This window comes from Corylus avellana, chromosome ca9 (assembly GCF_901000735.1).
Source record: "Corylus avellana chromosome ca9, CavTom2PMs-1.0".
In the NCBI taxonomy this organism is placed as follows: Eukaryota; Viridiplantae; Streptophyta; class Magnoliopsida; order Fagales; family Betulaceae; genus Corylus; species Corylus avellana.
Window position 1 is genome coordinate 20,038,950 of NC_081549.1, and position 70,187 is coordinate 20,109,136.

Sequence of the window (70,187 nt, forward strand, 5' to 3'; positions counted from 1 at the left end):
TATAGGTTTAGAGAAGACGCGTAAAAAAAATTCTATAATGTCTCTTTTAATAAAAATCTATATTAAAGGTTATATACCGTACATTATTGAATATAGTGATACAATCACACACAACATTACATGAATGCATAAAATCATAAAAAATTTTACCATCATAATTAAGAACCTTAATTTTAGTTTGATCCATATAAATTAAAACATATTAAAAATTTTGTTCCCATAGGTATAGTTTAAAATGAAAAAAAGTATAATGGGAAAAAAAAGAATAGCAAGAAAAAAGAAAATAGAATTTCTGATTATCAAAGCATTAATAGAAAATTAGAAAGAATTTATGAAATTGTTGGACCAAATTTAGCATAAACCGTTAGAAAATTTGATATTCATTTAGAAAATAACCCTACTGCTAATCAACAATGTGCGTTACACAAAAAATAAAAAATAAAAAATATTGAACTATTTTCATACTTACTGGAGTGTGTTATGGATAATACCCACCTTGTGAGACGGTGGAAAATCCCACAATGGTTGCTATATATCCTAAAGTTGGTGTGTAAAAGAGGAAAAAAAAAGTGATTAAACTGTCTAAAAGGTCCGATCCTCCTGTGGTTTTTTTTTTTTTTTTTAAAGAATATTTTCATATTTTCCTTTGTTTTTTTTTTAATTAAAAAAAAAAGAATATTTTCATATTTTTCTTTGTTTTATTTTCGTACGTTTGTTAGTTTTATGCATTAACTTTTTTGGAAGTCCCCTTTCTATCTCAGGAATTTGAGTAATCTTGACACTTCAATTCTCTTACGCTTCTCTACTTCATCACATACATTTTATCGTCTTCATTTTTGTGTGGAATTTACATGTAAACATGTTGCTTAATTTGGGCGCTGCACATATATAATAGTAGACGTGGAGTTTGTTGTCAAATGGCTTTGGCCTTCTATTCTTGCGTCTAATATTATTTTCATGTATTTTGAGAGATGTTTGAATAAAAGTGTGTAAAAGAGTGAAAGTAATAAGAAGTATTCTAACAACGAAGTGACTAACATAATGCAAGAATACAAAATACAGAATCGGATAGAAATACATTATCTACAAACCTAATAAACTCAGCACAAAACAGATTTCTAGAAGAAATGTCAAACACATAAAATTCCAAAATAGCGTTTAGTGACAATTTTTTGTTGTTGCCAATTTTTTTAGGCGGTTGAGAGAATTCTAAACGCAGCTTGTTGTTGCCAGTTTTTTAAAGCGGTTGAGAAAATTTTTAACGCACATTTACCCATGAACGTTTAGTATAAAAATGAAATAGGGGCTTAGTCTTAAAAAAATAAAAATAAAAATAAAAAAGCTTACCGGCCGATAGGATAATATCTCCTCTTCTCCTTAATTATCTTGCTACTCCGCAATCCAAATCTTGTTGTAGTTGCTTCTAAGCTCTTTTGGTCTACTAGGTTATATTCGTAAGTATTTGTTACCTGTGGGACATTTTGAGTTTGCAGTGTATGTGTGAGAAATAAGAAAGACCAATAAGTTAATATATTGATTCTATATATATATAAGTTCAAATATTTTCAGATAGATAATCCCAGCTATAAACATGTTTCAAAGACAAATAATAATAAAACAGCAAGCTAAGAATAGATCTCATATACAAATATATCAATCTCAGGAGGAAATAAATAATCAGACCCCAATTTCAAGAAAAAAGGCTTCCAAAAAAAAAAAAAAATTCAAAATTGAGATAAACCCACTACAATGCTTCTGAACTCTGTCTTATAGTTGAAAGTTAAGTTTGAGCCTCTGAGCCCTTTGGTTTCTATAAAAACTCTCTCTACAACTATAAACCATATAACTTTAACAACCTAAAGAAACATTTATTTATTGTTTAGAGTGTTAAGAGATTGTTGAGAAAATAAATAGAAGCACAACGTTTCACAATAACAACCAACTTAAACCCATTACCATGTTACTAAAGAGAGACAGTACTTGTCTCAATAATTCATCGCCACTTGTCGTAATGATATGCTTTCATCTTAGAAACTCTCCTTTTATATATACTAGCTTATACCCGGTGGTTTTTTCTTATTATATATAATTTATTTAAAAAGTTTTTAAAAGATTATCATATAATAAATTTTCTTTTCTTCACTCAATTAATTAACTCATTGGCTATTAAAAATGAGAAGTATTTATAAGATCATTTTGAACCATATTTTTTTAATAAACACCATAAACCCTTATATCAAATAAATTTAAAAATTCATAAATTTTAATCCTTATAAATTCAACATATTAAATATTTGCTCCCATAGATATAATTTAAAACTCTATAAAGGAAAAAAAAAAATTATCAAAATGAAAACCTGAATTAATCAATAATAGAAAATGAACAAAGTCACAAAAACCCAAGCAACCATGATCCAACCACAATCTGTCATATCACAACCATAATACCACTTTTTATCCATTGAAAAATACTTTTCTTTCTAATATTAAAACTAATATGCATGATTAACGTACCTTTTTTTCAGTAATTAAGCTTTCTTCTCATCAACTCAAAACGTGGCTAGAATATTAGAGCACCTAAACACAAAGACAAAAATAGAAAAATGCTCAGGGAAAACAAAAATAGAAGAAAAAAAAAATCAATAAAAGCACTCAGCAATCATATAGTAACTGTCGTCGGAAAAATGGGACTGATTGATATACTATGAGAAGTCCGGTGAGGTGACCTCAGAGAAAGAATGAACTGTCATGTCCACCATTATCCCCTATTCTGACCCCAAGTAAACAGCAAACCAAAGAAAAGGAAGAGAACTTTAAGGAAAAAAAAAAAAATTCTGGAATAGAAGAGGAAAGCGAGTTGCAAAGAAGAGTGTTTTAGAGATGAGTAAAGAGGATGCAAAAGAAAGTTAAGTACTTTAATCTCAAGCAGTCCAACCAGATTGCCTTTGAGCGCAAAGAGTCAAGCAAAACCTTCATTGAGAAAGAGAGAGAGAGAGAGAGAGAGAAAGAGAGAGAGTGAGTGACGTCTTACCGTTTCTTTGAATGCATCTTTGGCTCGGCAGACAGAAGAGCAGGCGGAAGGTGAGGAAATGGGCGAACCTCGTAGACTGAACCCTCCATGTTAAGCAAAATGTCTCTTTCTCTCTTTCTCTCTCTCTCTCTCTTTCTTTTTTTGTCTCAAACTCTCACTCTCACTCTCACTCTCTCTCTCTCTCTTCTCTGATGCCTCAATACCCACTTTTTTTTTTCTTTTTTTTTCTTTTTTTTGCTCTTTTTGGGTCAACACACCTCATACGGTAGTGACTGCAGTAAATTTGAAAATAATTTTATCTTTATTGGGGAAGTAAATTAATTACTATGAAAAAAAATAACTTCAAAATAATCATCTAGCATTGAAAAATAATTAAATATTATAAACAATTAATTGGATATGCACTACTTTACTTAGGGTCTTTGAAATAAAGAAAGTATTTATATTGGTTTTTGGATAATGCATATGCTTCTTATCATAAGAAGTGATTGTGACTTTTAAAATTATATTTAAATTTGTGGTAAATTATTATTAAATTTTGATTTAATAATGATTTTAAATATCATATTACATCTGAAAATAAAACGAAAATATAAGTATTACGTATAACATTATTCGGATAAAAACAGAGTTTAGGAAAGGGAAAAATATGTGGAAGAATTTAGCTTCTCAAAGAATGACCTATGAACTCAGAAATACCACCATTCCTTCGTAGAAGAAACCCAAAAGGCAAATATAAAACCCAAAAACCACCTTGTTATTCCAACCCAGCATTACAAATCAAATACAAGTTTTCCTTCCTTTGTTCTTTTGCTTCCAAAAAGTGCAAAGCAGACAGCAATCAAAATCGTGAGAAATTAAGCAGATACCTTCAGAGAGAGAGAGAGAGAGCATGCACTGAGAGATAGAAGAAGGCGGTTCTTTTTTGAAAAGCACAAAAGCCGATTGAAAGTATGTGTACTTTATGAAGAGAAAGAAAAACGATGGTCCTAAAATGGAATGTGAGATCTCAGAAGGCCCATAACCACCCTTCTCCACTATCCATTCATCTCGCTTGCTGGAAAGCAAAAGCCATGCATCTTGTTTTTCAATTTTTTATGCATAGGAAGTCACGAAGAGCTTTCCTAAAATAGAATGTCTGTACGTATTTACTTGGTGGCTAAGCCTGAAGGCAGAGATGCTGTATTTGAGACTTTTACTTTGGCTTCTTCCTTTTCCATTTCCCTTTGCAAAAGTAACCCAAGGTTAGGTTGTTTAGATTGAAGTTCTTTGTCACAAAATTGTACAGAATATTTCTATTATTCGATAAAAGCCAAGCAATCCAATTTTGGTGGGATTATAATTTTGTGAGGGAATGTTACTATAGGCGGCAAAATGTTTGTCTGAGAGTGAGTTTATTGATCACATAAAAAGAACCAAATAATTGAATCCATACTCCATCATCGGGATCTGGGTCCCTTTCAATTGAGGAAAAATTAGAGATTTTTCAATTGTTAATCGTGACCCTTTATTTTAAATCTACTGGTTAATAAAATCATTTAAACATCGATAAAACAAAAGCCAGCATTTAATGCCTCAGTTATACAAAAGTAGTTAACATTTTATAAACCATTAAATTTAAAATTAAGAACCATGATTAACAATTAAAGAATCTCCAAACTTCTTCTCAATTGGAGAAAATCTTAATTCCAATCATCGTGGGACTTCATAGCTCATAATTAATGGTCTTCATTTGGAGACACACACATCGGGATCATTTCACGCGTCACGATAAAGTGTATCACTTTGCGCAAATACTGCTGCCTGCTGGTAGGGTTTTTATGAGTTAATCTTCTTTACTTTGGATGGTTCAGTATACCAATTAAATCTTTGCTGAAAAATTTAAAAGTATCCTAAGTTTTTCTGATAGTTTCTCTGAGGATGAATTTGAGTCCAACCCTTTGAAGATCAAGATTTGCAATAATTATAATGTTGTCTTTTAATACTTAAGGCTCTCTATAAAATGATTTTCAGAAAATGTTTTTCGTAGTTTCGGGTTTTTGGTGCGATGGGAAATATTTTCGGTTTAACTAAAAAAATCTCTTTAATTTTTGAAAAATGGTTTACATTTTTTTAAAACCGTAAACTATTTTTCGAGTTTAAGCATCCCTTCCTCAATTTAACAGACCTGGCTAGGACGTCGTCGGGATCCGATCAGGACATTGTTGGGACCTAGTCGGAACTCCACCAAGACTTGACTAGGACCCAATCAATTGGGACCCCACCAAGACCGCTCTGGGACCAGTCTGGGATCCCACCAAGACTTGACCGAAACCTGATCGAGGTCATGCCGAGACCAGGGCCGGCTCAATGGCTAGGCCACTGAGGCGGTCGCCTAGGGTCCCCAGTTAGTAAGGTCCAAAAAATTTTTTAATAAGGCCCAAAAAAATTTTTAATTTTATTTTAACTTAAGGCCTAATTTTTTTTTTTAAAAAAAAAAAAAGGCCCAAAGTTTTTTCCCATAAAAATTTAAGGCCTCTAAAATAAGACCCAAATATAATAAGCCCATTGTAAAATAAGATCAATTAACCAAAAAAACAAATATGCCACATCAATTTTTTTGGGCAACTAGTTAAAAGTTAAACTTAGAAGTCATGAAACAACAATGAGAATGAAAATAATAATAATATTATAAAAATATAATAATATTATTAAAATAAGTATTATTTAATTAATATTTAAATATTAAAAAAAAGAAGGTCCAATTTCAAAATTTCGCCTAAGGCCTTCAAATACATTGAGCCAGCAATGGCCGAGACCCGATTGACTCGCTCGAGACTTGCTGGGAGCCGGTTAGGACACTATCAGAACTCAGTTAATTAGGACATCGTCGAGACTCAGTTAGCACACAGCCGAGACCTAATCGTGACATTTTCGTAATTTAAAGTTTAATATAATTGAATATATATATATAATTTATGATTTTTTATACACGCCAAATACCAAAAAATATTTTCCACGAATTTATTTTACGTCGAAATAAATAAAAAATATTGTTTACGTCGAAACGGAGTCTTAGTCAAAAATAGGCAATAGAGGAAAATCATTACCGACTTCAGTTGGTTTGGTGGTAGATGGTAGAAGAGCTTTGAAAAGTCGGTTAACGAACTCGAACACAAAAGAACAATCTACTTTAAAAAAATAATTAAAAACCTTTCTTCATTTTGTTTCAAACAAAACAACGCGGTTTTATCCCCTGTACGTATATTAATCGCTTGTGAAAAACAGTAACCAAACTCATTCTCTCTCTCTCTCTCTCTCTCTTGCCGTCAAACGCGGTGGGCTGTGACTTCCCTCAAATCATCCAAGTTTACTCCTCTGACATCATTTTCTTTTTCTTTTTTAAAAGAGTTCTACGAATAATTGGAGAATTGGAGATATCTTTACTTTTCCTGTGCCTTGTCATGTAGGGAAAGGTTACGTACTGGAAGTATATATGGAATAAAGTTATCCTTTTGGCGCATCACAGATCGAGTTTCAATGTTCTCCAGCTAGCATTTTTCAGATACCTTTGTGCATTGGCTAGCTTAACCATGAAGATTGGACTTAATTGGATAGACACAAACAAGTGATCAATATATAATGTTGTGTTGTGGACGGCCAATGATCTTCCCTCTCCCTCATATCATAAAAATAATGATTATTCTTTTTGTTCTTAATTAAATATATTTCTTTCATTTTGCTTACGTCATATCCAATTAATTAAGCCCGTATCAAAAAAAAAAATTCCGTACATATGGGACCACATTAGTTGTTAAGAGTTCATAGGGTTTTATACTTTGTACGTGGAAGGGCATGCATTTAACCAAATATTATTTCATTCCAAAGAAATAGGTCCAACAAATAACAGAAAAGAAAAGCGTCCAATAATCTTTTGTTTTAGAACCAGCTAGCCTGAGATCTTTATTCAAGAAAAGGGGGAGAGAGAGAGAGAGAGAGAGGTGTTGGGCACTCGTCATCATCATGCTTTCATCGGATACAAAAAGGTTAGTCATGGAAGAACCTTCCTAGAATGGAAAAAAGATAGCTTTTTAGGTTAAGTAAAGCGAGAAGACACATGCGAAAAGCAAAAGCACTCCCCATGTGAATTTCAGAGTCTTCATGGAGATAGTCGGCTATTACTTTGAGTAGGTGAGTGCATGGAACCTTTAAGAGAAATTTAAAAAAAAAAAATTAAACAGAGAAAAACAGAACCAATTATCGTTGGAATTTAGGATTAACCCATGTTAACAAAAGAACAACGACAAATATATCCACAGTTTGTCCTGATGCAGAGTTTTATCATTCTAGATGCTTGGGTGTGATTTTGGGTTTCATTTATTTTTATTATTTCTCTGCCTATTGTTTTACCTTTGCAGCGTCTTAATTTTCTGAAATTAACTTCAAATTTCATTTTACAGAAGAATCTTACCTAATGAGGCTAAAGAATTTTTTTAGTGAATCGGAAATCACCATATCAATTAGCAGAGCAATGGGAAGCCTTTTGATAGTTAATTCTTGCTTGTAAATGGTAGAAGACTAAGGAAAGAGAATTAGAAGTGTTACATGTTAAGCCTTTTTTTGAAGCCAAGGCGTGGATGTCAGCAAAACCAGGCGGAGATGGGTTACAAGTTCAGACTTCTTGGATTCCGATTCTGCCAAGACCACAAGACTTCAACCCATCTACAAAGATGAACAAGTAAACCAGATTCTAGTAAAGCAAACGGGGCTGACAAAAGGGTGTTTTTGATGATTAGTTACGAAAAATTTAGCATTTTTGAGTTTATTATGTTTAGTGATCACGCTGATGTGTCATTCTCTCATTGAAGGGTACAAATGACTTAGTTTGTATCAAATGCCTATAGAAGTTATTCTCTCTATGAAATATCTCTCTTTCCATCAACCCAATTCTATCTGGACTCCACTTGAAGATGAATGAATTCATCTTCAATGAAGGCGGAAACCAGGTTATGTTAAAAAAGGCTCTCTTCTGTTTACAGCCTTTCCATTTCAATCTCACCAAACGTATATTCCTGCCAAGTACAACCTCAAATACTACCCATACAGGCAATTCAACAACTTCTATTAAGCAATGTAGAAGTCTATGACAACTAGAATGGGCATTTAAAGCTTGCCCAGATACAATGAGAACATTTGTGCTTACTGGATATAAATGCTCCAAGGTTTCTTCTACATATGGATAAAACAAATGGAAACAGTTTTTGCTTTACAGAGATAAGAGCTCTTGATTTACAACTTGGTGATCTGCGTAGAATAGCAGCTTTCACCTCTGAAATTCCAGTCCAACCAAAAGAAATTATTTTCTACCAAACGTAGCATCAGTTAATCCCATATTAAGAATGACCACCTGTTGTATGAGCTTCAGTGAACAATCCCTGAAAAGAACAGCAAAGAATGTGTGAAAACCCAAATTTTATGACAAAAACGCCAAAAAACGTTACGGCCAAATGTTTACGGATGACCAATTTAATCAGTAGAAGATTGGAATGTAAGGAAGAAAAAAAAAAAAAAAAAAAAAGTATAACAGATGGGAAAAAAAATATGGAACCATAAGCATAAACTTATGTTGGAATTGTGTTCGTTCACTCCATCCCACAACCAATATTGTGTCACAATCACGATAAGGCAGATATTGCAAAGCAAAGACAATTGATGTCTTATCAAATCAGCCGTAAGACAATGTCTAAAAGGGAGATAATCCCACTCAATTTCACACCTCAGAGGGTCTTGCATATAGCTAGGAACTAAGACAGACCAGAAACTCTGTTTGTTTAATCAAATTTAGCAAAAGCAGACTTAACACTCCTAGTCTGAAATCATTTCCATATCCATCTAAGCACCAAATCCCAATATTTTCTCAAAGAGATGAATAGGTCCCAAATAACGAGAGAGATGTAAAAAAGGTCTGGTTACACTTACGCCTATTCCTAATCCTAAACGGAATGTAATGACGTAGGGATCCATATTTAACTATAAATTTCATCATGTGCTCTTAAAGGCACTAGTAGAATCATACAACTCCTGTTTCCTTTTTTCCTTTTCCCCTTTTGTTGGGTGATTGCTTGCTTACAGGTGCCAGTCTCTTTAGCTCTCAATTTTCTGTGGCTGGTGGGATCTGAAATCGATGCTGAGATTACTCAAGATTAATTTAGCTTTACATCAGGATTAAGTCATGTTTTTTAACCAAGGGTTAAATCATCTTTGACTGCTTAAAGTGACCATTCTTTAGGAAAGAAGAAAACACCAGCACTTGTGCACGTGCACACTCATAAAATCATGCATGCACAATCAAACCAAACCAAAAACACAATCACCCATCCCTTTCTTTCCCCCAAGAAAAGAAGAGCACACCCAAAATTGTGCATTAGTATATGTGCTACACTAGTAAAAGAGGGAAATTGCAATGCAACTTTTTAGGACTTAACCGCAACAACAGAGGAAAATTAATGCCTAAAAAAATTTTTAAACCAAGACTAATTTTTTCAATATTAAAGATAGAGAAAATCTTATCAGTAGTAATACAAAATTCAACCCCTGGTTTTACTTATGAGATTGCAATAGATTAGTGCCTCAGACACTAATGGGCCCTAACATCTTTTATGCTATATGCCGATTCCTAAATAACTTGTAAATGGAGAAATTATTTTAGATTACAAATAAATCCAAATATTGAATTTCATGACAGCCATATCTGAAAACCATAGAGGCATAACAAAAACTTACAAAGCGCTACCTCATTATATGAAAACACAGTAAATGGTAGAAATTGAAACATGTAAAGCTCATAAAAATATTTACTCGCGTCCTGCAAACTCCATGTAAGCTACAGCTCACTATAATTGCGCCAAACCGAACGAAATTCTTCACGGAATGTGTTCAAGCGTGCTTTCAAATTAGGCGTTCTAAGACTTGCATGCAGGATAGTGGCTGAGAGAGAGAGCAAGAGAGAATTAACTCAAAATATACAAAATGCTAAGGAAAAACACGAGAGATTTACAGCACATTACATACCAAGAAGTCCAATGGCAAGAGCCCATAGGACAGTTAAGAGACCAGAAGAAATAAACCAAAGGACGAAACTCCCTACAAAAAGACAAAAAGGACATTGGGTAAGCATTTAAATAACTAATAAAAGTCATTAAGTGATGGTTTCTCGACTCTCAGCATATGCAGAAAAGAAAACATTGCTTTCAGAATTCAAATACCAGCAGAGAATATAAAAACAAACACCCAACGAGGCTGGCCGCAAATATATATTGCTCTTTTAGCTGATGGACGTCCACGAATAACAGGCCTGGCAATAACAAAACAATTTTTTTTTTATAAGTAATCAAAATATCATTAAAAGTGCAAAGCGCAACGAATATACACAAGAAGTATACAAGAGAAACGTCTAACTAGGAAAAAAGTACATCGATAGACATCACAGGACAACTTGCAGGCACATAATAAGCAAAGACACTTACGTAAGAGGAGGCCTCATCTTTGCAGCTAAGTGAGGAGAGAATTGCCTCACTGTTCTTGTTACCTTCTCATTAAAAGTACCTGCAAAGCTGTAGCTATAATCCTTAGCGACAACAGATGAGAAACTAACATGATGGTTACTGATAAGGAATTATATTATTGCATACCAGTATCACTGTATAAAGAGAAAAGATGCCTGGTATGACTTTTTTTCGCTTCCTAGATGGCCCTTTTATGTTTACTATCACTGCAGCCAATATAAAGAAACAAACAATAATACAGTCTCACCCCATCCCTGCATTTTGAATCATTTTATGCATAGGAGTAGACCTCTCTTCTAGTCAAAAGATAGCAGCGAATCCCACAGAATCACTGGCAACAGATTTAAGCCGCTGCCCAATCCCCACCCACAGGAAAAGAGAGACAGAAAGAGCAAATGGCAGAAAACAAACAATAGAAAATATAGGTTAGGGACAGTCAAGAGTCCCGTTGACAACGGACGCAACCAACTCAAGCTAATTTCACATGGGATATTCTGAAGTACATACTGTGCAACTTAAACTAATGAATTTCCATAATTTATTACTAAGATTTTTTATATCTTCAATACTCTACCCCATATATGCATAAGCAGACACAACAAAAAATTTCCACTGGATTGGTAACATGGGCATATATGTCATGCCGATTTCTTCCCACTTGTCAAAAGTACTTATATAGGAACTCTACAAAAATGAATACTTAATAATTGCTTTCTGAAAGTCCCAGTCAGTTTTTCCCTATCCACATCTTTCTGCTTTTCGAGAAATCAGACGGAGAAAAAAAAAAAAGTTGTTACTCATGTGAACAGAGGTCAACAAGGTCATGCACCACCTGTCTAGCTTTCTCCATGACATCACCCGTAGCATTACCCCATTACTGAACCATAAACCATGACAAACACTTCCACCACCACCACCACCATGTTCCAATTATGAGTGGACAGTTACCCAATCTAAAACACAAGTACAACTCTAAGCCTACTTATCAAAAACTGTATGTGCATGCTTGTGTATGTTCATGTGTGTGGTTGTAATATTGAGTCATTGACCATTATAAAACCATAGGAAGAAACTTTTCGATTTATTATGTATACATAAGCATAAAGTATACTCCCATAACTAATTCAGATCAATGAGTGACGTATAACATACTCACTTTTCATGACTTAGCCTCCTAAAAGGACAAATTGACTGCCCTGGACTCTATTTGGGCAAGGAAAAAGCCATAAATCATCAAGCCTCACTAACTTGCTCTAACCTACACCAGTAAAATCCTAACTTAAGTTACCATGAACTAAATATTCAAAATATTAAATGAATTTCACCACCAATACCCTCGGATAATGAGAATATAAAACATAGGCCTTAAATAGTAAAATATATATTGATATCCCCTCCAAAAAAAAACTCTTAGAACTATTTTTAATGATCAAAATTCCAACTAAGTAAACCGTATTCCCTGTAAACACAAACACATAACAGAAGTACATAACAAATAGACAAGCACGTGCACACACGTACATACAATGGCTTACCTGTCATTGAGGAAAGCAATGCTAAGTGCCGTCAGAAACGCAGCTACAAGAGAGAGTGGCCTCCGGAGAAAACCCAATCCTACATTCATAATGAAAATATAAAAACAAACACATTTGACATATTTATAACAAAGGAAATGGAGCATTAGAGCCCTCTTGTTCACTTACCAAGAATGAAAGTGATCATAATGAAGTAGTTGGTCCGGTAGCTGCAAGCAAATATTTCAGATGACGATAACAGATTAGTAAAACAAATACGAGCAATCACATTATTGGTAACCCAACAAAACCAAAACCCCCCACCCAAATGAGCCTAACATACCAACAAAGAGCTAGACGAGTCGCTTTTCACTTTCCAGGATACTAAATCAGCGTTATGCAATTACTTTCCCTAATTCAGTTAGGTATTCATTTTCAGGAACCCAAATATAGGGAAACAAGTAGGATGGATATTGATAAATATTTCAATTCTTACTCATCGGTTCTCAGCAACAAAAGAACTTGCCGATTTAGATCCAAGCCGATTTAATTCACAAGAAAATGCAAAATTCAAGCAGAACTCGGTAATTCAAGCAAGAAAGAAAAAGAGACTAAACAACCACATAATCGAGCTAAAGAAGCATGAAAATAAGTCAGAAGGAAATCGTACTAGTAGAGATTGCATTTGAGGCGGCTATTCCACTTGGCGTACGATCTGGGGACGGTGAACCTGGAGAAGAATTCGGAGAGAGGGCGCGGCGGCGACGACCAGTCGACCTCGCGCAGGGCGTCAATCAGATCCTCCGCTGTCACGTTGCCCCAATCCATAGCTCTCTCGGATTCTGCTACGAAACCCTAGAAAGACAACCTTAAAAATACGGGGACGAAAAGAAAAAAAAATAACGAGTTGCGAAGCGAGAGCGAGAAGGAATCGAGGTTGGAGGTGGGTGATCGTCTGAGATAGGATGGAGCGATTTGGGGAGGGAGATAATGAGGAAGCGTTGATGGAAGGAAATGGTTTTGGGAGGTTTTGAGCCAACGAAGGTTCGTCTGGAAAAGTTAAGAGGAATTTGACCAAAAAGCTAGCATGTCTGAGCCCGGGTTCGAACCGGGGACCTCTAGTGTGTGAGACTAGCGTGATAACCGACTACACCACCCAGACGCTTCCGTGTTAATGCTTTTGATTTTTTATACTTCAATGATTTAAAACCTAGAGTGAGTACCACTTCCTCTCAAATCTCAATCATTTTATTTAAAATTGAACGGTTCAATAAATATTAATTCTAAAAGATCGATAAATCCGATACGCGGTGATAACCATTATTATGGCAAAATCCCTACTATTAAATTTTAAACTAATAGTTAAGATTTAAAGAAATATACTAATAGAATGTCCTAAAAATTCTAAGGAATCTTGATCCATTATTAACCATCTTGATCCATTGTCCCTCATTTGCTAAAACAAAAGAAAAAAAATGAAGAAGAAAATTCTAACTCTAATCAAGTAAACCACCCCGAGTTTCTCACACTTTTTTCTTCTGCTCTACAAACGCATAAAGGGTATTTTGTGTTTCGAAAAATGAGTAATGTTATTATTAGATTGTTATACAATTTAATAATGTGACAATGAAAAATTGAAAATCAACTATTTATCAATACTTATTAAAAAAAACAAATGGATGGTTTTCACTTATACATCATTCCAGTTGTATACCAATCATGTAATAATCTAGCTACTAAATAATATTACTCTCGTAGAAAATAAGTTCACAAGCTATTAAATTTCAAACCAACAAAAAGTTGTAATCTAATTAACATATATAACATATAAAGAGTCAAATTATAACCATTTATAATGGTAAGAGAAAAAATCACTAAATCTTCTATACACTAAAATGTTAATGCAAAGTTACCATTTTTTTTTTTTACATGTCCCCACAAGGGAAGTAATGCAAAGTTACTTATTAGATAAGTAATATTAACTATTTAATATGTTAGTGTATTAACTAACTAGATGGTAGTATAGTTAATATACATTAACACATTAATTATTAACATGTAGTTGTATAGTTACTTACGTTATAAATAGTTAATATACTATAACTTCTATTTTTTTTTTAAAAGAAAATTATGATTTTATTCATGTTGTTCTAACAAAACAATATTACATATACAATTAGGAATTTATTCCATTTAAACATGATCTATGACTTGTTTAACTGATACTTTGGCTAGCCCATGAGTAACATAATTTACATCTCTTTTAACGTGGCCAATTTGACAACTGTGTAACGAGGTAAGCATCGTTAGCGTGTTTTCCACAAGTTGTTCATATCCACTCAAATTCCATCTGTTGGACTTGATAACATTCACTACTTGGATTTCATTACCTTCCATAATGATGACCCAAATCTCTATTGAATTATGTTAAATACAATCTTACATTTTTTTACATTTATTTAAAAAAAAAATCCCACAAGCTCCCCTTACATTTATAGCTGGTCAACTCCACAAAATATGTCAAGTATTCTCTCCATCTATATCACAAATAGGACAAGAAGGTTCATTTCCACTAGTTTCAACAAGTTCTCATTGGTAGGTAGAAGGTTGTGACACTTCAAATCCCACTTCTTCTTGAACAATTTGAACTTTTCCTCTGAGTATATATATCTTGTCTTTCTTTCTTTTTTCCGAATAACAGGCAATGTGAATAGTAAATTCTCCTGATGTGGTACCTTTCCATATCAAAGGCATCTGACTCGTTGTAGCAACTCAATGGCAGCTTGCAAATGGCCCTCACCTTATATCCAATAAAAATCTTTTGAAGAAGCAAAGTGTTCCACCATTTAGTATATTGGTCAATGAGCTCACTCACCTTAGCATTTGCTACCAATAATTATAAACACCTAACTATAATTAGTATACAAATATCTAGCGAAAAATTCCTATGTTCATTTCATTATAGTATTTCAAAACAAGTTCCTAGATAACAAGCCTAAGGGTTTTTTTTTTTTTTTTTATTGAAGATAGTGACGATATTGACCGTGACCTTGATATAGAGCTGGAGCTTCTAACTATGACGAATGCGCTAACTATGGATATGATGCCGTTAATATTTATACAATACAATCTTATATTTATACAAATAATTACACACACACACTCATGCATATTAACATATATAACATACTTATTACTTAATAACTAATATATATGCATATACTTATAAAATTTACTTTAATTAATATATATAAATATATACGAATGAACTAACGAGTTGGACTGCTCTTATAAGTTTCATTATCATCCCAATAACTAAGAAACGATATATTGCCAATAAAAAACACAACGGACTTCTTTGAAATAAATTCCAAAATTAAAATAAAAAGGAAGACTTTACTTTGGTAAGTAAAAGACACATAATTTTGGTGATTAGACGACTTATCAATATTAACACTTGATCTTAGCCAAAAGGTTAAGAAATAGAAAATAAATGATAACCAGATAATGACCTTAAGCTTAGAAATTAGAAATAGAAAGTGTGTTTTCGTTGTTCCAAATCTATCTATCACAACATTATTGAACTTGGCCCCACCCCCCATCATCACCAAATCCAACGAAGAGAAAACGGACACAAAATCCACCAATCATCTCGAACCACCAAATCAAGGGGCTGCTACAACTACAAGACAAGCAACACACGGTGCACGCCACCCCTCGCCCACGTGACCCACTGTAGAATCAACCACAGGCTAACATTGCTTCCTCATTGCATGTTATCTTCTATTGCCACCTACGCTACGCCTTCTCGTTCAAAGCCTCTCTCTGCTCACGCTTTCTAATCAACAAGCACTAATCTCAATTATTCTCGTTAATTGAAATTCTTACAGGAAATATGTAAGCTAATATTTTAATATAAACAATTATTATTACACTAAACAAACCTCTTAATCTCTCTCTCTACCCCTCTCTCTCTCTCTCTCTCTCTCTAATCATTTCTTGGTTCGACCAGATAAAGCCTATAAATTCGGGTCGAATCGTGGAAGGTCCGTTTCCAGAGCTGGGTAACTCCGTCCGAGAGGTTGAACTGCGGTGTTCGGAGCTGGTTCCGGGTTCGGATTCTAGGGTTCTTGAGGGCTTCGAGAATGGCTCAGGCGACCGGGAGGGGTAGGGTGGTCGGGGAGTACCTGGTGGGGCGGCAAATCGGGTCCGGTTCGTTCTCGGTGGTGTGGCACGCCAGGCATCGAGTCCACGGGACCGAGGTGGCGATCAAGGAGATCGCTACGGGCCGGCTCAACAAGAAATTGCAAGAATCTCTAATGTCGGAGATCTTTATCCTCAAGCGGATTAACCACCCTAATATTATTCGCTTGCACGATATTATTCAGGTCTGAGATTAATTTTTGTAGCTTTTTTTTTTTAGTTACTTGAATAACTTTTTGTTTGGATGCGGAGAAAGTGAAGGGAAGTCGAAGGAAAATAGTTTTGAAGTTTCTTACTCGTTAAATTTTGTGACGCATTATGAAACGATAAATTGAAGCTTTTTGTTTACTTAAACCGTAGGCTTTGTTTGTTTCGTTATGGAAATTTATGTAGGAATTAGGATTTGTTTGTTTCGATAGTCGTTAGACCTTTATCAAATTTATGGTGAAAATCCATGAGTTCTTCCAGGAAAAGAGTTCCCGGAAATATTTTCCATGGGGATACGTCTATGTTGTTGGTCTGCATTCGTGTATTTTTCTCTTTGTTTCTCTACGTTGTGATAGCAATTGGTAGAAAAGTAGAATGAATGGAATAGACAGGACTATAGCCCAGGGCTTAGCTTAATTGCTGAGAGATTTAGAAAATGAGGGCTAAAAAGTAAAGATTTTGAAAATAGATTTTTGCATATTTGTGCTTGAGAAGACTGTATCTTTACTTGATCAAAGGGTAATGCAACCTTTTTACTTATTCAACTTGAGAATTTATTGCGCAAAAGCAAAACAAAGAATTCCAAGACTGCAGAGCTGGGAAAACAAAGGATTATCGGGAAAATTATAATCACCATGTGAAGCTCAAGTAACTTGGCCTGATTGGCTTGAGCTGAGAATAGTTTGCTAAGTTAACATTAATGCTTATTACCTGTAACCGAGTCCATCTATAGAGTATTCACTTGGCCTGATTTAGAATTAATCCACAATTTCAACAAGTCAAAGTTGCCCTAAAATTCTCTCCAAGGGTATTCAGCTAGTAATGTCATCTATATACAATATGTTCCAAAGCATTGAAGGTGTGTATTGTTCCCCCTCCAAAATTCATTTTGTAGGGAAATTGCAAGTTTGCATGTGAAAGGCTCTGGGCGGTTGTACAATAGTTGGGATGTTATGAGTAGGGAGAGGGTGCTACCCCTACCCCCACACCTGTTTTCCCTCTCTGGAGGACCGGAGTTTATTTATTTATTTTTGTTAATTAGAGTTTGAATGATGTTGCTCATCTAGGTTCCTGGGAAGATACACCTTGTACTGGAGTACTGCAAAGGGGGTGATCTTTCTGTGTACATTCAACGCCATGGAAGAGTCCCTGAAGGCATTGCAAAGCAATTCATGCAGCAGCTAGGTATATCTTGAGTTTTGCCATGTTGGGTCTTCATTACTATTTTTCAAATCTTCAATGATGAGTAATGTAGTGATGTTGGAAGGTTGTGGATTTTACAGTGGCTGGACTACAAATTCTTCGGGAAAATAATCTTATACATCGGGATTTAAAGCCGCAGGTTTGGTTGATTCTTTTCTGTTTAACTTCCATTTCTGATTTATAAATGGCAATGTATATTGATCATTTCTTTAAGGGAGGAAGCAAGCCCATGGCAAAATTTGTCTTTTCTATTTTTCATAGTACTTAAAGCCATGGACGAACAAAATTTGTACTTGGGATAGTGCTTTAGTCTAGTAGAGAATATGGTTCAACAACCCCTGCAGAAGGCTAAGAAATTGGCAAATAGATGAAGTAAATATTCGTTGGTTAACATTTATAATAAGATAGTTTGATGTGCCGAATTGTTTGATATGTAGTAATCTTGTTGTTGCAGAAAGGTTTTCTCAGCATTTCAATCCATTTCTAACTTGTTTCATTTTTGGAACAGAATCTCCTTCTCACCACTAATGACAACAATTCAGTTTTGAAGATTGCAGATTTTGGATTTGCAAGGTAAAATCAATGTCATTTTTATTATAAGCTTCCTAAAGTCCCCACCTTTAGATGCCTTACCTACGTAGAGCTTTCATGGGCACTCTAGTTTAGATGGTCAGGAATGCTCCTAAACTGTAATGTCTGATTAGATATTATTTTTACCAGTTTTTCTTTTATAGGCAAACTGTAACACCTCAGTCCCACTTTGGGAAAATGAGTAATCCACATAGAGTAGATAGTTTATAAAGACGCTCATGTGTGCTAAGTTTCATATTACTTACTTACTAGGTGAAATTGAGCTTTATAATTAATTCTAGAAAAGTTCTAAATTGACTAGTCCTTTTGAGATGATAGCGCATATGTGGTTAGTGTTTTTTCTTGGATTATTACATAAACACAACTCATGAACCCATGTGGCATTGAATTAGTAACCTTACCTCTCAATACCTTGTGTATGGGGGAGAGGAGATGCCATTTTGTCCAAAGGAAACTGTTTCTTTCATTTTTTAGTGCACAACTGTTAACTAGACACTTTGCTTCATCTTGGAGCATCTGTGCTGACAAGCCATGACATGGGGAAGTTGTGGTCGTCAGACACTTCAAAAAATGACATATGGACATGTACCCTGCACCTGACTCTTGTTGAGGTGGTTTCCCTAGTTCCTTCAACTTTTCGATGTTCAGGCATGTCAATTTTCCCTTTGCAGATCTCTGCAACCTAGAGGCCTCGCAGAAACCATGTGTGGTTCACCGCTTTACATGGCACCAGAGATAATGCAACTTCAGAAGTATGATGCAAAGGTGACTTTCGCTCTTTTTTCCTTGGTTAGGTACTTATAAAGTATTTAATGTTTCTTCCCATTAACATGGAACGGAATATGCAGGCAGATCTCTGGAGTGTTGGTGCCATTTTATTTCAGCTTGTTACTGGAAAAACGCCATTTACTGGAAGCAATCAAATACAGGTTTTGACTAGCTTTACTTTTTCACATGCCTAATGTGGTTTCACATGGTGCTCAGCATTCCTAACATAATTGCTTTTAGTTTTAGTAGTAATCCTCAAGCTGGGTTAAACTAGTCATCATGCATTGTCTTAACCCAAGTTACTTCAATATCGTGTGCTGTACAGTTGCTCCAGAACATTGTGAAATCAACTGAATTGCCTTTCCCTCAAGATATCCAGGGTTTGAGTTCTTACTGCAAAGATTTGTGCCAGAAATTGCTGCGCCGTAATCCAGGTATATCTCTTGATGAATGTGTATGAGATACCTGATCAGACCAAAGAGCGAATGGACTATAATCAGATTCTAAATTCTAACTGCATGTTTTTCAATATTTTTTATGTTGTCAATTGTCAAATGGCATAGAGACGCGAGCTATAATCAGATGCTAAAGTCTCACAATGTCAAGGAATGATATATGAGACCCATAGGAAATTTTGTCTTATCTACCAATGGATTATGAAATTTATATGAAATTCCTCCTCGTATTTCCAATTTTTTGATTCTATTCCTTGAAATTGTATTTGCAGTTGAACGATTAACATTTGAAGAGTTTTTCAACCACCCATTCCTTTCTCAGAAACAACCAGCTGCATCGCCGAGGTACACGATGCGAAGAGCGTTTGTCTTCATGGTTGTCTAAATGTATTTATCAGTTATCCAAATTCTAAAATCTTATGCAGGAGTAGGAGCTCTTCAAGACTAGCGGATGAATTTACTTCATCTGAATGTGATCCTGTGAGAAATATGGAGGAAAGTTCTCATGAGGATTGTCTGCCTTTCTTTTTAGATGATGACTCTAGTGGTCCTGAGGGTAGCCCATCTTTCTTAAGGAGGAGGTCCTCAATGAAGTCTTCTTTTGGATTTTCCCTTGATACAAAAGGTGATAGAAGGGAAGCAGCATCTACCACTTCTAATAACATGAATCTCTCTTTCGGATATGGTAGTGCCACAGATAATTTGGAAAGTACTCATCCTAAGGTGGACAGCCATCGACCCTCAGATAGAAGTTTAGCTGATCCTCTGAAATCCATGGACCAGAGATCTTCAAACACTCGATCAAGAGGTACCAAGAATCCCAATATGCTCTTTTTCCCTCTCATTTCAGTGTATGGTTTATCTAGATCTAGCATGTCTTAGTAAGACATGAACTTTCATGGTTTCTGCAGTCATGGATTCGCTAGATTTAATTGATCAAGATTATGTTGTTGTGTCTGGACCTCCAATGGATATGTCGTCTTCCTCAGCAAGTCCTTCCAAGCCAAGCCATTCTCCATACAAATCACAGAGTCCTCCTGAAGCAGTTTTTAACATGACCGCCAAATCAAGTTCCCCAATGCCAATCATTGGCGCACAGAGTAGTAAAATGTGTCCCATTGGAAGCTTAGAAAGTCAGAGCTCTGCTCCAGGCACTTCACAGGGATCAGTGGATATGGGAGACACTTTAGAGCAGCCATCTACTCACTGCATGACGAGGATTAAATCATTACAGCAGTGTGCCTCTGCCATTAAAGATTTAATAAATGAAAAGGTAAGCCAGTTTCTTTTGTATTGTCCCAACAACCCTGTAGGGAATTTAAAAAGTGCATTTTGTACAAATCAGAGTAATAAATCATAAATGGTTCCCTCTTCCTCCCTCTCCACTCAGTCATTTGAGTTTAAGTTTAAAGATAGATGGTCTCTCAGTGGCACATAATCATGTCTGGCCCATTTACTAAAACTAGTCTTGTTGTTTCTATATATTTCTTTGGCATCTGTTGATTTCCCTTAGTTTTTTCATTAGGCCAGCCAAGCACTTAATTCATTTGGTGTCTATGTGGCCTCCTTGGGAATATTCAATTGGCTTCCAGTATAGCAGAGATATATAATGGTATATCCATAGGACACATGTTAATGAGCTGACTCAGGAGGTGGGATCTAAAATGTATGATGGTGGGCTTAAATTCTTGGGTGCCTATTCATTTGCTTTGATGATTGTAACGGACTATACATTTTATACTTGTTATACTCTGATCGTCAATGCATGGTAAACCTTTTCTGGGTCCCACAATATAGGGTTTATAACCTGATAAAGTTCTTATGTCCTATAATTATTGTTTGAAGAGCATAATTTGGTGGTCGGACTAACTTAATCTTCGTCTCCTGTTTTGTTTGTGCCTCATTCTGCTAGCCTAAGTCTCCTTCTGATATGCCTTGAATTACCTTGATTTTTTTTTTTTTTTTTTTTTTTTTTTTTGTAATTCCTGCTATTACAAGTTTAATTAGTTTTTTCTGCTATTACAAGTTTAATTAACTTGTCATTATCAAAAAGATCGAGGCAGATAGGCAACTAGAAGCATTCTCGATTCAGCTTGTAATTCTTGCAATTTGGAAGCAAGCCTTGCATATATGCCATACACAAGCTGCCTCAGCCATGGAAGGAAGTCCAGGCCAAGAGATTCCAAGATTTAGGAGGAGCACCAGCAAGAAATATGGTAGTTCTGACACAGAAGAACATCTTGATGTTTGCAGTACTCAATTGCCCGAGGATATTTCCTCTCAGATTGAGAGAGAATTTCTCCTGGAAGTTGAACATGCTGAAGAACTTGCTAAGGTTATTGAACCTGGTATGACATGATATTTGGACATTCTTCATTACATATAAAATTTTAATGTTTCCTCCATAGATCATCGGCACTAATGCAGAAGTGATTGTAGCTTGTAAGATCATATGTTTCACTTTTGTTCTCACCCTTTTGTAAAATTCATTTTATTGATGCCTGAATTCCTATGCTTGTTTTTTTAAACCCATAGTATTTGACAACTTTCCGATTTCAATTTTCAAATTTCAAATGGTTCGATCTTGGTGTTGTGAAATTTTTTGAAGTCATATCTGCATATGCATAAGGTGTGTGTGTATATGTCATGTTAACAATCTTTATTATTTAATGGTGCCAACAACTTTTTTCTAAGTAAAATGGGATTGGGTCCTACGAGCTAGTGGTTGTAGGAGCAGCATGTTTATGGTATGGGAGCTTTTGCCGTCATATATCTATTTTTATGAGGGACTTTGGTGCTTCTGTACCTCCAATTTGCCTGTGTTATAAATATGTAGATAAGGAAGCTCCCATGGTTTTTCATTCTACAGTGTGTAAGGCTCTAAATACTGAACTTCCTCATCGTGATTGTAGGCAATACGGAGATGCCAGATGCAATGGAGACAATATTTGACTCTGCCCTTGCTTTTGGGAGGCGCGGAGGCGTGAGTATTTTCTTTTCTTTTTTTCTTGGAATTTGGATCATGACACATTCCCGCATTTGGTTGTAGCTAATACTTAACTGAATTAGTAGGCAAGGCAATGCAAGACAAGGTTTTATGTTTATGCATTGTATTTGTGCTTGTAGAACTCGGAGGTTAAATTCCAGATTAGGGATCACGGTTGAGACATGCTAAAGTCCCTACTCTAGCTAGTTATGAACCTGAAGTGAGTAGTTGAAAAATAAATTAATGGAAATTCTGTGTTCATAATTGTAAACCAATACTCTGTCGGCATCTCTTAGTCTTGTGTCCATATAGGCTTGTCTATTATGATTCAAATCATGCTCACTTGCTTCACTAAATGTAACGTGTAATGTACTTAAAAACACAACCTTTCGTGTTGTGCTGTAAGAAAAAGCAGAGGTAGAAATGCATGAAGTTACATGGCATTGCTTCAAATCCATTAGAAATACTCTTTATATAGATAATCGAGTTAACAAAACAATGGTCTCGACTATAAGGATGTTGAATATATTGTTTGAGAAAAGATCATAACATGTTACCTTAGATATTATGAAATTCGGTGAGTGATACAAAATGTTGAAGTAATTCTGGCACCACCCACTGAGGATTGTTGTTTCATATGTTTTGTAGGTTGAGGAGCTCATGGGTAATATGGAAAGTGCAGCAGCATTGTATTCAAAAGCTGTGCTTTTGTTAGTCTTCCTTCTAGTGGAAGCACCATCCCTCATTGTCAATCCTCCATTCTCCCTCACAAACTCGGACCGGTATAGGCTCCGAGGTTACATTGACATCATTAAAAACAGGCAATGTTATTCAAGGTCTCAGCGGATGGCTGTTCTAAAGTGCGAGGATCAACACTGCCCCCCTTAAATAAATACAAAGCAAGATTTTAGTACCATTTCTTGATGACTTTGCATCCTCTTACTCTGTAAAATTATTTGTTTGTACAGTTATTCTTTGCGTGACTGGGGGAATTGGGAGGTTGACTGGAGTTGACCTATATTAGGGTAGGCTGTTGTAATATTACAATTTTGTGATTTAAAGAATGATGAAATGCGCATTCCTTCTACATTTGATGTGCTTCCTGTCCGGGTTCTTGGTGCAGTAGTCAAAATTGTATCCCAGCAACTTATGGTTATTTCAGTTATAACTATATATTGTTGCAGTTCTATTTAACCCTTGTTTTTTTTTCCTAACAAAAACTTATCCAAGGGTTCCAAACACTGATTGGGGCTATCACTTTGGCATTTGATAAAAATGTAGAAAATAGAAAAATGGAAAGCTTCCCATTTATTTTCCTATGCTATCATATTAGCAAAACATCGGACCCTAGATACTGTGGTGTAGGCACAGAGACGGGCGTGTTTAGAGTTCAAAACAATGAAGGCTCTATGGGGATTGGGAGACATACGGGTCGTATGCAACAAAGAATAACATGCTCAACCTATTAAATATCATAATAGGGTCGTATGCAACAAAGACATGCAACGAAGAATAACATGAATAACATACGGGTCGTATGCAACAAAGAATAACATGCTCTAAGAAGATCGATTAAATATCTTTCCCACTATCGTCATTATATTTGTTTGCATTTGTGGGATATCTTCTCCGTTCAAGATTTTCGGCCAAACAGGGTCCAGTCGTCAAGCTACCAACCAAACTTGGGTATGGAAGAGTTGCCTTGTTAAATCACCGATTATGTTGATAAAAAATAAAATTTTTAATTATTTTATTCATACTCACTCTTAATAAGTAAGGAGTAATAATATATATTACATTTTTATCTTATAATTATCCTATAAAGCCAACGTGACAATTATAATCAATTTTAAAATTTTGTTTTTATTAATGATTGATTAAAATTGTCACGTCATTTTTATGAGATAGTTATGAGATAAAAATGCGGTTTTTAGCGAAACCTAACATGTAGATATTTAGTTGAAAATAATAAATAAATAATAGAAATAAGATTCGAACTTGATATTATATATCAGGTGAGGAGATTCTGCATATTTATCATGAATTTCACTTAGTAGGTTGTTTATAGTTTTTTTATGTTAAGAAATTAGAATGTAGAAGGCTAAATAAATAAATGGGGAGGCTAGTTATTAATTGAGATATAAATTCATTACTTGAATTCAAAAGTTAATTAAGACTATTAAATGAGCATTGTGTCATGTGTGAAAGTGATTTCTGGTTTTACACGTGTATATAACAGTGGGTCAAACGGTAAGGTGTAAGGTCTTATGCCGATGTAACTTCCCCGGTTGTTTATTTCTCCAACAGATTCTTTCAATAAATATAAAGCACCTCTAGCAGCTTAGTTAAAAGATTAATATTAATTATATTTAGTTATTATAATTCTTTTTTTAGCTCCAATAGAATAGCTTGTCATTAGTTAGAATAGTTACATTGCTACGGTGAATAGCAGTTTGGAGCTATTCATTGTAGCACACTAGATGAATAAAATATTGTTTATTTTTCTTTTGTTTATTGTTTCTTTATTTCACCTCTTTTCACCCAACATCTTTTATTTTTTCTTAACACCTCTTCACATCTGTTATGTTTCTCTCTCAAATACAAAATTTCTTCACACAAAACTTATCTCTCATTCACAAAATTTCTTTATACAATTGGATAAAAAAATTGAATACAGAAAAAATTTGTTTCATGGAAACACACGGATGGAAACAAATCAATTGCAGTTGGATAAAAAAATTTAATGCAACAAAAAATTATTGCATAGAAACACATGGATGAAAACAACTCAACTGCAGTTGGATGGCAAAAAATTTATTTATGTTATTAATTTTAAGAATTAGTACCTGCATGTGAGATAGATGTTCCTTATATGTGTTTATTTTTGTTTTTATGAATGATTTCTATATATGTGTTTGTTTTTCTCTTTAATCAAGTGTTGGCAATAATATAATAAAAAAATAATGAGAAGTAATATTTTAAAGTAAATAGAGAATGAAATAAAGAATCTATTAGAGTTTGTAGTGAAAAAACAATAGCTAAAATAAAGGGAGAAACCTACCAAACCCCCACTACTTGCTTGGCTTGTTAACTAGGGTTGAGTCTTCAATTAAGGGGCTAAATTAAGTTTTGGTCTCTCTATGAATGGATAATAGGAAAATATCTATGAATGGTACGACAATTTCTTGATGACATCAAACTGAGACAATAAGGGTCTTGATTAGCTGTAGCCTGTAAGTAATAGGCTAGTAGCAGCCTGCTTTAGCTGTAAGTGGCATTAGTAGCTTTGACTGCATGAAGTTGTAATAGCTCGCCTTCTTTCTTCCTGTAGTTACGGATAGGTCCATTCCTTTTCTTTATTAATATTTAAGAGGAAATCCCAACGAAAAATACACACTATTCCCTCCTTTCGATTATTTTTCACTAGGTAAAATACGGGGATTCTCTAAAGTTATCAGTCAGGCCATTTTATAGAATTATAGTAACCATTATTTTATTTATTTGTGCGATCATCAGACGTACCGATGACTTTCCTGCTCAACCATATATACTGCCATTAAACCAGCTTTGTACTTCGCTTGGCAAGAGGATCAATTCAGAGCCAAATGCTGCAGAAAATGAGATACCAACAAACCCTTCAATACCCTAGTTTTCTCAGTTTTCTCTGTTCTGTTTTCTTTCTCTCCTTTGCAACTTCAGCAACCAATAACTTTCTTCAAAGGGGTTCTTCTCTCTCAGTTGAAGTTGATTCAGACCTTCTGGTCTCCCCAGATAAGTCATTCACCGGCGGCTTCTATGCGGTGGGGAAAAATGCTTACTGCTTCTCAATTTGGTTCACCAATTCCAAGGACAGAACTGTTGTTTGGATGGCAAACAGAGACAAGCCAGTCAATGGCCGAGGCTCCAGAATCTCTCTGAGGCGAGACGGCGCCATGGTCCTAGCCGACGTGGACGGCTCGACCGTGTGGCAGACCAACACCACCGCCACTGATGTTCAAAGAGCCGAGCTTTTGGACTCTGGGAACCTTGCTCTAAAAGACCCACACGGTAAAATTCTGTGGCAAAGTTTTGATTTTCCTACAAATACTCTGCTTCCTAACCAACCCTTTACAAAGAGCAAGAAACTGGTTTCTGCTTCAGGAAGAGGTTCATATTTTTCTGGTTATTTTAGTCTTTACTTTGATAACGATAATGTGTTGAGGTTGATGTATGATGGACCTGATATATCAAGCTTGTATTGGCCTGATCCTGATTTTACCGTGTTCCAAAATGGAAGAACAAATTATAATAGTAGCAGAATTGCTATTTTAGATGAAATGGGTACTTTTTTATCGACTGACAAGTTGCAGTTCAACGCTGCTGACATGGGTTTTGGGGTCAAAAGGAGGCTGACAATGGATTATGATGGAAACCTTAGACTTTATAGCCTAAACAATTTGTCAGGATTGTGGGAGGTTTCATGGGAAGCTCTCACTGAACCGTGTAAAGTGCATGGGATATGTGGGAGAAATGGGATTTGTGTTTATGCACCGCAGGCCCAGTGCTCATGTCCTCCTGGCTATGGGGTCACTGATCCAAGTAATTGGAACAAAGGTTGCAAGCCCAAGTTCAATAAAACTTGCAGCCAAGCCAATGATGTGAAATTTGTGGAGCTTGCAAATGTAGATTTCTATGGATATGATCTCGATTACAGTACAGAAAGTTCAATTGACTCTTGCAGAAATCTTTGCTTAGGGGATTGCCGTTGTGAAGCATTTAGCTATAGGCTAACAGGAGAACAGCTTTGTTTCACAAAAAGTGCACTTTTTAATGGCTTCAGGACTCCAGATTTTCCAGGCAGTATATTTCTAAAATTGCCAGCAAGTTTGGAAACCACAGAACCCAACAGTACTCTCATTGCGACCAATCCAATATGTGGGATCCGTGAATCTGAAATTGTGATAGGGTCTCCTTCCATGTTTGACAACAATTCAAAAAAACAGACATGGGTTTATCTCTACTCGTTTGTTTCTGCAATTGGTGCAGTTGAAGTTCTCATCTTTGTATTGGGTTGGTGGTTCCTTTTTAGAGGACATGGCGTGCCCGCTTCACTAGAAGACGGGTACCGTGCGCTTTCAAGCCAGTTCAGGAAATTCAGTTATGCTGAACTGAGGAAGGTCACCAAGAAGTTCAAGGAAGAGCTAGGAAGAGGAGCCTCAGGGGCTGTATATAAGGGTATTTTGGCAGATGAAAGGGTAGTGGCTGTGAAGAGATTGGGAGATATGTATGAAGGGGAAGAAGTGTTTTGGGCAGAAATAAGTACTATTGGGAGAATCAATCACATGAACCTTGTTAGAATGTGGGGATTCTGTTCAGAACGTGGACACAGAATTCTGGTGTATGAGTATGTAGAAAATGGATCATTGGACAGACACTTATTCCCCCCTAATTTCCTTGGATGGAAAGAGAGGTTTAAAGTTGCATTAGGAACAGCAAAAGGGTTGGCTTATCTTCATCATGAGTGTCTAGAATGGGTTATCCACTGTGATGTGAAGCCTGAAAATATACTTCTGGACAGTGAATTTGAAGCAAAGATTGCAGATTTTGGGCTTGCAAAGTTGTCTCAAAGAGGAAGCCCCAGCTCAGGATTTTCTCGGATTCGAGGGACAAAAGGGTACATGGCTCCGGAATGGGCTTCGACTCTTCCTATCACAGCAAAAGTTGATGTTTATAGTTATGGAGTTGTGATTTTGGAGATGTTGAAGGGAATTAGGTTATCAAGCTGGGTGGTAAACAATAGCACTGAGGAGCAGGAACCGGAGTTGACGAGGTTTGTTAGGATAGTGAAAGGGAAAATTCAATGCAGAGAAGACGATTCATGGATAGAGAAAATAGTGGATCCAAGATTGGAAGGGCAGTTTAGCAGGAGGCAGGCAACAACAATGGTTGAAATTGGCATTTCCTGTGTGGAGGAAGACAGAAACAAAAGACCAGCAATGGCTTCGGTTCTCCAACTTCTACTAGAATGTGAAGAATAGGGGCGGGTATGTTAACCATTATCGCTTACTGATCGCCTTTCGGCTGTTAGTAGGTAGAATAAAAGTATTATTTTGACGTTTGTTCGGTTCAGTGGATGGTAGATTTTTTTTTTTTTTTTTTTTGGCCGGTAAACGACTTAACCGATTTTCAAGTGAAATTTGAATTTTATATGGTAGGTTTTTTTATTGTTTTGTCAAGCTGATTTGTGGTTGTCATTTTGGTCTGTGTTCTATGATTTTTTTTTTTTTAATTTTTTTTTTCTTTTCATTTATAAAGCATATGCTTTATTGAATATGCAGTTAGAAGGAAATTGATAAATCTTAATACAAAAACTTGTAACCGACAATTAACCGGCCACATATTAACCGATTAACTGAATAACAGAAAAACTCAAAGCTATTCCTTATCGGTATGAAGTCGGTTTCCCCGGTTCAGGAGGTGAAAATGCCTCTATCGACACCGACCAAACCGATACCCACTCTTAATGAAGATGAATCTAAACTTAATTTTTCTAAAAATCAGTAATTGCGAGAGCTATAATTATCTTCACTTTTCCGTTTTTTCTTATGTAATAAAAGAAAGCTTTTAATGGACAATAGATAAATGTGTTAACACTTCTCCTTATTAACACATCAAATTGGAACCAAATTTTTAGAAAAAGTCTTAAGAAAACTCAACATGTGAGGGAATAAGATTATCTTATTTGAATTAGAACTTGAATGACGTGAAGGCTCCCACACATTGGGCTCCAAAAATAAGAGAAAGAATCACATACCCACAACTACAAGCAAAAAATATTTGATACCATAATAATCAGTGTCTATTGCCTAATAAACCATTCATGCATATATTCTCTTTTTGGGTACGTAGAAAGCATATATTCACCGAAAGAGCAAAATCGACGCTGCAAATTAAAGAGTATATAAAATGTCAATTTCACCCGATCGAGAATAACAAAAAAAAATTCTTAATAATCAATACCTATGCTATCTACATAAACATTGTAATAACAGGACAATAATCCTCTTAAATTTAATCTAAAAGAAATCTTAGTTCGACCAATAATTCCTTGCACAGGACCAATAAAGGACGTCGCATTCAACTCATCCACAAAGAACAAAACAACAAAGTTCATGATGACCAATAATAGAACGTGACTTCTCAACTTGGGAAACAAAAAATCGTAAGGTATTTTCAACAGTTAACCACTAAGCGCGAAGCCACTAACCAGGAATCTAACACTAGCCCTAGTCCATAATGTCTTTCCCACGTGCGACGACCAAAGAAATATATATAGGATGCCGTCACTGCTTCCCCCGACTGGTGTTCAGGTGAGAAAAAGCGGAGACGGGAGAACCCAACGTCTGCTAATAATAAAATCAAATTAAATAAAAAAGAAAACAAAAAGTCTTTTTTGTTGTCTTTTTAAATTCTGAGCAAGACCCTTCACTTTCCTCTCGACTTTCTCTCTGTCCAAACGAAGGTACTTTACACACCCTCTTCAATTAGAGTGAGATTTAGATTTGTATTTTAGTTCAAAATTATTTGTCGAGTTATCAAATGGCGGGTTGTTCACCGAGCTTGGGGGTATCAAATGTCGTGAGCTCCCGAAACGGGGTTGTTTCGGGGAAGGTGTTGAGTCAGAGCGTGGTTGTGGAGAGTGTGAGATTTAGGAATGTGGTTAAGGAGGTGGCTTTTCCGGTGTTGATTAGGAGCAACAATAGGAGTAGACAGAGGAACCACCGGCTTGTGGTGGTGGCAAATGGGTCGCAGCCACGTGGAGAGTCGCAGTCCGGCGTAGCTGCGGTCACAGTTGCGAAAGAGGAAGGCGATAGTGATATTGGTGTAGGGAAGGGTATTGGGGTCTTGGAGGGTGGGTATGAAGCGAGAGAAGATGCTGGTGGGAGTGGTGGAAATGGGAGATTTACCAATGGTAGAGGAGGCGGCGGAGGAGGTGGCGGTGGTGATGACAATGGGGATGATAAAGAAGAAGAGGAGCTTGGACCAATTTTGAAATTTGAGGAGGTTATGAAGGAGACGGAGGCTCGGGGGGCTAGTCTTCCTAGAGATATGTTAGAGGCTGCCAAGAGCGTGGGGATTCGCAGAGTGCTTCTCCTTAGATATTTGGATTTGCAGGTACAACTTACTTACATATTATGTGTCTGTTTAAACTTGTTGTTTTGGTGTCCTTATGTGTGATTACTGATTAGTAAGTCTTTTGCTGCTGTTATAACCAGTGATTTTGATATATGAACTGTAGGGGTCTGTCTGGCCTCTGGGTTTCGCAATGAGGACATGCGCTATACTTCGCAATCGAATGTTGGCTGATCCGTCTTTTCTTTTTAAAGTTGGAACAGAGGTTTGTTGATCTTCTTGTAACATGTTTTTTTATGCAAGCCTATGTTACTGACTGGTTTTGATGAAACTGTGCCATATTTCCCAACTTTTGTGGGAGTAAATGGTGCCTTTAAACTGTTGTGGCCAGAGAATATAAATTGATCACTTATGCAATGCTTTGGTTGACATGGGGGAATAAAATTACCCACTTTTGCATGTGCCAGCATGTATGGAATTGAAGTGTTAGCATACAGAACCGGGATGATTGAGTACTGGGAGAGTAGTTAATGAGGCATTTAGGCAGTAGACAAGTTAGGCTGCCAAGTGGCTATCTTATTCTTTACAGTTTCAGGGCCCTTCCAAAGTTGTGGCCAACTTCCTGTATTGCTGGAATTGGTCAAACACGAGGGCCTCTATGTGCTCTAATGTCTTAGAGCACCGTTGGTGCGGTGTAGTTGTTGCCATAGACTCATGTGTGACTTTTATTATCATTGATTTAATACAACGCAGATTGTCATTGATTGTTGTTGTGCTACATTTGCGGAAGTTCAAAAGAGAGGCGAAGACTTTTGGGCAGAATTTGAGTTGTATGTTGCAGATCTCTTGGTTGGGTTGGTGGTTAACGTTGCTTTGGTTGGTATGTTGGCACCCTATGCTCGTATTGGGGGACCATCTCTATCTAAGGGGTTCCTTGGACGAATGCAACATGCTTATGGAGCTCTTCCTAGCAGGTTATTAGCTCATTGCAAAAACTATTTTATCTTGATAAGTAACTCATGCGTAGAACAGTAATCAATTGTTTCTTTTCCTCATAAAGAAATATTTTCTGCTTGATCTGGATGTATCCTTTATCTTGCATGCTGATATTGTATTTGTACTTGTGTTTATTTGCATATTCAGATTTAGAATGTAAGAAATATTTTAGTGAGTCTGTCAGGTGATCTTCTTATGCAGCGTGTTTGAAGCTGAAAGGCCAGGATGTAGATTTTCCATACAGCAGAGAATGGGTACATACTTTTATAAGGTAAGTTATATTTATCTGTTCTGAATCATAGTGGGGTTTCTGGCATATTTGTAATTGTTGGTTTACAAATTCTGTTTCCAGGGTATCATGTATGGATCAGTTGGGTTTGCATGTGGCATCATAGGCCAAGGCATTGCAAATTTGATCATGACTGCCAAGCGGTATACTTCCTATATAGATGCTTCATTTATACTTGTTACATGCGAAATTCTGCTTTTGTTTTTTTACCATATTTAAAATAGTGGGTGTTATATAGTCATTTTGAATGATATCTGTAATAAGTTTCCCATTTCTTTCTTCTTCTTTTTTTTTGGGGGGGGTGGCGGACGTTGACTTTTTAGCCTGTCAATCGTTTGAGAACCTTCGTCACTCCAAGGTTCTTTTGGGCATTTTTCCATTTTTCAGTAGAATGTATCACTGATGATACCATCCATGTGGGGCTTTGTGAAGTGAGAGGAACTATAGGGAAATGGAAGACATGATTTTGTTTGCAATGTGAAGGGGGTCTTAACTAAGCTACAATTTCAGTTTAGGTTTTTATCTTGTTTTACCGTGTTAGGTGACTATGTGATGGCAGTTTTTTGCTTGGATAGCAGCCTTAGGGGAGATCCTAACCATGGATAACCTAAGGAAACGACATATCATTGTGGTTGATTGGTGTTGTATGTGTAAAAAGAGTGAAGAGTCTATAGGTCATCTTCTACTCCATTGTAAGATTGCCAATGCCTTGTGGAGTGATATTTTCAGCCGTGTTAGGTTAGCTTGGGTTATATCTAGAAGAATAGTAGACCTTTTTGCTTGTTGCAGAAGGTCGGTCTTCAGACTGCAGCTGTGTGGAGGATGGTTGCGTCCTGCCTTTTTTGGTGTCTTTGGAGGACAAGAAACAATAAAAATTTTGAAAACCAAAAGAGGACGGTGGTGGAACTGAAGTATTTCTTTTTCAAATACAGGAATTAGCTGCTTACTTTTTTAGTTTTTTTCCCATAATTAAATGAAATTGAATTTTTTAGTTTGTGTTTGTCTTTTCTTCTAGTGGATCATTTCTCACAATATTTTTGTCTATATGTCAGGAATATAAAGAAATCAGAAGACGACATACCTGTGCCACCACTTCTAAAGACTGCTGCTCTTTGGGGTATGCCATCACTGTTTAGATTTGCTCTAAGTTGTCAAGTTTATTGCCTTAATATGATCTTGAAACAAGCTTTTGGTGTCCATGAGCTGGTACATATTTCTGTTCTTACTAGTTCCTTGCTAGTGAGAACATCTAAAAGGTTTTTGTTTGATATGCCTCCTCAATGTTTTACTAACTTTACTGTGGCTTTTACTGTTTCTTTCATTCTTTGAATTTGTTCTATCTTCCAATTGATAGTAGCTCAATCCATGTACCTATCTTTTAGAACAGGCATGTTGTCTGTTACCTACCTTTCAGTTCATATTACCTTCGTTATTCAACCTCTTCTGTGGATAATTCTCTCAGTTTTTTTTTTTTTTTTTTTTTTAAGTTTTCGTCTATCTTGTTCATTCTCTAGGGGATAGTTATTGATTTTTTAACTTTTAATTGTCATATCTCCGTTGTCTTCGGCTAATTGGTTACGGTTTTCTCCCCAAATTGCAGGTGTATTTCTTGCCGTTTCCTCCAACACCCGCTACCAGATCATCAATGGACTGGAACGCTTGGTCGAAGGATCAGCTTTTGCAAAGCAGGTTCCACCCATCGCCTTGGCTTTCACAGTTGGTGTGAGATTTGCCAACAATGTGTATGGTGGGATGCAATTTGTTGACTGGGCTAGATGGAGTGGGGTGCAATAAGTGCAGGTGTTTCCTCTTTTATGTTGGAGATGCCTTCTAACCACTTAAATGGGGGACTTAAAAATAAAATAAATATTTATGCTAAGAAATCATTCAATCGATTGGATCCCCTATTGTAATATTTTTGACCTCTAAAAATGCTAGCAGATTGATGTTTTGTCTTCATAGCTTATATTAGCCTGATTGCAATTTGGTCTCTTAACCAATTGAAAGAGCTGTGCAAGTTTTTGTCTTCCCCAGGGGACTGAGATCATCAAAGGGGACTTCACTGTCTTCTCACCTTAAAGCCTAGAACTCCCAAATCTAAAAGCTCCCCTCATTGGATCCCTCCTTCCAGAGACTCTTCTGATGGGTCAATTCTTTTTGCTGCAGCCACATTGGGAATGGGTCCTTCGTTTGACTCAAATGAAGGTGAGGCTTTGGCAGCCTACTTTGCAGTAAAAACAACCTCGAATTTTAACTGTCCTTTTTAAAGGAGATTCTCACACGGGTATACTTAGAAATCCTCAGTGCCATCAAACTAGGAACACCATTGTCATGTGATTACAGAGGCAGTTTCTCAAGCTATTAATGCTAAGGATAAAGTTTTCCAATTTGCTCCCATCCAATTTATTAAAACGTGTTTGAGTACATGTGATTTTTACATGCATTTCTTAAAATTCAATTCAGTTTTAATAGAGTATGTGATTGACACATACATTTTAAAATAGAGTATTGATACTCTTTACACCCATTTTACATGACTAATGTGAAGTATTTTAAGTGACTAATGTCTCGTTAGCTTGTGTGAAATGGGTGTCATAAATGATGCGAGAATAACATGCAAGTTTATTAGATTAAGTTGGAAAAAAAATTCTATGAACAAATTTAGAGGAAAACTTTGTCCAAACTCAAAGATAAAAGCAAATTGAAAGGAGTTGAATTTACCTCCAAATTGTATCTGAGGAGAATAATTTATAATGGAAACTTAAGCTCCTATCAGATTATAGCCGGTTCCACGAAAAATCTTTTAACAATTTAAGAGAATAATTCAAATTTGAATAAGACTTGAAAAACAAAAAAAAAAAAATGAGCTCATAAAGACAGAAGTTTGTTATTGAATAAAATATTTTGGGAACTTTTCATCTTCTTAGCATTTAAATTTTGATAGGAATTTTGGCTACTCAAGCTTATTCCAAGGCTCAAAAAATCTCTACTTACAAAAGTAATTAAATATTACAATTGTTTTTCACTCTCTCCATTCTTTCCAAGAATAGAATGTTTAAAGTTGAAGAATGAGTTTATTTAAGAATGTTTTATTGTTTGATTCTCATAATGCTATCAATTTTGTAAGTCTTATTTCAAATGGAATATTGGAGAAAATCAATTTTTTAGAAGAATTAAATGATATTAATACTTTTTTACTTACTTATTTATCATAATTAGAGACCTTAATTAAAGAATATTAATATTTTTTTTATTAAAAAAAAAATCTGTATTAATATTATTAATTGATTGCTTTAGGCAGCCGCTTAATCCGCATAATGGTGGAGTCGACCTAAAACATTCTCTCTCAACCAATAATATACAGAAGAACCTTGCCTACCAGTTGCGAAACAACTCTGGTCTGTTGCTGATTGCGTTTTGACCAAGAAGCTTCTGAGAATACCAGTTTTTGCATAGCAGAAACTCAGACTCAGAGAGAAGGGAGGAGGAATATTGGAGTAGAGAGACAGAGAGAGATGGACATTAATGTGATCCATTCCTCCAATGCAGAGCAGACCCGTTCACCATCTTCTTCTCCACCTCTTCAAACAGCACCAGGAGGATGGAAAGCCGTACGATATATCCTTGGTAATGCATGAGCTGATCAAGAAATCTCAATTAAGATAATGTTTTCTTCTATTTATTTATGTGTTTTTTCCACTTTTTCTGTGTTCTGATTGTGAACATATTTGGCATTTTAAAGGGAACGAGCTAGACCTTTGAAAAATTGGCTGCAATGAGTTTGATAGCCAGTTTAGTGGTGTATCTGCATGACAAGTACAACCTGGACACCGTACGTTCAGCTGATGTGTTCAATATTTGGGCTGGTTTCACCAACTTTCTACCACTAGCAGGCGCTTTTGTTGCAGATACTTATCTGGGAAGATTCCATACTCTTCTCTTCGGCAGCGCAGCTTTGTTTCTGGTAAAGATTTGCTCTTTTTTCTAAAGCCTTGATGAGTTGGTAAAATAATGCATGTTTAATTCATCTCTGAATGGATTTTATAAAAGATTTACTTAATTTCCATCTTAAAAGGGCTGATCAGTTCAACACCTCAACAGAAAAAGGAAGAGCACAACTAGAGAGCTTCTGCAATTGGTGGTACTGTTAAATCACTACTCACTCCAAATGTTTTAAAATAATAATAAATTTAATCAATGAAAAAAATAGTTAATTTAATAATTTAATTTATATTCTAACAGGTATTTCTTATTTATGATCGCCCTCGTGGTAGCTCTCATAATTACCGACCCAAGTGATGAATTGGACAACCTAGGCAATCCCAAGAATGGTTGGAGGTTATGTAGCTTGCAACAAGTGGAACAGCTGAAATGCATGCATGATTGGTGTTCTACCTGTTTGGTTAACAGGAATCGGTTGTTTTCTAGCCATGACACAAATGAGCTCATTTGGTGTCCTACAAGGGTTGCATTGCTTGTTCCACAATTTGCCTTGTCGGGCTTGATTGAAGCCTTTGCTGCCATTGCCATGATGGAGCTGCTTACTAAACATTGGCCGGAGAGGATGAAGACATTTGGTGGGGCAATCTTCTTTCTCAGCTTATCAATTGCTAGTTTCCTAAGCTCCATCATTATAAATATAATCCTCAATAAGAATAGGCTCGACTACTTTTACTTCACCATTGCCGCTCTCGCATCATTAAATTATATGTTTCTGTGTCTTCGCCCGGCATTATTTGAGGTTTGGCGAGCCCCAGAAGTCATCTCATAATTGCGAAGCAAATGATGAAGAAACAGAGTTGAGGGCAAAAGAAAGTGAATAGATAACAACTCAGAGGAATTTAGCAGCTTTTATATTCGTTTAGCATCATATATTCTAACAGTTTTTACGTTTGCCAGCTTAAAGACATGTAGATCCAAAGGTTGATTTGAAATAAATAAATAAATAGAAGATGGATGGGAGATGAAGAACTAGTATTTCTCTTTATAAAATAGTTACAAAACAGAGTAGTTGTTTTACAATCCCATCGACTTCTTACCATTTTTCATGCTTCCCTAGTACATTGTCTGAACATTGATCCCAACCGTTACATTCAAGACCAAGGGAAGAAAAAAAAAACGTTACTCCCATCGAACGAATCACAAGAGAAGCAATGGAAAATGCTGAAAATATTATATTAATCAAATTAAGCATGAGGCTCAAGAGACCCTGCAATTATACTTATAACCATCACAAAAAAAGAAAAATCTCAAGACCAAGATCCATCATCTCAAAATATTGTCTGAAATTGTTTTAGCTCTTGAATATCAATGAGGTCATCTCTAGTCAGAATCATGTCATCAAACATACAACAGAAGGAGAATGGTGCCTTGGTCTGTGCAGTGAAGAAACAGGGTGAGTCATAGGAGATGATGGAGTATTCATGACTAGAGACAGCAGTGTAACTACGAAGATGAACTAGAGGATGAGGCAACCAATATTGTATGACTATGGTGAGAGCGTAGCGTCTGCATTCGAGTCTCCTCTCGAACAAGTTCAAAGACAGCTTTGTCCAAGGAAAGAACAGGAGTGTGATGCTAAAGTTGCCCGCAGATGGACTCTAAATCATCACGTAGGGACATCAAAATTGATAAAATCGATACTGATCCATGTGTGCAGCATATAGCTGAGCATGTTTGTGATCCATCTAAGATGGGTCTAAAAGAGAAAGTTGATCCTATAAGAATTGCATGCGAGCAAATAAATCATTAATTGATAGCATGTCCTGATTCCTGCTTCAAATGATAGAGATCAAACATAAGTTGGTACTTTCGAGAACAATAAGCAAATCATTAGCGGGAGGCAAGCATATCCCAAGTAGACTTAGAATCATCAAAACTACGAAACAGTGTTGAAACAATGCTGAGATATATGGAATGGTAGTGTTACGAAACCACTAGATCTAATGATTCCTATTCCAATCAAAGTAAAAGTCAACAATCAACAAACAGTCAATCATGACATGTATTGATGACATGGCATGAGTGCTAATGGGACATATGATGTATCATGTGACATGGACTAATGATGTGTTAGATGCTGATGTGGCATTGGATCGATTATTGTTGTTGACACGAATATTGATGTGGCATACTATTTTTGATGACACATGGCACACATGTGCAAAAAGTGTATCGACACGTGAAGCAGGGTTGTGCAGCACATAAGCACTTGGTTGGAGTGGTAGAAACTTTGATTAGTGTGACGATTCCGATGGGACTAGTCTCGATAGCTCTAAAATGATTGGTTTTAGATTTTTTAATCAACGTGGTCATCAACTTAATGGAACAATCATGACAGCGTAAGGTTGTACGAGTAAAACCTTTAGGTGAAGCATGGATGATTAGACTAAGGGGTTGGTGACGACTCAAAATAAATCACATTTTGAGGTTTCAATTGGTGTAGTCAATATCTAATTGATGCACGGAATAAGGAAATTTGAAGAAGACAAAGCTACTATAATCATCGATCATCGGTGAGAATGCTGGAAAAGGGGGAAAGAAAGGTGAAGAAAGTGATTCAAAGCCTAGGCTTTTATTCAATGTGGAGAATAAGTAAAACTATATATTAAATCACACGTAAAAGTGTGCTGGAGGAACCTATATATAGAACCCACCTTATCTAACTACACATATAATGATATAATGTACCAATATAAAAACACAGGAACATAACCTAACAAAAATAAAAACTCATAACTCCAATAATAAAAAAACGACATAATGACTATTTACTAGGTAGCTTTCTAAATGTTCTATCAAGCTTATGGAGCAGTCACGTGACTTGTCGGACATCATTATAATTTCTTTCACCAATTGAAACCTAAAACATTCAAGAGGACAGTCATATATAGTTTTATTGTACAGCCATGCATGTGATGGTAAACTGTCTCTCCAGAATTCATAGGACTCTGTCTTTAATTGCATAGCCTCTGAAAATGGCAGGCCTCTTTTCGCCTCTTATAACGTGACCAATTAGCCGAAGATTGAGGCCCCCACATGGGCCACTCTCTAATTGCCACGGGCCCACAAGTTACAAATGAATTTCTCATATAGTTATGACAAACCCTAGCCCTCTCCTCCAACGGCTATATTTTTCACTTCCCGCGCCCTCTGTATAAGTACCTGCACTGCACGTACCGTACCACCATTTCATTCCCAACTCATTGACACCCTCCTTCTCTTTCCGATTCCCAAAGCTCCTGGCTAACTCGCTCGCTCACTCGCTCTTATTTATTGACTCGGCTCACTCTCTTGTTCTTTCGTTTTCTTGATACAGAAAATTGATTGCACACCTACTTGTTGGTGATCATCCACAATGACCAAGACCGACGCTCTCCGTCGATTCCTCCCTTCTTGCTTCTTCTCCGCCACACCCACGAACGCCACCACTGCCACCATCACCAAGAGACGCCTTAGCACCTCCCTCAGGGACGACACTGACCCAGAAACCAAGAGCCAAGACCAAGACTCCTCTACCTCCAACGACACCGTTTCTGCCTGCACCACCACCACCACAACAACGACTGCTGCTCCTCTTGTCCACCCTCGCCCCTCCCGGACCATGGTGGTCGGGACCATCTTCGGGCCCCGCCGCGGCCACGTCTGGTTCTGTGTCCAGCACGACCGCCTCTCCTTCAAGCCTACCCTCCTACTCGAGCTCTCCATCGTCACCCACCAGCTCGTCAAGGAAATGCGCAGCGGGCTCGTCCGGATCGCGCTCGAGTGCGACGAATCCGAGCTTGGATCCTGCCCGCTCCGCTCGGTACCCGCCTGGACCATGTACTGCAATGGCCGCAAGCTCGGGTTCGCGGCCAGGAGGAAGGCAAGCGAGCGGGTCAAGTCGATGCTCAGGACCATGCAGTCAACGACGGTCGGAGCAGGGGTCATTCCGGCAGGGTTCGGATCGCCGGGAGACGAGGAGGTCATGTACATGAGGGCCAACTATGAGCACGTGGTGGGGAATTCGGACTCGGAGTCGTTCCACCTTGTCAGCCCGGACGAGTGCCCGGGTCAAGAACTCAGCGTGTTCTTGCTTAGGTCGAGGAATATATAGGAACCTTGTTTGAATAAAAGAGGAAAAATTATTTAAAGAAAATTGATTGTTTTCTTGCTCTTGGATTTGAAAATGTTTGCCAGGATTCTCTTGAATCTTGGAAGAGGGGGTTTCTTTGTAACTAGATTTTTCTTTTAGAAGAGTATAGCCAATAGGGGTTGTTAATTAATTATGTAATTGAAGAGTTCTTTAGGGATAATTCCAAGGGATCCGGAATATATATAGGTCTTTCAGCTCATGAAATTACATTTTTGTATAATGTCGACTCATCTTAATTAGTGTAAATAGAGCATTTGGAATCTTTGAAATCTTACCCAATTCAATTTCATCTCTTTTTGTGGATTGATATGTCGATTGTCCACCCAACCATCCCCGATCGCCGAGATCGAGTGCAAGCCTAGGCCGGATAGTTGGGTCCAAATCCTGTGCCGGGCCGATGGGCTCACTGAACCAACAAGTCAGCCGCTCAGATCAACCAACACGTGTACTCATAAGTGTAGGATTCATCGATATATATATTAATTGTTCCAATATTGATGAGATTAACCAACAGTGTGGCAAATAAGATAATTTTTTTTTTTTTTTTTTAACAGGTACACAAGGGAAGGAAGAAGGTAAATTCGAACTAGTAACCTCTGCTTCATTAGGCGTGGTCTACAGCTGATTGAGCTAATCCTTAAAGACAAATAAATAAGATACACTTGATTGATTTCTCTCTATACATATATAGGGCGTTATTATTCTCTAAATTAAAAAATGTAAGAATAGGATCTTTTCGTATATAATGAGGAGGGGAGTATTAATTAATATTTATTATCGTATGTGATCACTTAAATTTTTTTTTTTACATGTCCATACAAGAGAGGAGGGGAGATTCGAACTAGTGACATCTGTTTCATGAGGCGTGGTTCCCAGCCGATTGAATTACCCCTTAGAGACACTTAATTTTAGTACTAGGCTCAACTCTATTACCATTGTATGTTAAATATTTAAATGTTTAACTAAAATTTACAATCAAAAAAAGATATTCAATTCCCAACAAAAAAATAAGTTACTATGATTGCGATCGATAGCCTTCCTAGTGTTTAATTTAGGGGCAGTTGCTAAATATTAATTGGCTGCTAGGAACTCAATTCTTATAAGGATATGGATTCTTGGAGTTACATATTATATTTCATTTTCTAGACAATTTATTAGAAATAAAGGGTGAATAAGTTTAGCTAATACTCAAATTCTGTGCCCTGTGGGAACCTAGTCCATATCTTTTTATACTATATTAAATAAAAATGATGTATTAACTGTTGGTGCTTTAGAATTTAGTTGCTTAAGCAGAATGCAGACCCTTTTTTTTCCAGTTAATTATATTGGATGCGTATTTTTATCTCATCAAAAAGTGAAAAAAAAAAAAACAAAATACTTTATCATTTTTTTTTTTTTTGACATGTCCGCACAAGAAAGAGGAGGGGGATTCGAACTAGTAACCTCCACTTCATTAGGCGTGGTCCCAGCCGATTGAGCTACCTTTTTGGGACAAAATACTTTATCATTTATGTGTGGATGATGATCATGTACTTCTATTATATAAGTTAATCTTATGGTCAAAGGGATTTATTTTCAAATTAAAAGATTTTGCACCAAGTTATATATATACACATGCCTGAGGTTGTGTTATATTGAAGAGCCATATCATGGATTTGGGTTATTAGGCTCTCAACCTACATTGTTAATGTTAATCAAAAGCAATGCACGAAGGAGGGATCCTAACGCAAGGAATAATGATACAGTTTAATTTGTACGTGTCCCGGACAAGATTGGTGCGATCTTGAAGCTAATTCCATCTGCTTTTGTGAAAGAATAAGAGTAAATTATAAGATCTTACTTGATTCCACAACACAACAAATTAAATCATACGTTGATCGATCAGATGGTAGCTGCTATTTTAGGCTCAGAATTAACTTTTTCAAAAGAGGTATATATAATTGCTTGTAGATTAAATATTATTAAATTGATGATGCAGCAGTTCAAGATATTATTTATGATGATCTTTTAATTTTGAAAGATTCGTTTTCTTCCTTGGGGAGGACGGATGTGGGGATAGATTCATTCTAACTTCAAATCTTGTATATGTAGCAACAACAAAAACTACTGTGAAGTCTCTATCTTTCTTTCTTTCTAGTATATGCCAAAGTGCAAAGAGGTGTGAGCCATGCCACACTTTCACTTTTCACTATCCATAATCATGGAATTTAATATTGAAGTATCAATCGATCTCTCCCTGTAAAAAATATATATATATTATCCCCGCAACTTTCCTGGACTCACTAAAGGATCCTTGAATATTCATGGTTAGTGGTTGAAGATATACAATTAAGTTTATTATTCTTGTAACATTTAATGGCGGGCTGGCGCGCGCATGTACGTGGAAGTGGGTAGGTTAAGCCAGGGACGAAACTAAGAATTTAACTTAAAGAGGTCGGATAGTATTGAAATTTTTTCCGAGGGCCAAAGTAAAAGAAGAAAGGCCTAAAATATTGTTTTAACAAACAAAAGGACTATTTTTTTTTTATTTTTTTTGGGGGTAATATAAAAAAGTTACATTAAGTTTAAAGTGTGCTAAAGTGGTACATCAAACTATCAAAGTGTACCAAGAATATCACTTTTTTTTAAAAAAAAATTATATTCCTATAATACCTTTATTCTCTTAAAATATAAAATTATCATGGCTAAAACTACCAGACTCAATTAATTGGGGTCTGACGGCATGTTGTGTGCAAGTCGAGCCACACATGTGCACCACCGTGGTGCACCTCCTCGCCACAGCGCTACACTGACCTACTTCATGCGACCACCGCATGAAAACTAAGCCACATCAAGATCTGCAATTACTATGGCCGCTGCAAATTTGTTGCGGAACGTGGCAGTTATCACCACGCGTGAAGCATCGCGCGGCGTGATGAAAATCAAATAGTACAAAATATTGCGGAAAAAAAAAAAAAAAAACATGGCTACTTTGAAGGAACTGTAATATCTAATAGCTATTTTGAGAGAGTCTTGACCTTCGTGAACTCCAAAAGATTGTAAATTATATTATAAAAAAATAATAATCAACTTTATTATTTTATCAGTAACCATCACTTAAATAATACAAACAATCCTACTAAAGTGGATAAATGTCATAGACAAATAATTACTACTAGACGCCTACCGACTCTCACCATGAGGATAATTTATTTAAATGAAATTGCTACGCTTGTCCTCGAAAATTGAGAGGTCCTTTAATATTCTTAACCCCATAATTTATGATTACCACATTCCATCCCCTAACAATTCTCTTGTCCCCAATGGAAAATTTTGGAAACTAAACTTGAATAGTCTCGATCTTGTTCTTCTCACGTTGCTTCCACGGTTCACCTTGAAACTTTGACCGGCTGACTATGTCTAGCTTTACCAAAACCAAACAGTTTCTTCTTCGTCTTTTTTTTCACTGACTATGATGTGTTTCAACAAGGGATTTAGAATACTATGATGTACGTACGTGTTTCCTCGATCCTTTTATCGTTCCAGAAGTATTACCAAATATATATTCAAATTGATATTCAACTGTTTCTAATACGCGAAAGTTTCAACAACTCTTTTTTTCTTTTTCTTTTTTTCTTTTCTTTCTCTAGTAGTTTGATCTTGACCACTCCTCCTTCACAAAACGATAATTAGTCTTTGGTTTTTGTCTTTTTTTTTTCTTCATTTTTTAATTAAGCCCAAACAAGAGAATCCTTGATGATCTGATCATGACCCTCGAGAAGTATAATTAAACTTTTCTTTTTCTTTTTTTAACCAACGAAGAACTTTTTTTTTTTTTTCTCTCTCTTTCTCATGAACCATGATCTGGTTTGACATGAAGAAGACGGGGCGCGGCCGAGATGGGGTGGTGCTGGATGGTACAAAGACGATTGGTGCATCTGAACCGGGCGGAGCACGACTGTGCATGCGCTGTTGAGGGCGTTGTGCTGAAATGTTGTGAAATGATGCATAGTACTACTCCTAATCGCTTTACCCTAAATGAATTTAAAATTTGGTTATTTCACATACCGGTACTATATACGAGTCGTAGTTTGTTTTGCTGATTGATATCTAAGGTCCCATGTACAGTGAGTTTGACCAAAAATAAAAGTCGCGATTAGAGTCGTGTATATATATATATATATATATATATATATATGCATTTTATGGATGAAGTAAAATCTCTGGATTTATTATAGTAGGCACATAATTATTTTGAGATTCACTACAAGCGTAGTTGCGCATTGAGAGAAATCGTCATAGAACACTACTTGATATTTTTAGTTTTAAGTATTTGTTTTGTAGTTGACCATCTAATTTTTTGATATCTCTCTTAGATGATGTTGTTGCTTGTCGTGCATATGATAATAAATTAATCTATGATCATTTTAGCATGACTAAAAACATTTTAAGAGCGCGAACTTATTAACAATGTATTCAAAGTCATGATGACAAGGTATGTTGACAGGCTTAAATCAGCTCAATCACACGAAGAATTCCCTCCACACTTAGGTAATGAGCAGAGATAAAACATTGTGTCCCTTTATTCCTTAACACATAAAGTTGGTTCACACACACACACACACACACACACACATATATATATATATATATATAACTGTGATTAGCTAGATGCGAGATCTTATTTTGTAATTTAATCTGTTTTAGAATATGATACTATAAATTACATTTTCCCGAAGATATTTATATGATGATCAATTAATAAAATTTCAACTTGCTCAACAGAAATTCGATGAATTGCCTGTATGCAAGGCTGCAGGCATTGTGTGGTCGGCAAAGACTTCGGGTCTTGCATAAGACATGCAGATGTTTTATTTTCTTATAATCTTCAAGAATTGCAAGGACGACTTAACTGAAAGCAGGGAAGAGGCCATTGGAATTCTGCAGAAAGCTGAAAAAGTTATTCGTAAAATTCATATATATATATTTCAAGACTACAACCCCAACCCGTTAATTAATAAGAAAGTAAGAAATCAAAACATGCTAATTAAGCATGTTGAATCTCAGAAGGAAAGAAAACAAACCAGCATCAATGACGCACAAATATTTGGGTTCAGCAGCATGAATCATGTGATTAATTGTCGTCTTGTGTGGTCGTAGTTCATCGTACGTCATTTGTAGGCTTGAAGGATTACCACATTTAAAAAAAGAAATATTGAAATGAATTTGTCCAACATTCCATGGAGAAGCACCTACCTTTAGCAGCATCACCTTAATTAAACACACCGAGGGAGATGAACTGGTTCTTCACAAGTTCATCCATCTTTTTAAACAAAGTAACCTGAATATGCAGCAATAAAAAAACAATGAAAAAAAGAAAAGAAAAGAAAGGTAAAAGGTTTTCTTATTTAGGTTGACTACAAGTTTTTGGATCATTGCGAGTAAGGAAGAGATAATCTGCATCCCAAGGACTAGATACAGCAAATATAGTGATCTAAACCTCAGGATGCAGATTACCTGTACCTGACGCAATTGAACATCAATGGGAAACAAGGAAAGAGCTAGAAGAATATGGAAAAATATATAAATTTGGTGTATAGAAGGTTTGTAGCTGGAAGGGCCGGCTTGAGAGCCTTCATGATGATGATAGGAATTTATAAGGGTTACTCAAATTAATGATCCTCAAAAAGTATCAGTTAATAATATATTGTGCAGGCCAGGGCGCATATGGTATAAAGGCATGATAAGGTGCTCTACCAGAATCATCTATGATTCTGGTTCTTCTCTAACCAATGATTTTAGTGGGGACATTACTTTCAATAGACAAGGACTCTTGACTGCTTTTTTTTCAAGGGATTAGAGATCTTTCCTTAGCTTTTCATAAAAGTTTTGTCTCTGAATTTTTTTAACACGCTCATTGATGATAGTAAAGACAACATCGATCCCCACTATTGAGTATATACTTGTGAGAATAAAAATAATAATAATAATTCCAATGTATTAATATCCATAACAAATGGTATCAGAGCTATCAAAGATAAGTTAAGATCATAGTTGAATTCAAAGATATAGACTTGAACTTTTGGGTTAAATATTATGCCATGTTTTCACTAAAAAAGGCTAGCAAACATAATCACCCCAACACCCGCACATCAAAAACCACTAAGCATAAGTAGCAACGTCTTTAGTGTGCTCGAAGCTTACCTATGTGATTGAAGAATCCTAAGCAATATAAATAAATCTGAAGATGTGGGTCTAGCTAGCTCTCGTCCCAATGATGATGAACTGACTAGAAAAAGAGGTGCCACATTTGCATTTTCTATTTGCTTTGATGGCCTCCATCAGCTTTTATGCACAAGCATATTCTATTCCCTCGGGCCCTTGGCTATTAATGTTCCCTAGATCACAACGGGATATCTGTACATATATTAATTCATTATTCTTTCAGGACAAGTGGGTAATTAATTGATTATAAACTCTAGTCCGTATTTAATTTAGACCATAAAACATATAGTTCATCCCAAACGCTCTATGTACGTTCAATTTACCAACAAACAACTGAAAAAAGAAAGTCTTGAATGTGCTCTTACCTCAAGGGAAATGGGATTCATGCCTGCGATACTTCTCCACGTGGTACATGTATGTAGTCACTGATAATTAGAGGTTACTTACAACACTTCATAAAAAAATTTAAAATTAAAAAAAAAATTAAAAAAAATGTATTTAGTGCATATATATATATGTGTGTGTGTGTGTGTGTGTGTGTGTGTGTGTGTGTTCATATATACCATAGTGCACCCCCACTCTTTCAGTCATGATGTTCAACATTATTAACACGGTAGTGGAAGGGGTTTGCAAGAAACCATTATCCGGACAAATCACAAATGCCTGTTCTTTTGCCATAATGGTCATCGTTTCAGAAAAACTACTGTCGTTCGAAGAAAACAATGGCCGAGCAGCTAGTACTTTATAATAGCTTCAGACAAGTGTCGTTTACCTTGGCAAGAGATGCTTGCTTGCTGATTGAGATAAATTTGTGTCGTTTACCATCGGACGACACCAAGCAAACTGCATAGTTTGAACACAAACCTTGACATTGACGGTGAAGAGAAAAAAGAAGATATCGTTGGTTTTAAGCACTAATGATCAGTAGTAAAAGATATGTTCGACGATCGAATATTGTTTATTTTTAGGCATAATAAAATATATTTAACTCGTTGTTGTTATTGATTTTAATTTATAGGCAAAATAAAATATATTTAATTCGCTATTGTTATTGGCATGCTTTGAACTAGAGGTGTAGAAGCGGATTAACTGCTAACCGCTTTTAAAAGTGGTTAGTGAATTTTTGAAAACCCTTTTTTTAATATATATATTATGGTGTATTGAATATGTTTATGTTTGTGTTCCTTGTTTGGGATATTTACTCTAAGGCTTTTTAACAACCGGGTTTTCTTTCTTGATTTTCATATTTGTATTACTTTATGTTAGGAATTTGATTATCCTGATGATTTTCATATAACTATGTTCTTTTTTCTTTATTTTTTTTATGCTGATAGCATTTGGGTTTTTTTAGGTGCTCTTTGCATTTTTTTTATATGGGCTCATTTTGAAGCAAGCCCAATGTGATATATTGCAACCTATATGCTTGTTAAATAGTGCATATTTTGATGCCAAAAAGGCACATAAAGGGCCAAAAATGACAAAATAAGCCCAAAACTGAAAATTGAATTGGACCAAAAGGGGGGAAAAAAATGTGTGGAAAAAAAACATTTAAAAGTGAGCCCAAAAAAAGCTTAATTCTCAAATTTGGCCCAAAAAGAAAGCCCAAAAAAGCGGTTAGTAAAAAAAGTAGTTAGCCAAATGCGGTTAGTAAAATGTATTAACCACTTAAGCGATTGCGGTTAACGATTTTAGCCACTAACCACTAACTGCATGATCACCCCTACTTTGAACCATTGACTCCTTTGTTTGAATGCACTTTGCTTTTAACTTTTAAGGAAACTCAAACTATCGTTTGTGACACCTTACCTTTCAACTTCTTTTTTTTTTTTTTTTGGATGAGCACCTTTCAACTATCATTTATATAGAAGGAGCTCATGGCCTCCCTTAACGAGACATGTATGTGCTCATTTTTTACTTAAAATAACAAAAGTGCATGACGGTGGCTTTACTATCTTGAGGTGTTTGGGATGGATTGGCAATTCTTAATCACTGAGGGTGGATGATCCACTCTTAAGATGTTTCGGGGTAACTTGGCCACCTCCAAATCAATTGGAAATGGCTTAGCCACTCCTAAATGGTTTGAAGATGGTTTAGCCATCTCAAATGGGATTGTTCATCTACCACTAAATCAGTTACGAGTGGCCAGCCACCCATGAGTGGTTTCGTGAATGGCTTGCCTACCCATCAGGTGTAGTTTGGCCCTCCTCAAATCATCTAGGGATGATTGAGCTACCCTTACGCGATTTCAGGAGTAGTTCAACAACACCCAAATCACCTAATGATGGTTGAACCACCCCTAAGTGGTTTTGGGAATGGCTAATTGGCTTGTCCACCCCTCATTTTTATGTATTCTTAAACAGTTAGAACTTTGATTTCAGGGAAAAACACACTTACCCTATGAAATGACGTTTTATTTGCACTTGGGCTGAAACTACTATTTATGATACTTGATTCCCTCTAACTACCATTTATATAATTGAGGGTATTTCCGATAAAAAAAAAGTTAGCATAAAACATGCACATGCTTATTTCTTTTACCTAAAATGATTAAAATTCTCTTCAAGTTAAAAAATTACGCAAAATAAGAGATGAATAATCAAACCACTCCTAAGGTGGCTCCCTCACCTTGAGGTGTTGGGGGTTGTTTGGCCACCCCACAATCACGGGAAATGGCTAAGCTACCCCTAAATAGTTAATCACCCTCAAAGATAAGTGGCTCAACCAATCCCGAATTATATGGGGGTAGCCAAATCAGGGTTTGACCCACCGAATAACACGGCTGAACCACACTCAATGTGGTTTCAAGGTGACTTCCTAGTGTGGTTTAGCCACCCTTAAATAGTTTTGAGAATAGCCAAACTACTTTAAAAGTGTTTTGGAGGTAGCTTGATCACCCCCACAAAGATAGTTCTATCATTATCGATGGCTAATTATAGAACCAATCCTTTTTTTCATTTACTCGTCGATCTCTACCACTATTACCACCCCGGAAATCGATGGCTAACCAATCCTTTTTTTCATCTACTCTTTTTTTTTGGTATTTTTAACTTAGAGAGTAAGTAAATTTAAGAGATTTTCGTCAGTTTACATTAAAAATAACTACACACATCTCATGCACTATTTTTTTGGCAGATTTAAAGCTATCGACTAGCAAAGGGGTTCTTTACATCTAAATGGCAGTTTAATGGGAACAAGCGTGTCACAAATGATAATTTAGGGAATAAGTGCAAATGAGAGTCAAATCTATTTCCCCATGTTTTTATTTATGCATTATCAGAAGGTTAAATCTGTCAAAGAGAAAATTTTCATCTTTTACATTTTTCCTCCAATGATTTGACGGTTTGAGCAAGGGGCTATTGCAGAAACCAAAATCCTTCATTAATCACATTTTCTATATGGTAGTAGAAAATATATGAAATAAAGGGGCGTCTTCCATCGAGGTTAGGCTATTCTTTATCATCTCTCAGGACAAGCATCACCAGGCAATAACACCATTCATTTCATAGCTAGTTTTTCTCGACAATTTCTATAATCAAAGACAATTTCTCAGTAAGATGGGTTACATTCAGATCCATTGAAAAGATAAAAGAATAAGTAGTCTAATAACATAAATCTGAAGAGCAGGCAGGTAACAAACAAGCTGCAACATCAATACTGTAGAGACGATACAACCAACAATGAACACTAACACGTTAAGACAATCATGATGAAATTGGTTACCCTTGATATGACTCAATTGTGCTAAACTACCTATACACCAAAAAGAATGCGTCTCATGGCAGCAAGGGCAAAATTTACCACCACATAATTTCACAGAGGACACCGCAAAACTATTCTTCTACCTACCTTTGTATCTTTTATAAACTTCATTCTCTTTTCTACCTTCCCATGTAGGTGGCAAGGTAGAAAAGAGAAGAAAATGGGAAACTTAATTGGCAACTAAAAAGCTGATAGAACCCTCCCTAGTATCTCGTAAGTCATGAAGACAATGCCTACACCAGGAGCGACCTTGTAGTATTCTGGCAAAATCCCTCTATACAAGCCTTTCAGGCCTTCAGTCCGGATTATGTGCCCAAATGTCCCCAGCAAACCAGTATTATAGACGCGAGCTCGACCACCAGCCCCTTCCAACTGCATCCTCCGCCTCAAAAGATCTAAAGGGAATGTTGCTGGAAAGTAATCAGGAGAACAAAACATCATGACGCAGATATATTGAAAGTGACGGATAAGAATAAAATTTACAACATTATGTCCATAATTATATCAGTTTATAATGGTGATTTCAACATGTACAGGAAGAAAACGAATAGTATGTAGGAGGCGAAAGGGGGCAAATGACCCCCCTGCCCCCTGCCTAAAAAAGTAGGGAGTAGCTGAAAGTTTGTCTCAAAGGAGATAGGAAGGTAAGGGAAAAGGATGGTGCCTGGAATAGAGGGAGCTCAAAGTTTGAGATTTTTTTCCTTGCAACCATTTTACTTTTGTTTTTGATACAAAATCTTTCAGAAAAATTACAATGACGTCCTTTAAAATCTCGTGAAATTATTATGTACCTTTTCTTTATTTTTGAATTAAATATATTGGCAAGGCCTCGTACCTCCCCACAAGTTAAATATAGAATGTTATTCTGACTATTTATGCAATTAGTATTTCACACAGTAACCTCCCTTCCCCAACTCGTTTTCTAGCCAAACAAAATATGTTCACAAAGCTCCACCCTACATAAATCCAACCACAAATCTGTTCCCTACACCTAAAAATAGCACCAAATAGAAAAAGAAATCTTTCAAAGTAGCTTGATTGTGAGACACCAACTCCAGACAACAAAAAACACAAGCATTGTTCTTAGGTAAATGCATAAGATATATTGAAACCCTGCCCCCAGGACACTCATCAGCAATAACAAGTACTCTTATGGTCACTACTTATAGACAACACCCGATATTCTTATGGCCACTACTCAATGTTAAACTAATGATTAAGTAATTAAATTTACTCATGCCTTTCATCTTAAACTTTTAGGATAACTGGTAATTTAATATGGCATCAGAGCCAAAGATCCTGGGATCGAACCTTAACTCCGTCAAATCACCCCCATTCAAATTAAATATTTTATGTGTTGGACGTCACCTATTAAAAGGGAATTTGAGCCCACATGTAAGGGAGAGTGTTCAACTAATGATTAAATAATTAAATTTATTTCTTCCATCCAGCTTAAACTTTTAGGATAACTGGTAATTTAATACTCAACACCATTATTAGTTTTGCACTCTAACATTAAAATGACTTGTAATAAAAAAAAAAATTTGATAAATATTATAAGTTATAAGTCAAAATGACTTATAATAAATTTATGTTCTTTAATATTTTTAATCAATTTTTTTAATCTTTTAATCTTGCTTTGTGAACCAAAATCCTCGCTCCACCTCTACGTTCCGAATGGATTTCATTGGGATCTCATAATTAACAATTAACATATGCCAAATTGAGAAAGACATCTAACATGAACTTTCAGTGTAAAGGAAAGTCCAAAGTCAGGACACCTCACCAAAAGCAAAACCATCGCAACAATGAGATAATTTTCTTCACATTTAGAGCTTGATGACTACTAGTAAATGATATATACAAGGGAAAAATCAAAATTAATCCCCAAATTTTTAAGCGATTTCAATTTAATCCAGAGGTTTTCAGTTTCAATAATTAGGTCATCAGGTTTTACTCCCAATTTCAAATAGATCCCTCTGTCAACCTATTGTCCAACTAACCAACTTTCTACCTACCACATGTCACGCATTTGACACATCATGCACAGGCTGTCAGCCCCACGTACTGCCCAGTCATAAACACGTGAGTCGCACTCTAAAAAATTATTCGCCTACAAGGAGTTAAAAAGAATCTTCTTGAAGCCATGAGAACTCATGGAACTTCTTTTCCGCATGAAGGTCCAATAGTATTTTTGGATCTTCTTGCTAAGAACCATCAGATCAAGAAAAAATATTCGGACCCAGTCTCAGTTTTCTTGCAGCCAAAATACTAAAAGGTAAAAATCGAAGCCTCAAGCCTCCATCATTTTCGGCACTCCATATAAGGCCTATACGGACATGTTGTCGTCCCCATGCCCAGAAATAAGGAAAATAAAGGCTTAGTGCGTGAGAGAACAAAAGTACCCTTCCAAGGTTTGCAGCGTTTAAGATGGTATACACAACAGTGCTTGTGTGCACGTTGGGTGGCTCTGCTCATGTTGTTGCATTGCTAACACACGGACTCCACGCATCAGCTATGCAATACAGCAATAATGGGAGGGACCGTGCGCTACCGTTTGATGTAACGGCATAAAAGCAGTAACTGCTGCTTCCAAGACCACGGACGATTGCTGAGCCACATGTGGTTGCATCATTAACTATCTTTCAATGATCCAAGGAATCAACTACGATCTAGTTGGCACACTTTCCAAGAAAGTTTGAAGGATTGGCTAGGGTTTTTTTGTGTTCAAAGGAAGGAGATGAAGCTTCAGCTCTAATAGGTCCCCTAGGATGTGGTTTTTCTTCTTGTGTTCAATGCCTGTTTTCTGATCAACGCAGCAGTGTAAACTGAGGAAGACAGTTTATATATATGTATATATAACTTCTTGTAGGCAATTTTTGTTTTTTAGTGACTGACACGATCATGACATGGCAGATATGACGCCGAAAGCATGACAAATGTTTGAAATGTGGCAGATGGAAAGTCAGTAAGTTAGACAGAGGTTGACGCAAGAATCTATTTGAAATTGGGTAAAACCTAGGGATCTAATTATCGAAATTGGAAACCCAGGGACTAATTGAAATACCACTAAAACCTAGGGATTAAATTTACTTTTTCCCTATACAAAATATCATCTCCAAAATGTGTATTATATGAAAATCCCCCTGACAAGTCACAAATTAAATATGTAAGCCAATAATTAGCAATGAAGACAACAGAATTCAAATACCTCCAAAAATATGCTTCTCTACTTTCCAATACCACGGCCACGAGATCACATAAATCCAAGCATGAAAATTAAAGTAAAAATGTTGCAACTACAGATTCAGTCACATGATCAGAGTTGGAAGGCTACATAAAAAACATTGTTTTAAAAATCCATGTACCAAAGAGTGTTAAAAGGCCAACTTTAACTGTTTATTTCAGACAACTCACCAGTTGATGATGCAACGCCTGAAAGACCGCCAGAAACAAGACCAATCATGACAGTGGAATCATTAGGCCTGAGGTCAAAAGAAAATATAAGCATAATACTACAACCAAAATGCACCAAGCATCATATAGCAAACACAACTCCACATAAGTTAGGCCTCAACACAACCATGGAATATTCACCTTTGAGATTTCCAAAATGAACTCAAGCCCTTATAAGCAGAAAAGTTTATTGCTAAACTTGGCCCAACACCCTGTGTATACAAAGCATCTCAAGCACAATTCAAGTCAATGATATGCGTAAGGGAATAGAAGCAGAGTAAAAGCTTACCAAAAGTGTTGCTCCTAGTCCTTTATACAAGCCCCTAAAACCTTCGTCTCTACAAATGGTATGAAATGAATGCCATATACCTCTGTAGTATGTTCCATTTGTCTGCAAGGTTTAAAATGCACATAAATTTAGACAAACATTCAAACTCAAAAGCTAGGAATAGCTTTTCCTCATTTAATTCACAGTTAGTTCTGCTCTTATTCTCATTTGTCTGCAGTGTTTAAAATGTAAGTGAATTTAGAACTCAAAAGTTAAGGAATAGCTTTTGTCATTTAGGTCACTGTTTGTCCTTTCTACATGTAACAACTCAGGAAAAAACGCTAGTCACATCTACGCTATCACCCCAAAAAGACTAGTCAATTTGGAACTTACTTAGAATCCTTATAAAGCTCAGTTTTACCTAATAACTAAGCAATATAGGACTTAGCACTCATGACTATCTTTATAAACCACCCACTTTATATTGGTTCGGCTACTCCTCATCTTCCCAATGTGAGACCAAATTGTTACAAACTCTTCCCCTTAAACCCTTGATGTCCCTGTCAGGCTCACGTCATGCAGTGCTCAAGTACCACATGGTGTTACTAAGTGACTCTAATACAATTTGTAACCACTTATGGAAAAGCGCTAACCACATTTGTACTATCACCCCAAAATGACTAGTCAATTTGGACCTTCCCTATAATTCCCTATAAAGCCTAGTTCTACCAAATAAAAAAACAATGTGGGACTTAGTACTTATAGCTATCTTTATAAATCATCAACTCTGTGGACTTGTCTACTACTTGTCTTCACAATGTCAAACCGGAGTGTTACAATACAAGCCCCTAGAACCTTCATCTCTACAAATTGTATGAAATGAATGCCAAATGCTTTTGTAGTATGTTGCATTTGTCTGCAAAGTTTAAAATGCAAGTGAATTTATACAAATGTTCAAACTCAAAAGTTAAGGAATAGCTTTTCCTCATTTAGTTTACTGTTAGTTCTACTCTTTGTTCTCTAACCCCCACACCCCAAATAAAATTTAAAAAAATATATATATATATATAGAAAACACACTCACATACTAAAAGAATGCATCCAAAGTATGCCACCAATTTACCTGTGCCGCAAGACGGGTCCTCACAAGATCCAGCGGATATGTAGCAGAAGCAGCTGTTATTCCAGCCAATCCACCACACACAAAGTTCAGACAATAATCTGATCTCATAATACCCCTACGATTTTCCCCAACAACCGAGTGCAAAAACTGCAGAAAAAGGGACACATGAAATGATATTAAGCAACATGCGAAGATAAAATACCATCCCACTTTAACATCACATCAGAATTATTAAAGGGACATCTGCACTCACATTCCTGTAACGTTCAAAAGCATAGAAGTTGAGTGCAGAATAAGGAAGACGATGAGCAATCGTAACCATATTGCCTTTCCAAAATGCTCTAAACCCTTCTTCATTCATGACTCGAGAAGCCTCACGCCATATGCTAGCCTTACTCAGTGCTGCAACATCAGAGTGCATGCCCTGCACCTGATAAGAATGATATGGATCAGCAAACTAAGCAGTTGGAGGAAATATGTGCCAAAAGAAAGTTATAGAATGATATAGAGCAATCCACATTTTTGGGTTTAACAAACCAAGAATTATAATTACCACTATGTATAACTGACAATTAAAAAATGAGAGCTATGACATTCATTGGGATTACTTCTACGCAATATACATCCACACATGTACTGGCTGTCATGACAAAATGACAAATACCCACTTCGACCTAAAAATTGGAAATTCGTGTCTCAAACGAATGTAATAAAAAAAAATATAACCTGTCTTAAAGAAAATGATTAAATATTACTAATAAAATAATTACTAAATATTCAAATGTACATATGGTGATAACAAAAACAAACCTCGTGAGTAATTCAATATGCAATCTTTCCCACTCCCAATCGTTTCAAATTGAAAAAACAAAAGTTGCACTCATACTCAAAAACCACCCATAATCACGACCCACAAAAACCAAATTTCGTCCTCCATACCCCCAAAAAGTTCCTCTTGAAGCAAATTAAAACTTGGTTATATATAGCTAGCTAACTGTCAATCCAAGGGGAGTTGTACGTATGCAATCAAATAGAAAAAAGCTTCATGATAAAACCCGCTGCATTAGTTCCCCCTTATTGTCTTACTAATTAAGCCTTTTAAAAAAAAAAACTTCTAATCCTATTTAACAGAAATCGCAACCCCAAAATAAATCATGTGTTAATTCGTTGGAAAAAAAAATTGCTTCAATTTAACATTCCCAACCATACCCGCACCAAAATAACAAATGTGTTTTCCCAAAATAAGAAATGTGCTAATTCGTTTTCAGGAAAAAAAAAATCTTTAGAACTTAAAACATTCCCAAAACCAAACCAACCCCAAAATAACAAATGTGTTAATTCGTCAAAAAAAAAAAGGACAGAGCATAAAACTTTTTAACAGTCCCAACCAAACCAACCCCAAGGCATAAATCACAATTCCCACTTTCCCAATCCCAATAACGTTTAAAAATCACAAACCACAAAGACCCATATTGGAAAAGAGATACTAAACAAAAAGAGTTTTATCTCAGATTACAAATCAGAAAGAGAGTGGGAAAAATCGGACCTGGAAGAGGATGGTAAGCCGGGCCAGGGGCGCCGTGCAGGTCTTGCTGAAAGCGCCGGCAATCCCACCGGCGAGAAGCTGCTGCACCGCGCCAATCTGCTTCTGCTTCGAGTGGCTCTGCTGCTGCTGCTGCAGATATTTCCGGTCGACGACGCTCCCGTGAGCGGAGTTCAAAGCCCTCTGCCCTCCTTCCACGACCACACCCACCCGAGCCTCCATATTCATAGCCTCTCTCTGCAAATTCATAGCCTCTCTGTGCCTCTCTCTAATACTCGGTGTGCACAAGTAGGTGAGCTTGATCTCACCGGGCTTAAACGATGGTTGATGAATCTCTGAAACCCCTATAATTGAAAAATAGTGAAATCATGGGTTGAGGAAATTTTGTGGAAAAGAAAGAGAAAGAGAAACCCTAGTGGAAAACCCTAAGCAGAAAGGAATATGCTGGGGACATAATACTAGCAATAGTAGATTTAGGAGGTGTCCTTTTTTTTTTTTTTTCTGTCTTTTTCTTTTTTATGTACGTGTTGGTTTAGACCTTCATTCAAAAAGACACGTTTGGCGCGTGGAACAATTTTCACGTTTTCTAGATGCAAAATTAGTTTATATATTTAGTCTAAATTACAAATAGCTCCATGTCAAAGTGAACTCAGAGATCTATGTGATGAGTAATTTTGTAAGATAACTTTTAAAATTATCATTTAATCAAAATTCAATAATAATCAATTAAAAGATCAATGATGATTTTAGAAATCACATCATTATTGGAGATATACAGAATAGACATAAGTGACTTCTAGCATTACTCCTCTATAATATGCCAAAAAAATAATTTAGTCCCAAAATCAAATTATATTAAAACATTTGATGAACTCTGTTAAATGTCATGTTAGTGCCAATAAAATAAAAACGCATGTTACTCTTAATAAAAATATATAAAACAAAAAAAATTGATTTTCTTTTTTTAGGGTTGGGAAACCACCCCAAAGGTGGGGCAGGCCAAGTCTCTGGGGGTGACTTGTGGGTGGACGCGTGCCACCCTCAATCACCTTTAAGGTGTTGGGTGAGTCACTCATTCTATAAAAATGACATGTTTATGTTGAACATATGAAAGACACATGATTTTTTAATAGCATAGACAAAGCTGAAATAAATTTTATTAAAAAATCAGGTACATCCTAATAGCATAGATAAGTCATATTTATAGATTGAGTTGAAAAAAGTTTATCCAACCCAATTTAAAGAAAAACATGATCCTAAAATGATTGATGTGTTATCATTTTTATAAAATGTTACATGATTGTGTAAAGGACCAAGTAACTCGAGCTTCTACTTATGTTGCTAATCTATGAGATTAAGGCATCTTCAAACAATAAGTTTGAGAATAAATTTGCATGCCTTTATTAATAATTATCACCCCCTTAAATAGAGTGATCAAATTGAGTTCAACTCCTACAATGTCTCTTATCACATGGAAATACTATCCAGTAAATATAAAGCAAAAACATAAGATAAAGCTAACAAGATAAAGGAAAGCCTAAACATAAGGAGATAACTCCAAGGCTACATAATTCCTAGACTACCAATAGATTCAAAAAACATAAGATAAAGCTAACAAGATAAAGCAAAGCCTAAACATAAGGAGATAACTTCAAGGCTACATAATTCCTAGACTACCAATAGATTCCAGTTACTAGTGTTCTACCACACCTAGATAACAATAAGCTATTTTAAATAAAAAGACTCAAGCATGCAAGACTCCTTCATACCTTCCAACACCTCCTCTCATAACATAAAATGCATCAAACATGTGCAAAATCGAATAATTTTCTTAGTTTTTTTCTCAAATGCTTCTTATGATGTCTGATTTATAACATAATATATTAACCAAGACAAGTTTTCTTTGTCTTTTTCTAACCTTTAATCACACGCTCATAACTTTTATGACTTTTGAAAAAAGCCCGTATCATCCGGGCAATTAACATGTTAAATGCACGGGACTTCGTGGTATGTATAGCCACATTTTTCTTCTTCTCTCCCTTGGTTCAGATGGACGTGCTGTTCACATGCTGAAATTGATAGGGACATTGAAGTTTAAGTCATAGCATGTGCTTAGAATTTGCCGTATAATTTTATAGTCCAAGTTTGGTAAAAGTGAGACAAGTAAGAAAAGACGACTTTCAAAAGTTCATTGATATGCCAATAAAAATTATGGTAGATGAAATAACAAATAAAAGTACATATAATTTTCATCGTTGCTTTAAAAAGTAAATACTTAAGAATGTGTACACATTTTTCAAAAGAAAGAAGCCCTACAGTAAAGTGTTCTTGGATTTTGTTGCGCTACCCTGACATGGTTTTGTGATTTATTATTTATATATTATAGTCTTTTTTTTTTTTTTGGCCGGGGGGTAAAGATTGAAAAGGAATAAAGCGGTTCTTTCTTTTTTCTTTTTTCTTCTCGTTTGATTTGTGGATTGGCTATTCCGTAAGGAAAATGAATAGTTATTATTAAGAATAGACGAAAATAGAATTAAATAGTTATTCATATTCCTTAGTTTGATAACAATCTATATATTATAATTAGAGTTGAACCAAAATTATCAAAAGCCACATCGTTCTTTTTAAAAAATAATAATAATTAAAAAAAAAAAAAAAAAAAAAAAACCTAGAATGGCATGGGTGGTTGGGCACCCCTGCATAGGAATAGACGAAAGTAAAATTGAATAGTTATTCATATCCTTAATTTGGTAACAATCTATGTATTATAATTAGAGTTGAACCAAAATTACCAAAAACCACATCGTTCTTAAAAAATTAAAAAAAAAAAACTATAATGGCATGGGTGGCTGGCCATCCCCTGCAGGATTGGGTGTAGTCGCACCACCCCGAGGTGCCCCAGGGGTCGTGGACCACCCCCCAGGTCTTGCAAGGGGTGGCCGGCCACCCCTGTAATTTTAGGTTTTCTTTTCTTTTTGTTTAATAAAAAACAAATTTAAGGGTAAAAAAAAAAGTTTTCAAAAAAAAAAGTTTTTTTTGGAAAAAAAAAAATGTTGTCTATTTATTCAGGAATAGATATTCTTTTCATTTTTTAAAGAAATAACTATTTATGTGTGTAAGAGATTAGTGATTCCCAACGGGAATAACTATTCCTAAGAATAAACCTTTACCAAACAAAATAATGACTATTCCATATGAATAACCATTTCATTCCAGAATCTGTTCTGCAAACAAAACGGGCCTAAATGAAAATGTGGGTACTTTGGATTATCAGAAATCAGATGGACCGTCTTGGGACTTTGCGCAAACAAATGATTAAGGTGCAGGCCCATATATTTTCTCAATAAGCATCTTATTGAAAGTGTAACAAGAATAGAGCCCATACAAAAGTTGGGCTTTAAAGGGTCTCTCAATCCCTTTTACCGGCCCGTGTTCTCACTTCCAATGGAGTGTTCAACTCTCGCTAGGTAAGGTTGGAAAATAATTATTTATTTATTGAGAAATGTAGACTATGTAGTTTCTAACATTTATATCATATAATTATTTCACAACGCTGAAAATGACAATTCCAACCAATTTTTATATCAATATTGATCAAAAAAATAAATAAATCAAGAATTAGTTAAAACTCACATGTTAACATTGTATGATAAATATATGGTTTCTAGCATTAGTCTTATTTATTTGTTTTTTTTTTTTTACCTAAATTGCTGGACGGTCAATAATTTCAGCTAAAAAAACCATAGATTATGGGTACCAATTTTTTTACTGAAAGATAGGTACCAAAATGATGTTAAGCTTATTCAGTAATATCCCGTAGCATTTTTCTTTAATAATTGTTCTGATCATCTCTAATAAATAACTTTTACATCATCTTAGGCAGTGTTTGCCAATGGCTTCATTGGCTTGGGCTAGTACTATATCAGGGTCTGTACTGTAGCACTTTTTTAGGAATATGTGTTTGATTAGTTTTAGTAAAAATGTTTTATGGGAAAAAGTGAAAAAAAATATATATATTTTATATGAAAAAATGTAAAAAATTTGTTTTATAGTGATTTTTTTATTTAAATAATAATAAAACAAATGACTGATGTGGTATCAAAAGTATAGATATTGAAATTAATTTTAAGGTGAAAAGATTTTTTTATTTTTTGATCGAGAAAGGGCCTGGTACAGTATCAACCCAGGCCATTGGCAAACACTGCCTTGGTGTCCATCACTCAGCAAAAAAATTCAATACCTATATCATTTCTCATTAATTAAAGACAATAAAGTCACTACCAAACATCTTTCTATAAACAATTTTTTAGATCAAACATGGATCGTACAATTGCCTCCCCAAACAATTGCAGGTAATTATGAGAGGCTTCAATGAGGCTCATTTCTTTTATTTTCTTTTCTTTTTTTCTGAGCCCATATATAAAAGTCTTTCACAATTGCATAAAACCTCCTGAAATCCGGCAAGAGGGAGTTTAGGGGACCCCAATCCCAATACTTTAGCCTAGAATGATGTTACATCTACACGGATAGCTTAGGCCATGCACAAATCAAACATTACTATATAAATAAAAACATTGGTTCCTAATCAACCATTAAATAGAACCTCGAATCACCCGCCAGCTTTTCTAGTGTCCACTTTTGTCTGGAGCACAGGCGCACAGCATTTACTCCACTTTTTTATAACATCGAAAGGTACAAAATAATATGATAAGATACCCATTAGCCCAAGTGATAGACTGAAATGATTATGAAACAAGCTTTTTCCAGTGGGTAAAATAATCCATGCAAAAGCAAAGATTTGCAAACTCCAGCTCCACTGCTTGATTTGCTCCTAAGCAAACAATTTTTATTCATTAAAAAGGATTCTGTCGGCAGGTTTCCTTTTGTTAATTAAATAACATTGTTGTTGTTTTGTCAGAATATATCATAACGAACTGCAACCCAGCTAGTTTTTTAGTCCTAGTCTTCAACCGGTTTATATTTGTCTCCTTCTACCTTCAACGTGAGTTGTGGGCAAGTTCACATTTGGTCAAAAGTTGTATTTCAAGAAATAATCCAGCACCCATCAATGGCTCTGCAGAGATGTGAACTCCATACAAACATATCAAACGACAACAGACAACAGGGGACAAAAACTGTCACCCTAGTAAACAATGCAAAGTCAACCCCGTAGTGTACAAAACAATTGATTTGAACTATTGTGACAAAGCAAAAAAGAGAGATGCAAGAATCCTGAAAAAATAATATAGTAAAACACAATTGAGCTAAGAAACTGAAAAATCCATGCAAATCATGAGGATCAGAAACATGTTTTGGGCTCCATTACTAATGAGAAAACCTATATTCTCATTGACCTCGAGAGTTGAGATAGTGAAAGCACAATATAAGGCAAATCTAACCCAGATTTGATTGGCCTAAGCCATGGTATCTTTTCTTATCATATAAATTTACACAAGAATTTTACACCAATAATTTATGTTGTGGGTCTTGAAGAGATTGTATACAATGCGATGATGTAACATACCTCTTACAACATAATAGGCAACTATTTAGCCACTCTTGTGTCATCAGCTTGGAGTCTGGGGAGTTGATAAAAAGCGCATCTAACTGGGAAAGTGTCAGTATATATAATATCCAATTAATTGATGGACAGGCAGGGCTTAAAACTGAACATCTTCAGCCCACAAAGTCATGCAAAAGCTGCCCACCGATAACATCCCTTCCAAAATGCCGATTATGCGATTCAAAACCGCCCATAACATATCCCTCGCCATTTGTGTCGAGGCCGAGACCGAAGCGTTGAGCTGCATTGATGGGAAAGGGCTCTGATAAACCAATCCCATTATTCTGGTGAAGGCCCAATGTTAAAGAAACCCCACTATTACCACCACCTGCCATGCTCACACCTACCCCCAAATGAGGATGACTTGAGAAGTTGTAAGAAAAGTTTTGTGGTTCCTCATTCCCCACAGGTATATCAGCAAGTTCATTTCTAGTGCGTTTTGATGGGGCGTCTTGAATCCTATGGGTGGAGGTGGACGGGTTGTCGGATACAAGAGAGTTTGCTGAAGTTAAATGATCACTTGACCGGTTTGCACTTCGGTCATCCCTTTGTAGACCTTTTTGGGCTTGCCGTGTTTCTAGCATGTGTATTTCTTCCACCATTGGCTTCCAAAGCCTCACTCTTGCATTGATAAACCAATTAGAAACCTGGTTTACAACAAATGTAGTCAAAATCAATTTAACATCATCTCAGACCTAAATGAATATGGAAAACATTTAAATTTTTGAAAATAACACTAGGGCTTACGAAGCAGAGCCATACCTGGCTCCGTGACAGACCAGTTTGTTTAGCCAACATCAGCTTGTCTGTATCCGTAGGATAACTGAAACAGAACATAGTAACTGAACAATGTAAGGAGGGAAAACATGTCTGGTTATTCCAATGAGGAATTTGTATATTATTGCATGTTAATCAACTAATTAAACTGCTTACGGATGCAGAAAGTGTTCAAACAACCATGCCCTGAGAACGGTTACAGCACGTTCAGGAAGCCCCCTTTGGGGTCGCCAAACAGGTTGGTGCTCAAGGAATCCGGAACCATGTACAGGTCTCTGGCAATAAAGACCCCTATCAGCATTCCCAAACCTTGGAGCTTCATCTTTCCCATGGGTTGCCTGACCCTCACCCTTATTGGTGAACTGAAGCTGGTCAGTAATCGCATTCTTCAAGCACCTGAAATGCTTAGACATAGATTTTATAGCCAAGTTTGCATAGGGAGCAGCATTGCCTAGCCCAGCAACATACTCAAATGATGCTACTACTGCCTGCATCTGTTGATAGTATTGCTTGTACCTCCTGTAAACCTAGTGGAAATGTGAAAACAGTGAAAAACTACCCATCGATGGGACTAGGAAATCATAGTCCATACAATTATTCATTGCTCCAATTCAAGCATATATGTCTAGGAGACATTGAAAGTCAAAAATACCTAAAACTACTCAGTTCTTGTTGCAGTTTCCTAGACCAGAATAGGCGTCCAGAAAAATAATAACCCATATTTATATTTTACAAAAACATAGAAAACAAATTCTATTAGACATAGAAATGGTTTTAGAGTTGCATCCACTATAATTAACTAGGCCACAGATGAATCCATCCTTATGTGGAGCCTCTACCCAATAAAAAAGGTTGCAATACCAAAACCCATACTTTTTAAAGAATGAAAGCATACAAGAAAACAACAGCTTCACATGCAGATTAGAATTCATCTTAATCAGCTGCAACATGTCTAATATTTTCAAAAGGACCAGGTCACATTCCAACTGAGGGAACATAATTATCAACAATGTGGCTGGTGGAAGCACAAAATTACTCAAACGGTAATCATTTTACTCCACCATTGCTGGTGATATACCCCAGTTATTTCCTACTCAAATCAAATTAGAGCTCATTCTCATCGATTCTTCTTCTTGTCCTTGTGAAGGAGGGGGAAGGAGGTCTTGATTTTTCAGTCACTCATCTGTCTTAAATGAGGGAACACCAAAATCATATTTCCAGAAAGGAATCCACCTCAACCAAATTTACCCTCAACCCCAGCTGATAGGATCAGGTGCATGAATTCTTTTATGCCCACTCAAACTTACCTAAGACTTTCGAAAAGGATAAAAAAAAATAATAATTAAAAAAAAAAAAAAAAAAAAAAAAAGAAGAAAGGCGAAATTACAGCTACCCCACAAATCACCCCAAACTTTAAAAAGTTGCAATGTCCCCTCAAACTACCCAGCCCTTCCACTAGACCTTCTCAATTAGGGGTTTTTGCTAACTCCAATGGAAACCAAAATAACAATAATACTCCTACTTAAGATTAAAAAAACAAACAAAGAGAAAAAGGAGACCCATGTGGCCAGGCCATGGGTCACACAGCCAGGTTGTGGGTCACCCCGTGGCCAGCAATTTTTTTTTTTAAAAAAAAAAAAAAAAATTCTAAATGCATATATAGTCGTATTTTCACACATCTCTTGGGGTGTAACGGACATTTTATGTCACTTGTGGATCATGTAAATTGTCTGCCGTCGAAGTTAATGAAAAATTTTAACATTGGGGGTAAGTGAAAGGGCTATGCAGTCTTTCTTTTTTTTTTTTTTTTTGGGAAGTTTGAGGGGAGTAAGTGTAGTTTCCCCAAGAGAAAAAACATCCACTATGAGTATCAGATTTGAAGCTAAGATTTAATCTAAACCCCCAGTAGTGAGACCAATCTCATCTGAGTCACCACTAGAGTGGTTAAAACAACATGCTGTAATATAGGGATACTCAAATTCAACTCTTGGAAGTTATAGATCGAGGTAATTGAATAGATAAGGGACAGATAAAGACATACTCAGAAGGAAACTAGCATTCTTATATAACCAACTTGAGGTAACAATAACTGTTTCACAATAAAGAAAACAAAAAAGTAAAACATAAAGCATCCTACTCCCTACTCACATTTTTTTCTACAACCAAATCTTGCAATATTGGTATAAAAAAAATTTTTTTTTTTTTTTTTTTTTTAAAAAAAGGACCATAATCTTCAGGTGATTTCAGTTTTTTCTATGATATATTTCTAAGAAGTTTTGAACATATTTAGTTGCAATAAGTGTACCATTTGAGTAGAGTTATTATTTCAGGAGAATGCGTGACATTAAAAGGCCTCATTGAGTGAAAAGATGAACCAAAGACTGATGATATCTGAGTGCATGGAGGGAGCATCTCTGTTAAAATGTCTCTTGTTCTATAACTAGATATCTGATAATTATTGGCTGACAATAACTGTTTATTGAAGTATATCTCACAGTAATAATTTTTAACTACCATCCTTTTTGCAATGTCCATCATGTTTCAATTTTTGCTATCCCTATAAGGAAAGCGGGCTTGATGACCGCCTAAACACCGACTCAGAAAAGTAGGTAATTTCCATAAACCCCTTCATTTTTCTTTTGAAACAAGTCAATTACTCCTCACATGCCTCATTCCTTATGCCTAAAACATATAATAATGAGCTACTTTTCCACATAAACAAGACTGGCCCTTTAGCCATTACTCATAATTAAGGTAATAGTGACAAGTAGACCAACTACTCACATAAATTCTCCATTACTTGCTAATATAACAACAGCCTACAAACTAGACGAGCAACTCGAAAACACAGTGCATGAGCATATACATGTTAAGGAATCAATTACTTCACAACCCATTGAGGCATTCTTCAGTTAAACTGATGACAAATTTCCCCTTTGTCATCTTCTGAATTCAATATACTGAGACGAATCAAGTAAAGAGAGCAGGCACCTTGTAGTAATCTACTAATTTCATAATACCATTATGCTTTATTAACACACTTTATATATAGAGTATAAAACCATATGAAACAGATTCTTTGATTCACTTTATACACACTACGCCTTAAATTTGATGTCAATATCCCCTCCTAGAACTCATTCTATGGCTGTCAGACACTTTAGAAAGCCAATCTTAGTGCATATATTCCCCTCCTGTCACCTTTTCCAAAAAGATGATTTTAGCGATCACCAAGACCATCTATCCTTTAATTACAGAATCTAATGCACAAAGAAAACAGCTGAGGAAGCTATAAATAACAAAATTAAAACACATTATCCATGCAACACCACGAACTGCACGTTGGTTAAACCAATGACCAACCAAACACTTTAAACAATCATTTTATATATTTAACAAAAAAAAAAAAAAGAATTCCAGAAACAACTTCTACAGTGACAAAGGTTGGATTAATTTCAGAAACACCCATCTCGAAGAAGGATCTTGAATGGAGGAAAGATCACACATTGTACAACTATAAGCCGAGTTTGGAAGAAAGAACAATTAAAACAACTAAATTAAAGAAGCATATATGTGTGTATATATATATATATATATATATACCTCATCAAGCATAGAAATGAGCCTGGACTTCTTTCTCCGAATCTCGCCGCCGTCCCCACAAGTAAGCGGATCGTCGACAATTCCACTTGCACTGAGGCTCTCCAAGGGAGAGTCCATGAGAGCGGAATCCGCGGCCATCTTTTCGGCGTAAATTCCACGACCGGCGACATCGCAGAACTCCTCCAGCAACTGTTGAGCGGGCTTCAAGAACCTGGATCCCTTGAGAACCGAAGCGTAGCCGGTGAAGGGACCGAGCGGGACGGAGCTCCGCGAGACGACGTCGTTGGAGGCGGAGGCACTCCCACCAACAATGCCTGGAATATTCACATACCCACCACCGCCAGAGCCGTAACGTTGAAGGTTCAGCTCCAGCGGAAGATTGCTTTGGTGGGCAGCGTGGGAGGAGAGAGATAGAGAGAGCGGTTCCGGCTTAAACAACACGACGTCACCCCCACCACCACCACCACCGCCATTATAACTCTGATCGAAATCTCGAAGGCTGTGAAGGCTTCGAGGGGCAAAGAGAAAAGGGTTACAGTTAATGTCTTGGATAGAGGTCGGATTTATAGGCAAAGAGTGTTGGTTATGATGATGATGATGATGATGATCCAAGTAAGGATTTTGAGAAGCCGAGGAAGAAGACGAGCCTCCACCGTTCATCATACCTCCAACGAACCCCATCAGATTCACGCTTTCTTCTTTCACACTCTGGTTGGCTTTGCAAGCTTCACCGGGGTGAAACTGGTGTCCGGTAAGCAAATCGGAGGAGAGAAGCGAGGTGGGATCGTAGAGAGGAAGCAATCCCGCGCAGCCTTGGAGGTTTGCTGTGGTGGTTTCCACCACGCCGGAGACCACTCTCAGCTTATCTCTTCTGCTTTGTTGTGGAACATGGTAGGGCTCGAAACCCTCCGCCATAGCCAAACCCACAACAACAACAACAACAACAAAAAAGAGGAGAGAGAGAGAGAGAGAAAGGTAAAGAGTTTGGGGCAGTATGGGAATTAAAGAAGTTGAGAGGATGATAGGAGAGAGAGAGAGAGGGGGGGGAGCTAAAACAGTGAAAGAGATGGGGTGGTGATGAAATGAGAGGCTATCATGATGTTATTCTGAGCTGCAAAAGTTATGGCAGAGACTGGCTCAGGTTAGCAGTGGATACGTGAAATTGATTGAGAGTATTGGGGCATGGGGTGTAGCTTAGCTATCTTCACGCACGCATCTTTCATATACTCATATTGCACACACACTCACAAACACAAAATTCACACAACAAAATCTTGTTTCTTTCTTCTTTTTTTTTTTCTCTCAGAGGGATAGGGTTTCGAGGAACCGGAACGACGACCGGCTATTTCCGGTAATAATCGAACTAACGGAACTGTGTGTGTTTCAGATATTTCTGACAATGGGGTTTTGGTTATGTTTTGTCGTTTTGTTGATTTTGGGGTCGTGTTTTTCTTTTTCAGTTAAATAGGATTTTTGCTGTGTAGTTGATTGGGGGAGTGTGGGTTAAGAGAGAGAGAGGGGGATGATGACGCACGTGAGAACGCGGGAACAGGGCGATGAATGAATGAGAAAGCCTGATCAGTTTGCCCTTCTCAACACTCATCCGCCAAAAGCTTTTTTTCTTGCTTCTCGCTTTACGAGGTTTTGTTCGTTTTATTATTATTTCTCTAAATATTATATTCAATTTAAAGGCTATATATATATATAAAAAATAAAAGAAAAATAACATGACAAAGATCTTTGGGACTCTAATGAAAGTACTAAAATGTCCTTGGGACAAATTATTGCTCAATTTATTTATTGAAAAATATTTGGGAACTAATAATTCCTACATGGAATCTAAGGTATATATAGACTCTACTCTATCACTATGATTAGATCTTAGAGTAGGAGTTGTATAAAAGCTTCATCAATTTTCGGTTAAAAATTGTTGATTTACTACGTACGACTAAAACATGCAAGATTTCATCAATTTCTTAGAGTAAACTTTATAGATTTTATATGCTAATAATAAACATGCAATATATTTTAAATAATTGTTCCTAAAAACCACATAAACAGGTCAAATCAGTTAATGTAAAATGAGTGTAAATGATAAGATTACTTATTAGATATTATAAAGAGTTTAAAATTATTGAGGAGTAATATTATTTAGTAGATGTATATACTACTGTCATACAATTTTATTAGCATTTATTAAAAAATTATTAATTTTAATTGTCATGTTATAGCATTACCCATTAGTTAATACACTATTATAAACATTAGAGTTTAAATCAAATATTAAAACACATTAAAGTAAGTCCAACTTTTTATGAATTGTATCATATTTATCTTAACAAATAAAACTATATCATCAGGATACCTATGTAATCAAATGATATCATAACTATGTAATCAATTGCTTTATCATTGATTAAATAAATTATTTATGTGGAACCTGACTAATTTAATTTAAGAAACCTACACTACATTGAGTTTTGCCGGCTCCAATAATCACTAATCACACCCGGCGGATTAGGGGTCAAATTCATTTTGGGCCATGACTAATATGTGATTCTCATATTTTACTTATTAGAAATAAACTGTTAAAATATTAATTAAATAATTATTGTTTATTAGTTTAAACTTTTAGAATAAATAGAAATTTAACATAGTATCACAACTAAAGATTTTGAGTTCAAATTTGGTTTTATTAATTCACCTTTCATTTTAATTAAATATTTATGTGTTGACTTTCACTTATTGAAAGATAATTTGAACTCACAAGTAAAGAGATAATATTATAATATTAAATTAAATAATTAAGTTTATCATTTTTATTAACTTAAGCTTTTAAGATAAAAAGTGATTGATTTAATATAGGCTACATCAATCTTTTAATTTTTTTTAATTTTTAATTTTTTTTGGAAGTGGGCATATTTCACTTATTGCAAACTTGGTAACTTTAACACCCCAAAAAAAGGTAAGTTTTTAAATTAAAAGGATGCTCCTTTAACACTGCTAACAAATGAGCACTCAAAAGCTAATAAGTATATTATACCTAAAGTACCAGGTTTAAAGTTAAAAGGTTTGGTGGGGATCCTAAAGCAAAAGGAAAGGTAATTGTATTCTGGAGGCTATTTTATGCATGTCTATGTGATTATGATTACACGTAACCACCAATTTAAGTAGTAATAAAGCTTTACTACAATAATGGTTGGTTGCAGGTTAAAAGGTATTAATTAAAGTTGATTAGACAAACTGATTCAATTTTGCATGTAAAAGAACAGTATATTACCAGAGATATTTAAATCAATTAGAGCTTCAGAGTACTGATCAAGGAGCTTATTGGTTATTAGAAAAATGTATGGGGGCATCATAATTTTTATTATAATTTTTTTACAAATTTATATAACGGTTCACGTGACAACTTATATTTTTTATAAATGAGTGTCACATGAATTATTACATGATAATTTATATTTTAATAACTAGTGTAGTCAGTGTTGTGTAAACTGTTACATCATTTTGAAAATGTTATAATTGGTAACATATGTTTATGCTAATTTATTAGCTAATATTTGATATAATTAACGAAAATTTGCTTAACCATTTGTATTCTTATATGACATACTAATTAACTATGATATCATCTAACAATAAATAAATAAAAAATAAAGAAAGTGACCATGATTTTATGATTTATGAGAGAAATAAAAGTGTTAACAAAAAAAAAAAGGATAATATTCAGCGTCAATAATTCTATAGGGCTTTTTTCACATCTGATTGTAGAGAATGGTTAAATTATGATTTTAATTAACTGAGAAAATTATTAAACAAATTAAAATTTGGGTTCTTGAATTAAGTGGATGGCAA

At 35.9% G+C, this 70,187-nt stretch overlaps 8 protein-coding genes and 1 non-coding gene across 13 annotated transcripts; 5 read left to right on the forward strand and 4 right to left on the reverse strand.

The window, feature by feature from the left end:
* Positions 1–8,102: 8,102 nt before the first annotated feature.
* On the reverse strand, positions 8,103–13,180 carry LOC132161658 (PRA1 family protein A1-like). The gene is made up of 8 exons (XM_059571820.1): positions 12,760–13,180; positions 12,279–12,319; positions 12,111–12,189; positions 10,537–10,623; positions 10,276–10,364; positions 10,082–10,153; positions 9,869–9,997; positions 8,103–8,445 (listed from the first exon to the last, which is right to left on the reverse strand). The coding sequence occupies exons 1-7, from the start codon at positions 12,915–12,917 to the stop codon at positions 9,894–9,896; spliced, it is 630 nt and encodes a 209-aa protein (XP_059427803.1). The 5' UTR covers positions 12,918–13,180; the 3' UTR covers positions 8,103–8,445; positions 9,869–9,893.
* Positions 13,178–13,251, reverse strand: TRNAV-CAC (transfer RNA valine (anticodon CAC)). Its single transcript has one exon. It is a non-coding gene; the product is annotated as a tRNA-Val (tRNA).
* A 2,669-nt stretch (positions 13,252–15,920) lies between these two features.
* Positions 15,921–23,589, forward strand: LOC132191510 (serine/threonine-protein kinase ATG1c-like). 3 transcript variants are annotated; one of them, XM_059606562.1, is made up of 14 exons: positions 15,921–15,986; positions 16,102–16,477; positions 17,567–17,684; positions 17,783–17,841; positions 18,211–18,275; positions 18,965–19,058; positions 19,142–19,222; positions 19,387–19,495; positions 19,789–19,861; positions 19,942–20,324; positions 20,428–20,789; positions 21,570–21,864; positions 22,429–22,499; positions 23,151–23,589. In XM_059606562.1, the coding sequence occupies exons 2-14, from the start codon at positions 16,235–16,237 to the stop codon at positions 23,388–23,390; spliced, it is 2,193 nt and encodes a 730-aa protein (XP_059462545.1). In that variant the 5' UTR covers positions 15,921–15,986; positions 16,102–16,234; the 3' UTR covers positions 23,391–23,589. The 3 variants fall into 3 exon arrangements, with proteins under 3 accessions (XP_059462545.1, XP_059462546.1, XP_059462544.1); XM_059606563.1 differs by lacking the exon at positions 15,921–15,986 and having other exon boundaries at positions 16,028–16,477; positions 20,506–20,789; XM_059606561.1 differs by lacking the exon at positions 15,921–15,986 and having other exon boundaries at positions 16,029–16,477.
* A 2,353-nt stretch (positions 23,590–25,942) lies between these two features.
* Positions 25,943–28,704, forward strand: LOC132192220 (putative receptor protein kinase ZmPK1). The gene has a single exon (XM_059607494.1). It carries the CDS (start codon positions 26,108–26,110, stop codon positions 28,517–28,519), a length of 2,412 nt encoding a protein of 803 aa, XP_059463477.1. The 5' UTR covers positions 25,943–26,107; the 3' UTR covers positions 28,520–28,704.
* Positions 28,705–29,784: 1,080 nt separating this feature from the next.
* LOC132162145 (protein RETICULATA, chloroplastic) lies at positions 29,785–33,858 on the forward strand. Its single transcript, XM_059572403.1, has 7 exons — positions 29,785–30,656; positions 30,781–30,879; positions 31,368–31,588; positions 31,812–31,881; positions 31,963–32,042; positions 32,952–33,016; positions 33,500–33,858. The coding sequence occupies exons 1-7, from the start codon at positions 30,081–30,083 to the stop codon at positions 33,691–33,693; spliced, it is 1,305 nt and encodes a 434-aa protein (XP_059428386.1). The 5' UTR covers positions 29,785–30,080; the 3' UTR covers positions 33,694–33,858.
* An 87-nt stretch (positions 33,859–33,945) lies between these two features.
* Positions 33,946–36,856, forward strand: LOC132162146 (protein NRT1/ PTR FAMILY 2.8-like). The gene is made up of 5 exons (XM_059572404.1): positions 33,946–34,104; positions 35,197–35,526; positions 35,642–35,863; positions 35,985–36,040; positions 36,142–36,856. Exons 3-5 carry the CDS (start codon positions 35,675–35,677, stop codon positions 36,668–36,670), a joined length of 774 nt encoding a protein of 257 aa, XP_059428387.1. The 5' UTR covers positions 33,946–34,104; positions 35,197–35,526; positions 35,642–35,674; the 3' UTR covers positions 36,671–36,856.
* Positions 36,857–39,238: 2,382 nt separating this feature from the next.
* LOC132162591 (protein MIZU-KUSSEI 1) lies at positions 39,239–40,143 on the forward strand. Its single transcript, XM_059572852.1, has one exon. It carries the CDS (start codon positions 39,257–39,259, stop codon positions 39,992–39,994), a length of 738 nt encoding a protein of 245 aa, XP_059428835.1. The 5' UTR covers positions 39,239–39,256; the 3' UTR covers positions 39,995–40,143.
* A 9,350-nt stretch (positions 40,144–49,493) lies between these two features.
* Positions 49,494–56,865, reverse strand: LOC132161604 (uncharacterized). Of its 3 annotated transcripts, none has more exons than XM_059571761.1 (7): positions 56,390–56,865; positions 55,097–55,273; positions 54,844–54,990; positions 53,742–53,843; positions 53,594–53,664; positions 53,414–53,481; positions 49,494–49,763 (listed from the first exon to the last, which is right to left on the reverse strand). In XM_059571761.1, the coding sequence occupies exons 1-7, from the start codon at positions 56,633–56,635 to the stop codon at positions 49,744–49,746; spliced, it is 831 nt and encodes a 276-aa protein (XP_059427744.1). In that variant the 5' UTR covers positions 56,636–56,865; the 3' UTR covers positions 49,494–49,743. The 3 variants fall into 3 exon arrangements, with proteins under 3 accessions (XP_059427744.1, XP_059427743.1, XP_059427745.1); XM_059571760.1 differs by lacking the exon at positions 49,494–49,763 and adding an exon at positions 49,770–50,406; XM_059571762.1 differs by lacking the exon at positions 49,494–49,763 and adding an exon at positions 50,413–53,329.
* A 4,849-nt stretch (positions 56,866–61,714) lies between these two features.
* On the reverse strand, positions 61,715–67,602 carry LOC132161596 (BEL1-like homeodomain protein 9). The gene is made up of 4 exons (XM_059571752.1): positions 66,330–67,602; positions 62,883–63,253; positions 62,712–62,772; positions 61,715–62,596 (listed from the first exon to the last, which is right to left on the reverse strand). Exons 1-4 carry the CDS (start codon positions 67,242–67,244, stop codon positions 62,063–62,065), a joined length of 1,881 nt encoding a protein of 626 aa, XP_059427735.1. The 5' UTR covers positions 67,245–67,602; the 3' UTR covers positions 61,715–62,062.
* Between the last annotated feature and the right edge of the window lie 2,585 nt (positions 67,603–70,187).

Coding starts and splice junctions, on each gene's coding strand:
- LOC132191510 (XM_059606562.1), top strand. CDS start 16,235: ATGGCTCAGGCGACCGGGAGGGGTAGGGTGGTCGGGGAGTACCTGGTG. Junction 20,325..20,427: donor TTCAAACACTCGATCAAGAG/GTACCAAGAATC, acceptor TGGTTTCTGCAG/TCATGGATTCGCTAGATTTA. Junction 21,865..22,428: donor TGCTAAGGTTATTGAACCTG/GTATGACATGAT, acceptor TCGTGATTGTAG/GCAATACGGAGATGCCAGAT.
- LOC132162591 (XM_059572852.1), top strand. CDS start 39,257: ATGACCAAGACCGACGCTCTCCGTCGATTCCTCCCTTCTTGCTTCTTC.
- LOC132162145 (XM_059572403.1), top strand. CDS start 30,081: ATGGCGGGTTGTTCACCGAGCTTGGGGGTATCAAATGTCGTGAGCTCC. Junction 30,657..30,780: donor TTAGATATTTGGATTTGCAG/GTACAACTTACT, acceptor TATGAACTGTAG/GGGTCTGTCTGGCCTCTGGG. Junction 30,880..31,367: donor TTTTTAAAGTTGGAACAGAG/GTTTGTTGATCT, acceptor AATACAACGCAG/ATTGTCATTGATTGTTGTTG.
- LOC132161604 (XM_059571760.1), bottom strand. CDS start 56,635: ATGAATTTGCAGAGAGAGGCTATGAATATGGAGGCTCGGGTGGGTGTG. Junction 53,844..54,843: donor GGACCCGTCTTGCGGCACAG/GTAAATTGGTGG, acceptor TAAACCTTGCAG/ACAAATGGAACATACTACAG. Junction 50,407..53,413: donor AGGCGTTGCATCATCAACTG/GTGAGTTGTCTG, acceptor ATTACTTTCCAG/CAACATTCCCTTTAGATCTT.
- LOC132162146 (XM_059572404.1), top strand. CDS start 35,675: ATGAGTTTGATAGCCAGTTTAGTGGTGTATCTGCATGACAAGTACAAC. Junction 35,864..35,984: donor GCAGCGCAGCTTTGTTTCTG/GTAAAGATTTGC, acceptor AGGGCTGATCAG/TTCAACACCTCAACAGAAAA. Junction 36,041..36,141: donor GAGAGCTTCTGCAATTGGTG/GTACTGTTAAAT, acceptor ATATTCTAACAG/GTATTTCTTATTTATGATCG.
- LOC132161658 (XM_059571820.1), bottom strand. CDS start 12,917: ATGGATTGGGGCAACGTGACAGCGGAGGATCTGATTGACGCCCTGCGC. Junction 10,154..10,275: donor TGTTTTTATATTCTCTGCTG/GTATTTGAATTC, acceptor GTCTTTTTGTAG/GGAGTTTCGTCCTTTGGTTT. Junction 9,998..10,081: donor TCTTGCCATTGGACTTCTTG/GTATGTAATGTG, acceptor TCTCTCTCTCAG/CCACTATCCTGCATGCAAGT.
- LOC132192220 (XM_059607494.1), top strand. CDS start 26,108: ATGCTGCAGAAAATGAGATACCAACAAACCCTTCAATACCCTAGTTTT.
- LOC132161596 (XM_059571752.1), bottom strand. CDS start 67,244: ATGGCGGAGGGTTTCGAGCCCTACCATGTTCCACAACAAAGCAGAAGA. Junction 62,773..62,882: donor TTTGAACACTTTCTGCATCC/GTAAGCAGTTTA, acceptor GTTCTGTTTCAG/TTATCCTACGGATACAGACA. Junction 62,597..62,711: donor CTGGTCTGTCACGGAGCCAG/GTATGGCTCTGC, acceptor GTTGTAAACCAG/GTTTCTAATTGGTTTATCAA.